The sequence below is a fragment of the Pyxicephalus adspersus genome, chromosome W (assembly GCF_032062135.1).
Source record: "Pyxicephalus adspersus chromosome W, UCB_Pads_2.0, whole genome shotgun sequence".
Taxonomy (NCBI): domain Eukaryota; kingdom Metazoa; phylum Chordata; class Amphibia; order Anura; family Pyxicephalidae; genus Pyxicephalus; species Pyxicephalus adspersus.
In genome coordinates this window covers 11282410-11354498 of record NC_092870.1, presented here as the reverse complement: position 1 = coordinate 11354498, position 72089 = coordinate 11282410, and the positions used below count along the sequence as shown (strand labels likewise).

Here is a 72089-nt window from a genome sequence, read left to right as displayed (position 1 = left end):
TTCTGAAAGTGTATTATCCCCAGCCTGGAGAGCTTTCATGAATCAGGGCCACTGTGTCTTCTGAGAAAAAGAAGACAATGCAGGATTTGCTAATGATGGAAGAATTGTTATGAATATTATTAAATATCATAAACATTATGGGCTGCCCCCCATATCTTTGTATTTTCATTGGACTGCATCAGGCACCCCGAGCTGAGGACCGAGTTTGAGCAGTGTGTGTCTGGAAGGCAGGGTAGCGTCTAGAATAGTTGTTTAGAGGAGGTTCTCCCCCTAGAGGGTGTAATCTAGCCAGCTATATAGAGAGAATGCTAGAATGGAGTTGTATAAAGCAGGTTCTCCCTCCAGTGTCTAATCTAGGCAGCTGTAAAGCGAATGTGCTAGAATGGAGTTTTTTAAGGGAGGTTCTCCGTCTAGAGGGTGTACACTTGCCAGCTCTATAGCAAATGTGCTAGAGTAAAGTTGATTAAAGAAGGTTCACCCTCCAGAGGACCTAATCTAGGCAGCTCTATAGCGAGTGTGCTAGAATGGAGTTGTTTAGGGGAAGTTCTCCCTTCAGATGGCGTAATCTAGCCAGCTCTATAGCGAGTGTGCTAAAATGAAGTTGTTTAGAGGAGGTTCTCTGGAGGGTGTAATCTAGGCAGCTCTATAGTGAATTTGCTGGGATTGGAGTTGTTTAGTGGAGTTCCTCTCTCTAGAGCAGGGGTGTCAAACTCAAATAGACAGAGGGCTGAAATTAAAAACTTAGACTAAGTTGTGGGCCAAACTTGAAATTTACTGAAAAAAGTGAGGAAGTATTTCCTTCTCATTAGATATAAAACATTTTCCTATGGAAACAAGGAGGTTTTGCTTAACATTCAATCTGGAACAAGCCAATAACAGAGAAAGAGGCCTAAGAATTTTTTCTTAAATTTTACTGCATAATAGAAAAATAAAAAGACCACAATAAGCTATGCAGAAGAGAAGTCATTTGGATTTTGTTTATCCTGGAGTGTGACAAAATTTTCACTTTGGTGTAATCTGCATGGTGTCAATAGTACAGTAGGGTAAGTAGTCTTGTTTCTGCTTATTGTTTTTTCTGTTTTACTTTGCCAGAGAATACAATGTGAAACCAAATGAATTGCTGCATTCATTTAGTTTCACATTGCATTCTCCGGCACAATTCTCTGGCTTACCTGTCAGTATAAACTCTGCAGGGTCCACGCATAGGCTGCTGTTTAATAGACACGAGTGAAGCCACTACTACAATTCCCGGCATTACTTGCGTCTAAAAAATGCGGGGCCACGCATAGGCAGAGAGGCCGCTGGTCCGTAGACGCGAGTGATGCCGGGAATTGTAGTAGTGGCATCACTTGTGTCTATAAAACAGCAGCTTAATATGAATTCCAGCTAGCCTGTCTTTACCACGGATTGCAGTAGCAGCGGTCCAGCTGCAATTTATATTAAGAATTCTTTTGTTGAGGGCCAGAGTTTGACACCCCTGCTCTAGAGGGTGGCATCTAGCCAGCTCAATAGGTAGTGTGCTAGAATGGAGTTCTAGCTCTATAGTAGTAGCTGGCTCTATAGTGGGTGTGCTAGAATGAAATTGTTTAGAGGAGGTTCTCCCTCCAGAATGTCTAATCTAGGCAGCTGTATAGCGAGTATGCTAGAATGGAGTTTTTTAAGGGAGGTTCTCCCTGTAGAGGGTGTAATCTAGCCACCTCTTTAGTGAGTGTGCTAGAGTGGAGTTGTTTAAGGGAGGTTGTCCCTCCAGATGAAGTAATCTAGCCAGCTCTATAGCCAAGTGTGCTAGAATGGATTTTTTATAGCGAGTGAGCTAGAATGGAGTTTTTTAAGGTAGGCTCTCCCTCTAGAGGGTGTAATCTAGCCAGCACTATAGCGAATGTGCTAGAATGAAGTTTTAAATTGTAGGGCATATACCTGAACAGGAGGGGTTTACATTGTGAGAGCCAGATTATTCTGACAATTGCCAAGCCTTGTAATGAAATAGTAAAGGGCAAGTGGAGAGAAAGAGAGGCTTTTATGGCATCTTAATGATTGCTGATAAAACATTGTTTATTATTACATTAGGGAAAACCATATATAAAGTAATTAAGAACACATTACATAATTAAAGCGTTTTTGTTTCTAAAAAAGTTAAGTTGCACAAAAAATAATCTTATTGTTACTTTAAGTCCCTTAAATGGGTCTCGACCTGACCCGTTTTGCCTATTTGGCTTCCTCAGGGGATTGGAGGATTGTGCAACAAGCTACAATAGTCAAAAGTCAGTATTCTTAACTTAGTGTGTGTAAATATAACAATATCATATAAAATGATACATATAATTTCCAAAAGTTGTAACAAAAGGTTATATTAATATCACACGACTGAGATAGTAACTGAGATAGTAATATGTATCTGAAATTCATAAGGTAGAATGCATCAAATCACCTCAATCACAAATAAAACCATAATAATGGTTGATTACAGTATATAAAGTGGAAATATGGCTTTAAATAGTGTCATCATTATTGCCATGTATAAACTGCCTGGATAATAGTGATAGGACTGACTTACAATGTCAGCAAGGATTGGTTCAGGTTGGGGGTACCAAGACAGTTTAAACAAAAGCTAATTAGGAGACCTATGTCCTGACTGCATTGAATAGGGTCTAGCAAAAGAGAATAGTTGTAAGGAAAAAGTTTTGTATTTTAATCGTATATTTGTGTAAATAGAACTGGTAGTGAGAAAGATAGTAATTCCTACATTCCAATGATATAGAAATGGATATAATGCAGCAATAAATGGTGTTATAATCTATAATGGGAGATACCAACTCCAGTCTAAAATTGAAGAAAACAAGTGTTTGGTAACTAGAATGTAGTTGTTTAGGGGACGTTCTCCCTCTAGAGGGCATAATCTAGCCAGCTCTATAGCAAGTTTGCTAGAATGAAGTTTTTTAGAGGATTCTCCGTGTAGAGGGCGTAATCATTTTAGCACATTCGCTATAGTGCTGGCTAGGATTGGTTTACAGGAGGTTCTGCCTCCAGTGTGTCTAATCTTGCCAGCTCGGTAGCGAATGTGCTAGAATGGAGATGTTTAGGTAAGGTTCTCCCTCCAGAGGGAGTAATCTAGGCAGCTCTAAAGCGAGTGTGCTAGAAAGGAGTTTAGAGCAGGTTCTCCCTCTAGAGTGCGAAATCTAGCCAGCTCTATAAGGAGTGTGCTATAATGGAGTTGTTTGGAGGAGGTTCTCCCTAGAGAGGGCGTAATCTAGCTGGTACTATAGTGAGTGTACTAGAATCGAGTTGTGTAGAGGAGGTTCTCCCTCTTAAAGGCAAAATCTAGCCAGCATTATAGCGAGTGTGCTAGAATGGAGTTGTTCAGGAGAGGTTCCCCCTCTAGAGGGCGTAATCTAGCCAACTCTATAGCGAATATGCTAGAATGGAGTTGTTTAGAGGGGTTTCTCCCTCTAGAGGGCATAATCCAGCCGATACTACAGTGAGTGTGCTTGAATAGAGTTGTTTAGAGGAGGTTCTCCCTGTAAAGGGCAATAATCTAGGCAGCTCTATAGAGAGCGTGAGCGAGAGGAGGAGATCATTGCAGAAAAATATAATCTAGCCAAAGGGTGCCCAATTTAAGGCCCAGATCCGGCCCTCTGCTCATTCCCTCTCTGCTCGTTGTACTTGCAGGAAAAGGGGCACACGCATCTCCTATGTATCTTTCTATGAGATTGTGCTGCCAGGAGAGGGCGCTGCTCTGTGAGATAATCCTAATTTGTGCAACAGTATGAGAGCTGTGTCTGTATGTATAAACTCCTACAGTATCTCCTACAGTGAGTGTCATAGAAATGTGATATTTTCAGGGTACACAGGGGCCTCTGAGATCTTTTACTAAACCAAAACCAAAAGCCCCCTAAACATAACAAGTTGCCAGATACGGACCACAAGCATAAAATCCTAATAACAAGCAGGGATATTTTAACAGTAAGGGGCCATTTCAAGACCTTGGTCCCCAAATTGAGTTTGCATGTTAGGGACCCCCTTCCATGGCAATGAGCATTGGGGTACTGTCAATTTGCTTTGTGCTGTGGTGCCCCAAATATATACCTGCCTGCCACAAAACTACAAGACTGTTTTCAGACTGATGGTGAAGTTGCTGTGTCCCTAAATTTCTCAGGAACAGGGGCATGTTGGCAACTGGAATTTGGGAGCCAGTAGGAAATGCCTTTCCCCCTCCCCCCCCAATAAAATGTTATACCCATCATATCATGCTACCTTGTCACACATAGCTATCCCCTTACTCTCTATGAACTCCAATTTCTCTGTAAGAAAAGGGATGTAGAAAATGTAACTGCAAGTTGGGGACTCTTGTGGTTAACTCCTCCTAAAATTTCATTACTACGGCGCCATCACAAGATACAAAAACTATACCTGTCATACCGTGCTACCCTGTCACACATAGCTGGCCACTTACCTTCTGTAAACTCCAATTTCTCTGGAGCGGTGAGATGTAGCGACCTGAAGATGTAGCAGTAAGAACATGTCCACCTTGGCTATCTGTCACATGAATTGCATTTCTCTGAAAGTATCCATTGCAGAGTTTTTGGGGTACAAAGAAGGTCAGGGGCCCCCTATAACTGACAGGGCGCATTGTATGGTGTAGTTTCTGGTCTTTGGTACAGGAATGGTTAGCAGGGAGCAATTTATGACCGGCCAGCACTGTATGATAGATTTAGTTTTGTATCTTTCATTATTAAAATGGTGAGTGCAGAAATTCTTCATTTGTCATGTCCTTTTATTGGTGCATGTACATTACGGTAACTAGAAATATTTCTATTTAATTTTAAATTAGAACTTTTTAATTTTTAAACGTACATCTTTAAAGTTTGTTTGTATTGTGGCTTTAGGGTAGGGTTTTATTTCAATGTCAAATGTGGCCCTCAGATGAAAAAAGGTTGCGCACCACTGATCTAGCCAAATCAGTGCAGACAAGGCTAGAATCAAGTTGACAGAGGGAGAATGGTATAATTTAAATTTTTTTTTTTATGGAATACTTTAATATTAATAAAATTAGTATGGAGTTAGAAAGTGTATTCATGTATAACATGTATTCAGGCAAAATTCCTCCTTTAAACCACTCCATTCTATCCCATTATATACAGAGCAGGGTAGAATGGAGTGGGCAAGAGGAGGACAGCAGTTTGCCTTCCTTTCCTTATTGCAGTTCACTCTGCCTCCATCCAACCACTCCAATCTATCCTATTCTGCACAGAGCAGGCTAGAATGGAATGGGCTCAAACAAACTTACATTCGATTTCTCCTGCATCATTGTATCTATCTGTCATTTGCAACCCCTATTTAATTTACAGCGCTGTGTAATGTTATGTATGTAATGTTAGCTCTATATAAATACTGTTACTACTATTGATATTACTTTATACAGTGCTGTCTAGAATGGAGTGGACAAGAGGAGTACAGCACCTTACCTTTCTTTCCTTACCATATTTTACTCTGCCTCCCTCCAACCACTTTATTTCTATACTAATCTGTACAAAGCAGACTAGATTGGAGTGGGAGAGCAGACTAGATTAGAGGACAGCACTATGCTTTCTATAACTCACCACATTTCATTCATTTTTCCTTACCACATTATACTCTGCCTCCATCCAACCAATCTATCCTATTCTATACAGAGCAAGCTAAAATGGAAAGGATGAAAGGACAGTACTTGGCCTCATTTACCTGACCACATTCCACTCTGCCTTCATCCAACCACTCCATTTTATACTATTCTATACAGAGCAGGCTACATTACAGTGGGTGAGAGAAGAACAGCACTCTGCCTAACTCCAACCATTCCAATCTATCCTGTACAAAGCAGGCAAGAATGGTCCACATCCAACTACTCCATTCTATCCCATTATGTACGGAGCAGGCTAGAATAGGGCGAGAGGCCAGCACTTCCTCCAACTACTCTACTCTAGGCTGCGCTGCGCAGACACAATTTTTAGACGCAGCTCTTCGCTGCCTAGATGACTTTACCGAAGGGACTTTAATTGTAGGCAAAAACTTTAATGTCTCCCTAGACCAGGACCAAACCCCCACAGATTCTAGGCCTCCCAAAGCTTTATTCTGTAAAGTAAAAAACCTGCTCAATACCTACCAACTTTGTGACATGTGGCGCATTCAACACCCAACCACAAGGGACTTCACATTCTATTCTTAAGTGCACAGGACCCACTACTTTTTTTGTTTATCATGCAAGCCTTCTGTCAGTCTCTGACTCCAGTATTGGAAATATTGTTCTCTCTGATCACACCATCCGATCAGCCTTTTCATGGCACCAACCCCAACCATACAAGTAGACAAATACTGGCAAACTCAATGAAGGATTACTTTGTGATCCTTTAGTTCTTGTGGACCTTAACTCTTGGTTTAGTTCCTTCTTTGAACTAAACTCTATGCTGGAGGTGCATATGAACCCTGCATGGCCGGCCCATAAGCCATGTGTATGCAGCATTCTCATCAAACATGGATCCTAAATTAAAAAGGAAAGTGAAACCTTACTAAAGGCTCTTTACCAAGAACTACACACACTAGCGATTAAACAAAAACAAGACTCGGCTACCTCGTCCAGATTAGAGGTGGTTCGAAGTGACATCAGCTAAAACAACCCTCATGAAATGCAGACTGCCCCGAGACAAACGCTTTTAAAAAATTACTATCACAATTTAGACAATATATCTAATTTGGTGGCTACCTCTTCCCCACAATCCAAGCTTGACTTAATCAGACAATATATTGCTTCCTCAGGCCTACCTATATTATCAGCAGGGGCACTAGCTAAGCTAGAAGCCACAATAACGGCGGAGGAGTTTCTGGCAGCGCTTGCTAACGCCAAAACAGGAAAGGCACGTGGCCCTGATGGGCTCACTTTACCTTATTATAAATCATTTGCCCTTGCTCTTACTTCTCACTTTTAACTCCATCTCGTGGATAAGCCCAGTCATAAAAGACCTTTTGGAAGCAAACATCTCAGTTATCCCCAAGGACAATTCCAACTGCAACTATAGACCAATATCCCTACACAATCTGGATCTCAAGCTCTTTGCAAAGATCCTCGCAACAAGATTGAACCCTTACCTACATTGGCTAATTGATGAAGATCAGGTCAGATTTGTTCCCCACAGAGAGGAGCCAGAGACAACACCACCAAGACCTGAACATTATCCACTCTATCTGTTCCACCAACTCCCATGGTATGCTTCTCTCCACCGACGCTGAAAAGGGCTTTGATAGAGTAGATTGGGAATGTATGCAGCTCACACTACAACATATTGGCTTGCAAGACTCTTTCATAACAAAGATATTGGCCATTTATTAGTTGGTATGTGTTAAAACACATCATGTTCTGTTTTCAACCAGCGCTCACAAACTTGGAAACAATGGATTTCAGTTTGTTCTTGGCTTGAGTCATTATTGAGAAATGCAGAACCACACATGGGTTAAATGGGTCTTTAGATGCCCAAGACACACTGACCCGGATTAAACACTAAGACTGGAGATAAATCATCATGGTAGAAATTTGGTGATCCAACAGACTTAGACTGGATTTATTAAGTGGTCTAATATATGTGGCAATAGTTTGAAATCCTGCACTAAGAATTATTGTAAGTCCTCTGAAACAGCAGCAATTATAGCGATATGCACACACTTTTTTTTTTAATACATCACAGTTCTCATCACAGTACACAACTGGAATTTTTTTGACTGATTTTTTAATTTAGGAAAATTTAAAGAAAATACTAAAGAGAACACAGTTGTCACACCTATCTGTTCCTCACTAAAGCACAGGCATCTCTCCCATGCGCATGCGGGCAGTTCTGACTCTAAGCGTGCCTCTGATCCCAAGTTTTATCAGTTTTGCTCAATCCGCTGGCCAATCAGAAAATAGCTTCTTTATCATCCCTGGCTATTTAGCTAGCTCACACACCGCACTCTTACTGTGTTCGTGCAACGTGTCTCTATTTTGCCAAGCCCCTAGTTCTGTGAGCTAGTTCCTGTTCACCTGGTGCTTAATTTAGTGTTACCTCTGTCCAGCATCTGCGTTAACCCATCATTGTCTAGTCTGTTGGTTCCCAGCCAACTTCCCTGTGCTGTTACAGTGTTCCTGTCTGTCTGTGGATATTCCTGAGTAACCTGTACCTCCCGTTGCTTCCAATGTCTCCTGTGTTCCCTGTACCCGCAGTGTCCCCTGGGTCACTGGTGTCTGTCTCCTGGATCCCTGGCAATTGACCCTTGGCGTGTGGCCTGACCTCTCTTGCTTGCTGCCTGTCTCGATAGCTTGGTATACCCAGGGACCGCAACCTGGCAGTAACCAGTGGCGCAACATCCTCACCATCAGAGGCCCTGGAGAAGACCTGGTTACTGCTTAGACTCTGCGCCTTGGCCCTTCTCAGTGCTCACACCACCTCTGTGCAAGATGTAGCGCCCCCTAGTGGTCCTGTCTCTCCGTGCGGGACAGCAGTTCCATAGGGGATTTTAAGGCAGCAAACAATTAATGTAAAACAAAAGCAAGTTTATTCGATCATAATTTAAAAGCACATGATAATAGCAAATATAAAATTGTTTACAAAAAGGGACCATCTATTGGTAATATGTTGGTTAAGAGTCATTTCCAACCAAAAAGGGCTAATATATGTGAAAATGCTGGCACCTTCAAGTACCAGAAATGTAAACAATGTAAACTGATATATGATGCCAAAAATGCTACATTTTCAGGTACAAAACCTCCCCAAGGTTTAGTCTACACGGACTGTTTCCTCAGTGTTTAACCTGAGGCTTTTAAAGCCCATGTTTGAAGTCCCCATGCATTCCAATGGGCTAATCTACACCAGGACGTTTCCTTCAGGCACGTTTTTGAGCGTTATCTAAAAATTAAAACGCTGGATAAACGCGGGAAAATGCTTGAAAACGCTTCCATTGAACTAAATGGAGGCTTTTTCAAGCACTTTTAAGCTTTTATGAAAGCTTCTATTGAAAACAATGGGGGCTTTTATAAACGTTTTTAGCAGGACTTTGGACTCTGGAAGCCCCCTTTAATAAGGAGACTCCCAGATCTCCACCACCCCACCCTGGGGAATGAGTACAGGGGTACATAAAACCCATTACTCATTCCCTATTCCCTTAAAATATGTGTTAAAAATAGGACAAGGCTTTCATGTTAAATTATTTTATTAAATGTGTGTGTTTGTGTAATTAACATTTTTTTTTTTTACAGGTTATCCCAATGACAGAAGGATTTCCCGGGTTGCAATGAGCACAGCCCTGGAAATCCTCCGGACAGTGAGGGATCGCAGGGCACTAGGTGTTAAATGAGGACAAGCCTCTCCATTCACCCCTAGTGCTCTGTGGTTGGCTTTTTGAGGTTTTATGTTTCTCAGCCATTCAGCAGTAGACATGAACGGGGAGACTTGTGCCAATTCATCTCAAGTGCTCTGTGATTGGCTGAGAAATAGGAAATCCTGATGACAGCTCAAGCATCATCAGGATTTCCCTTTCCTCAGCCAATCAGGGAGCAGAGCAGTCAGCAGAGCTTTACTATGCTGACAGCTCCGCTCCTCTGATCACTCCCGCAGCCCTAGAGGAGCTGTGACATGTATTCTGTATCTGTAATACATGTCACAGCTCCTCTAGGGCTGCGGGAGCTCTACTCCCTGATTGGCTATATATTTAGCCTTCTGCACATGTGGTAGATACTATGTGGGACAGACAAAACGTCATCTACATTAACTGTATATATGAACACATTATCTTGATCAATGGGAAAATCACCACCCCATTAAGTCGTCATTTTGGACTTAAACATAAATATGATACAAATGCATTGATGTTTATTGCCCTAGATACAATTCAAATAGATTCCAAGGCTGGTATTGATAAATTATTGTTACAATGTGAAACTAGATGGATCTACCAGACGAAAGCTAATCGCTTACCTGGTCTCAATGATATATTCAGCTTTCAATCTTTTCTTTAAACTTTCCTTTTTTTCCTTCAATATCATTGTTTCATGTACTATATGTATTATCAGGTGTGTGTGTGTATATATATATATATATATATATATATATACACATACATATATATATATATATATATATATATACATACACACACACACACATACGTGAATTATGCACTTAATGTATACCCACTACTTTCCGGGACAAGCCAGGAGATTTGAACACTAATATTGTGTCCTTTTTATCTCATCTCCTCTCCATATTATGGAAAGGAAGATTAATGTCCACACAGCGGTTTGGGACATACTTTCCCAGATACATCACCGCTGTGTTTTTACAGACTCTGTGTGTCTGTTTGGGACTCGTCATTCTTACAACCTCTTTTCCCACCTCTTCCTTCTTTCCCCTATTTGTCCCTTTTTTCCCACCTATTTGCTTATTCACTATTCTCCCTTCACACACATATTCCTTCTTACCTTCATATTTGCCAATTACAATGCTAATTCATTCATTACTTTACTTGTTAGTCATTTCCATCTCAGTCCCTCCCCTCCCTTTGTGTTTTTTCCCATTCATCTCCCACTATACAGTTATATTATTTTTTTAAGCTTCTGATTGGTCATTTATCATTTTTCTATTAGTTATTCTGTCAGGACTCCACAGGGCAAAATGGTGGACCCACTAAGTCACCAACCCAGTGGGTGGAGACATGCACAGGGCGCAGGGTCTAAGCAGTAGCTTGGTCTTCTCCAGAGCCTCTAGAGGTGAGGATGTTGTGCGGCAAGCTACTGCCAGGTTGTGGCCCCTATGCCCGCCAAGGCAGGTGACAGCTGACTGACAGAAACCAACACCGTAGTACCAGAGCAAAATGCAAAAGAGTAGTTCAACGAGCCGAAGATCAGGACAGGCAGCAAACAAGAGTAGTCAGGAAACAAGCTGGGGTAGGTTCATGGATAGCACAGAAACAATACGCAAAGACTGGAGCTGTAGAAACCTGGGAGTAGAACCACAAGTAACTCCTTTGTCCAGGCAACTTCCTGTTGCCAGGTCACTTACTTAAAAAGGGGATGTCTGGTCATAAGTGTAGGTCATGTGAGCCGCAGATACCAATCCCACCAGCAGAGGGAGTGCTGGTGATGAGATAGCCTCAGGTGTTATTCAGATGCCTGACAGAAGATGGAGTGTGTCTGCGGAACACTAATCCCCTGAGGCAAGAAAGCAGCTGACCTGGACCAGGAAGTGTGCAGAGAGTTGGATCCAGAAGCAGAGATGGTGATGGCAGCAGATGACTGCAAGGAGGGTGAGCCAGAAGGAGGCATAGATGGCCTAGACCGGCGGGGATCCGTGACATATTCATCACACACGCAATTCTCATTTTTATTCAGTATTTATCTGGCGGTTAGTTTGAATGCATTCTCCCCCTTACACATTGACCCGCTCTGGACTGTTTTGATGGGGCAGGTTGGAGCATGTTTGCATTTCACCTGTCAGGAAGTCTGCAGGTGGAACGCATTCTGCGTTCCACCTGCTACCATCTACACTCAGCCCCTCTCTGAAGCACTTCCGGTTACATCATTATTACATGCTGATGCACGTGGGACGCCGAGTCATGGGTCCTAGAAATTCTGGACGGAGGTATGTAATGAGGGGGCTGCTGCAATGCTGTGGCAGTGCTAGAGGGAAATCTACTCTCCCTACACATTTCCTTTATTTTGATTATTAAAACAGAATGAGTCTTTGCATGCTATGTTGCCTTCAAAGCTGGTGTTATCTCTTTATATCCATGTGTTATATATATATATATATATATATATATATATTAATCCATAGACACCATTATGCAAATAATGTGAGGCACTAACATATAATTTGTTCTATTTAGATACATACAGTGAGGAAAAGAAGTATTTGATCCCCTGCTGATTTTGTATGTTTGCCCTCTGACAACGAAATGGCCAGTCTATAATTGTAATGGTAGGTTTATTGTAGGTGTGAGAGACAGAATAACAACAAAAGAACCCTCAAAAACCCAGTGCTCAAAAGTCAGAGCTTGATGTGCATTGTAATGAGTGAAATAAGTATTTGATCCCCTATAAACCAGGCTGGAGACTGGCTAGGCCACTCCAGGACCTTCATGTGCTTCTTCTTAAAGACACTACTTTGTTGCCTTGGCTGTGTATTTTGGGTCATTGTCATGCTGGAATACCCATCCAGGACCCAGTTTCAAGGCCCTGGCTGAGGGAAGGAGATGCTCACCCAGGATTTGACGGTACATGGCCCTGTCCATTGTCCCTTCGAAGCGGTGGAGTCCTGTCCCCTTAGCAGAAAAACACCCCCAAAGCACAATGAGTCCACCTCCATGTTTGATGGTGGGGATGGTGTTCTTGGGGTCATAGGCAGCATTCCTCCTCTTTCAAACACAGGGAGTTGAGTTGATGCCAAAGAGCTCAATTTTGGTCTCAGCGGACCACAACACTTTCACCCAGTTCTCCTCTGGATCACTCAGATGTTCATTGGCAAACTGCAGATGGACCTGTACAGTACAGGTGCTGTCTTGAGCAGTGGGACCTTGCGGGCTCTGCAAGATTTCAGGCGTTCACGGTGCAGTGTGTTACTAATTGTTTTCTTGGTGACTATGGACCCAGCTGATCTGAGATCATTGACAAGTTCCCCCATGTAGTTCTGGGCTGCTTTGGCACTGTTCTCATGATCATTGCAACTCCACGAGGGGAGATCTTGCATGGAGCCCCAGACTGAGGGAGATTGACAGTTATTTTGTGTTTCTTCCATTTGGTAATTATCGCGCCAACTGTTGTCACCTTCTCACCAAGCTGCTTGGCGATAGTCTTGTAGCCCATTCCAGCCTTGTGTAGGTCTACAATCTTGTCCCTGACATTCTTAGACAGCTCTTTGGTCTTGGCCATGGTGGCTAGTTTGGAATCTGATTGATTGATTGCTTCTGTGGACAGGTGTCTTTTATACAGGTACTGTAACAAGCTTGGATTAGGAGCACTCCCTTACAGAGGGTGCTCCTAATCTCTGTTACCTGCATACAGTGAAGACACCTGGGTGCCTGAAATCTTGCTGGTTGATACGGGATCAAATACTTATTTCACTCATTACAATGCACATCAAGCTCTGACTTTTGAGCACTGGGTTTGAGGGTTCTTTTGTTGTTATTCTGTCTCTCACAGCTACAATAAACCAACCATTACAATTATAGAGTGGTCTTTTCTTTGTCAGAGGGCAAACGTACAAAATCAGCAGGGGATCAAATACTTCTTTCCCTCACTGTAGTTGTATGATTAGACAGTACAAATCCCATTCTTTTTGAGAAACTTCAATGCAGTTGGTGCATAGCAGGGCTGTGGAGTCGGATTCAATAAAAATGTGCCGACTCCAACTCCTGATAAATTTAAATTATAATAAAAAAAAAATACAGCAAGTTCAAGCGTCCTATTTCACAAACAATAGTCATAATAAAGTACTTATTCATAGTAAGAATAAAGCCCAGTGCATAGTTGTATTTCTATTAGCGTGAAGTTCATCTTAACTATTATACAACCTGGCATTCACATTATTGTAATCTGGATTATGTGCATTACAAAAAGTGTTTTCATTTTATTTCAGATGTGTTTAACAAGTTCATTTGAGTGTAAACAAGTGTAATGATAGAGGTGTAGGTGAGTGCTATGGCCTGATGTGTGTTTAGGTGTCCTGTCTGGCTCTCCATATATGCTCCCATCCAGGGCTGAACTTTAACATCATTTTGCACACCACCTAATACTATGAAGTTAGTTAAGTGGCCCCCCTGGCCCTGGAGCCTCCCACTGCCCTGTCTTTAGCAGAAGATCAACAAAAAAAGATAAAGGCAGCAGCGTCTGCTCAACTTCCTCTGCCTGCTAAAAGAGCTTAGAAGAACTTGGAGGAACATCTTTTTGGATTCAACTGTAAGTGTTCATGTTTATTTCTAAAACGGCATGGCTGCTTGTGTGTACTATGGTGGAAGGCTGTGTGCATATTTCTGGATAAAACTGCAGGGCTATGTGTAGGTTTGTGTGTATAGTGCAGGAATGTATGAATGTTTGTGTATAGTGCATATTGTGTGTATGTTTCTGAGTAAAATGTCTGTGTTGTGTGTATAACAATCAATGTTTGTGCATGTTTTTCTGTATAGAACAAATGATGTCTAAGTTTAGTGCAGGGCTATAGCTCATTTGGGTGTATAGTGCATATAGTCTTGTATGTATGCTTGCAATAGTGACTATGTGTATGTTTGTATTTAAATCAAAGAATATACTAGTTAGTATAACATATTTTATATTTCTATTTTAATGAAAGCGGAACCCCATTCACCATGGCAAAACGTCTGTCAACAAACATGATAAAGTCTGCTGTTTATGAGCACTTTACATTACCAAGTGATGGGAAACATTATGTGTGCCAATGTATTCTTGAAGATGATGGTGAAAAACAATGTGATGCAAAAATTAGCAGTTTCAGTGGGTCTAACAAAATTGCACCTGCAAGAGCATCAAATTTGAAAAGACACTTGCAGCGTTTTCATCCTAAAGTTTTAGAAGCGTGAATAAGAAATATATCAATGAAAATATTCCATCTTCTGGGATAAAAAAATGTTCAGAAATCTATCAGAGACCACACACAACTAAGAAGATTCTTTATATCTGAAAAAGTTACCATAACAATGACACCAGAAAAATTCAAAAAACACATTATTGAAATGGTAGTAAAGAATAGTGTGTCACTATCCTTCTTTTCATGGCCAGCCTTTTTAGACCTAAATAGAGAAATGGCTAAAAAAAACTTTTTTTCTGGAAAGACAAAGTAAAAGGAAACCTATAATTGAAGAGGGCAAATGTAAAAAGGAAGAACTACGAAAAGGTCTGAAGGGACATATAACACAAATAATGCAAACCTTGGGAGTAAAGGACACCCAGGCACATCACACCAGTGACTATTTTCAGAAGTTAGTGGAGGATGTTCTAGAAGATGTTGAAATGAAAAAGGAACAGTTTCTATCTATTGTGACCGATAATGCTTCTAATATGTTGAGCACAATTGAGAAAATGAATAAAGTAGATAAAGAAAGTGACAGACAGATATTAAAGGAAGACAGTTCTGCAAGTTTTGGAGAAAGTGAAACCGAAGAGAATAGTGACATTTGGATAAGATTGTTGAAGAAGCATCTAAGTGAAAGGATCTGCTTCTACTTCTAGTTCCTCGAATGCACCCTGACTTCTCCTTCACCCACAGAGACAGGCGTCTGGAGGGATACCCCAATAACACACACGCACAGTATGGTCTTGGGAATATTCTCTATCTTTATTCTGACAAAACTTTTTTTTATACATACAAGATACAGGAAAACAAAGGCGTAGTTTACATATGCAGTTATGCTGAGTAGGCAAAAACAACTCCTTATAAAGTAAAAGCTGATGCAGGCACATTTTCCTTTAGTGTAACAGATGTTCAGCATCCTGTTATTCATATAACTTGTTCTATTTAACCCTTCACTAAGCGTACTACTATTCAACATATGCGTTGTGCTGTTCTTACTCTACAACTTGCAAAAAGAGGTAGATTGAAAGATGGTCATGCAGCTACTCTAATTGGGAAGTTGGGGCATGTAACTGTGGCAGCCAGGGCCTCTAAAACAGATGCCATGTTGAAAAGACGTGCAGGAAAAGGAGCCATTTTGGATGAAACAACACGCTGGGGAAGCACTTATTTGATGGTAAAGTGTTTGCTTGAACTAAAAGACTTTCTTGAAGAACCGGACAATGAAAATGTTTTATTAACTGAAACCCCTTTACTGTCACTAAGAGTTTGAAATCTGAAGATTTAACACCTGGTAAATTCTTCTTAAAACAGAAGCGCTTGATATATTGCCTGAACAAAAGTGGAGGGTTAATAGCTGATGGCATTGTTACTTCAATGAACAAAAAAAGAGAATCTCCTACTGGATAATCAAATCTTGTTAGCTGCTATTTATGTTGATCCAATGAGCCGAATTTAGTTGAGCGATGACCAGAATGATACTGCAAAAAAGGCCCTTTATGATGTAGTGGTTCTCATGAAGGGATTACTAACACCACCACTGGATGAAGCTATAAGCACTGGTAACTCAGGATCATCCTCTTCAAATGAAGAATTAGACTTTGATTCCTACTTGGAAAAAATGGAACTTTCAACAGTAAAGCGACATTGCATATGCGTGAAAGATAAACGACCCGAAAATGTCCAAATAAAGAGATTCCAGCAGGAGTTTTTTTTAAAGAATTAAAATAAGTAAAAAAGTATGATTGCTCATCGAAATTGACTGTAGAAGAAGCCATCCTTGTTTACCCCGAGATTATTAGTGATGTGGCTATGTCACAAATTCCCGTAAGTCCAGGTTACCTGTGCCTCCTCCTTGCAGCCCACTGCTGCCAGCACCATCTCTGCCTCTGGATCCAACACTCTGTTTACTTCCTGCTTAACAGTAAATGCTAAAATACTCACAGGCAGTTTCATGAAGGCTGTCTACATACATATTTGGAGACATATGTTCAAATGATTGCAGCACACCCCTTCTTTGAACTACTTCTATCCAGACTATAAAAGCGGTGGACCTATATAGCGGTATGCTATTTGCCGTTTCATGTGGACATTTGTAACAATATTAATAAAACATTGTTTGTATTTTAGTTTAGCCCTCACCTCCTTTTTGCATGTAATTATTTCCTGATGAAGCGGATCTTACATCTGCAAAACATGTTGAAATATCCTTAATTGATACTCCTCATTTAATGTACACCCTTGCTTTTGCCACATTTTTTTTTATTATCCACCATGTTATCTGTGTTTACTTGGGTAATACAATGAATGGAGACATTCGGAGGTTTTGATTAGGGATGAGCGAGAAGGCCTCTGACAGTCTCGCAAAATTTTCCTCCAACTTCTGGTGGGTTTGCAAAATTTCGACGCATCAATTTCTCAAATTACATTAAAGTCAACGGGCCGATTTTAAACATTATTAGCAAAGCCCCTATACATGTTAGAACCACCAAATTTGCTAGGTAAGTGTAAGAGAACAGTGGCAACAAGGAAAAAAAATACAAAAGTTAAAAAAGACCTTGTGGTTTTCCAGAAAATGGCAGGCAAAGTGAAAGCAGGCAAATAGGATTTTTGCATGATGGACATCACCCGGAATGCAGCACAAACATTAGGACATTGAAAAAGACTTTTGCTAGAAAGTCAACCCACTAGCAACAGTCTCTGCCGTCAAAACAGCAGGAAAACGCGTTTTTTAATGTACGCACCCCTATTGAATTTACATAACTGCATCTTACGGCTATTTAAATCCTGTTTATTAATAAATATAATCGCTAGCTGGCATCATGACCTGGATGACGTGTTAGGAATGCAACCCATAAAGTTGTGGACAAGTAGTGCGGTGACATTAGGCAAAGGGATCGAGGACCAGAAACGAAGCGTGGGTCAGCGAGAGCAGTAGCACTGTGTGGCCTCTGGTCAGCTATCACCAGGGAGACCACATTGGTAAGAGTCATGGAGAGCTGGGTGTAGTGCATCGTCATTGCCACCCAGAAGTGTACAATTTTAGTGAACTAAGTATGACAGGCGGCAGCAGCAACAGCAGGAGGAGGAGGTGGTGAGCCCTGAGGAGAAGCATGAACAGCATTGGTAACTGGCATCTAGAGCTGGGTGTACTGCATCGTCAATGACACCCAGAAGTGTGTAATACAATTATAGTGAATGGAGCACTGACCGGCGGGCAGCAGCAACAACATCAGGAGGAGGCGGTGGGCACGGAGACGGAGCGTGGACGGCTTTGGTAACTGGTATCTAGAGCTGGGTGTAGTGCATCGTCAATGCCAACCTGAAGTGTGTAATGCAAATATTGGAAAAGTGTGATTAAACGTAGAAGGGCCAGACCAAGATGTTTTGTGCGCCAGCACTGTTGCTGTGGTCTGTGGAAGGTAGACGATATTGCTAGTTTGCATCATGAAGTGGATGACATGAATGCCAACCCTCAATCTTACAATACTTAATTAAAAAATTAGGCAAAGGCAATGGTACCTATGAGTGTGGCAGTACTGGGGGTTTTCATCTGCAGTTTGTTGGCCTCCCGGAAGCAGCAGAAATGTAAGTAAATTGCTAGCTGGCACAGCAGATGGCAGGCATGACACTGGCGAAAAATGCCACCCCTGGATGTTGCGATAACCAGCGAAAAAATTCAACCGAGGCAGGCTCAGCTGACAGGGTGTTTGGTGATAGACAGCCACAGACTCAGCACAGGAGCAGTGTGGGTTCACAGAGGCATCTTGGTTGGCCTAGTGAGTCCTTGTGTCAATCAGTGACATCGGCAGTGGGGGAAATGATAGTTGTTAGTAACCCACCTTTCGTATATTTTCAAAAAGGTGAGGCGATTGACATTTTCCGGCGACAGTCGTGATCGGTTGTCCATTACCACAGAACACTGAATGCCGGGCACGAAAGAAGCTTAATGGCATACTGTGCCAACTGCAGGCAGATTTCAAGCCTGTTGACTCAAAAATTATTGGCGTCACTACTGTCAGGACAGGCATCCTCCTCATAACTGCTGTCGTCAACACCACCACCACCAACAGCCAGAAAAGAGCCAACATAACCGTGCACCATGCACTTCATCCGTTCTTGATGGTTATGCCCCTGCACTTCACTTGGAGGTGGCCGCACCAGGTTTCACCAGGCATCCAGAAAATCCCCCCTGCCTTGGCCTACACATTTGGATGTGTGCAGCCTGCTGCCGCCGCCGCTACAGGGGGATATGGTGGAGGCGGTGTCCGCCTGAGCTCCCTGTGTGGAATGTGGTGTGCGGAACTCCTCACACAGCCGGTCGCATAGTATTTTGTTCAGGCAGGTCACCTTTTCTTTCTCTTGCGCCGGGTTGGGTAGAAACTGTGTTATTTTGTCTTTGTAGCGGTGATCCAGAAGGGTGGCCACCCAGTAATCATCCCAGTTTTTGATACTGCACATGCGGGGGTCCCTCCGTAGGCATCGCAACATGTGGACAAACATACGAAAGGGGTTCCCTGGGTTTATCCTCCTCCTGTCCCTCAGCACCAAAACATCTTTCTCCTCATCACCCACCTCCTCCTCTTCAAGCTGTACTGGTTCCTGTTGTTCCATCGCCCATACAATGCCTGGGGTGTGACAGCACAAATGCCGGTTGGATGGGTCCTGTCCAGCAGCCCCAGCATGGTCACCCTCATCATCATGTCGATAGTCGATACTTCCTCGCAGGTTGAAGTCTGGCTGTCACCAACCTCCTGAGACGTAGTAGCAATGACGGAGGTGTAGAACGAGTCAATGGAGGTGGAAGAAGAGACGATGACGTGGTTCCAGCTCCTTCAAGAGAACGCAAGAACTGCTCCCACTTTGGTTTGTGGTTCTTGCGCATGTGGGAAAGCAGGAATGTTGTACCCAAATGTTATCCGGCCCTTCCTCTGCGAATCCGCCTGTGGCACAGGATGCAGACTGCTACGCACCCGTCATCGTCTTTCAGCGTAAAAAAGGACCACACTGGAGAGGTGCGTGCAACCACTTTGCTGCTCTTTTTCTTTGCCTGCCTCTGCTGGGTGCCCTGCGTCTGCTCCAGTTCCATCTCCCCCACGGTCACATCGTCTCTGACTGTTCCCCTGCTTGTGCCCACTCGTCTGTCTCTTCTTTGGGACTCACATGAGGCAGATTTGCGGCCCCTTGCATCCCTAGTCTGTTGCTGCTGCCTTTCCTCTACGTCTGTTTTGGAACTGCTGCTAGCCCTTACATGCACCGGTGGTTCCCAGGTGACATCACGGTCATCATCATCCTCTTTTCATCTAAGCCAACCTCTGCAAATGCAGCCACTCATGCAGAACCCTCGCCCAGCAAGTGCTGACCACACTCTCCAAGGGTCTCAAAGTTTGCCTCCTGCTCTGAAATTTGCAATGACAGATCTTCAGGCTGTTCATAAAACAACAAGGGAGAGTCATCGGGAGGTACAGGCACATTAGCGACTCTAACTCCTGTCTTTGCTCCTGTCATGGCTGTGCTGGTTGCTGCTGCTGCTGCAGAAGAGCCTGCTGCACTTGAGGCCCGAGACCCAATCCACAATACTCTCAACATGACGTGGCTGTACGATTGTAGTACGGCCTTCTCAATAAATCTACCAGTGTACTGGTGCTCCGCACACATCTCAAACCTGTTTGACAACTTGTGCTGCTGCCTTCAAAGGTTTGCTGCTGCCCTACAGTGGCAGACTCCCCGAGAGTATGCCCCCTGCCAGATGTGGCAGGTTGCCCAACACCACACCTTCCCCCGTGTCTACACAGTTTATCTTTTACTTATTCGGGCAAAAATGCACCTGTACCACACGGTTTCTTTGGTAAATAGCAAGTGGTATCAGAATTAAATATCTGTATTTTTTGAGAGAAATACCGAATTTTTTCTGGCTTTTTTGATAGATAGCAAGTAGGATCAGAATAAAATACTTCTATTTTTTTTTTTTTAGAGAAATACAGACATTTTTCTGGCTTTTTTGATAGATAGCAAGTAGGATCAGAATAAAATACTTCTATTTTTTTTTTTTTAGAGAAATACAGACATTTTTCTGGCTTTTTTGATAGCAAGTGGGATCAGAATAAAATATGTATTGTTATTGATTTTTAATTAGCTATTTATTCAATTATCTGTTATATTTCAGTCCAGCACTGCAAATGTTTGACACTTAATAGGCCATTTTTTGAAATACAGTTCAGCTTTACTAGGTTCTCTCTTGATTAATATTCTCTAGTTTTAGACATGTTTGTAAATGAGGGTCAATGACTGGCATTTTTTTCTTCTACATAATGCCACGTTATCATTATATCAGGAACTAGGATTATAACCTTTACACAGCAGGATATTTGTATGTTCTAGTGCTGTCCCAGAACCAGCAGCCATAAGTGACTTCTGCTCATTGTCAACATGTTACTGTGCAACCATTGCTATAGAGATTGCAGGTAACAAGGTATAACAAGGTGTTCATTCACCTTTCTTTGTACAGAAACACTTGTATAGTTGACCCCTTATGCACGGAAATGTTTAATATATACAAAACTCAGTGTCATATACACCAAAAACCTTTTAGTAATTGTCAAGAAAAACAAACCATTGTGTTAATATTTAGGAGCTTATGCAAAAACATTTTTACTTAAATTTCTAATAAATTATAAAATAGCTATATATATCAAAACTATGTATATTAGAGATGGAGGGAAGTAGAAGGCTTTTTAGGGCAATTAATATATATTAATAAAAAAAATGTTTACTTATTATTTAACAAAGAAAACAATAATAGAGTTAACTTTCAGCAAGAAAAAACTCTTTGTATTAATCCAAAGGTTTACATATCACATATAGCTACTTGCAATTATACTATTTAGAATGTCTCATTTTCCGACGCGTTTCGCCTTATGGCTTCTTCAGGGGGTTCAGAGACTTAACTGGTTTCATCCACAACAAATATAAAAATAAAGAGAAACATTTCAAAGATATCAGTAAAAAATGTTTTTTTTTTACACACATATGATACAACAATCTTAGTGAAGATGATAACATGGTTCAAAATAACTTACTTGTTAGAAAGGAGGTTGAAGATCCTGAAAAAATTATATGTATACAGACCCTAGCCGTGCATGGAAAATCACCCGTCGAGGTGGTTGACAATATAACATATTTAGAAGTGAACATTATAGATAAATACGTTTTTTAGGCTATGATCAATTTGTAGATAGAGGTATTTATAGCAATTGGTCCAACTGGTACATTGATACATTGAATTCAATACAAAATAGCTGTATTGAATCCAATACAAAGTAATTCTTATATAATATATATATATATATATATATATATATATATGTTATACATGCTACTGTATAGTGATATTACATGTTTTAGTATTTTTATGCACCCTTGTTTTAGCAGATTTTTTTTTTATTTAAAGTTTATTTTTAAATTTTTTTAAACATTGGACATATTTCGGTGGGGTATGCCTAAGAATTACAAGTCTACAATGTAAAATAAATTTCCATGCAAAAAATGTAACGCTTTTTGCGTGAAAATACGGACAGAATTAGAATGCTAGGGGGGTTAATTGTATATAGAGGTTTGATCATATTAAGGGTAGTTTAGAACATAAATTAGAGTGATGTACCTTGATTGTTCAGAGAAACAAAGGACAGAGAGCCAGCAGCCAGCCTCCAACAGGGGCCAGCTTGTTGGCATTTTGCTGTTATAAGAGTTAAAACGGCATTATAATCTATATCATGCGCATGTGCGAGCACCTACGCATGTGTAGAAGGTTAATTGGAAGCTTCAATTTAAGGGCTTCTGCCCTAACATTGCAGGATTACATGTGGTTTAAGAACGTGCACACGCAAGTTCTTTAGGCGAATGTCCGCGCAAGCGTGATAGGCTATTTTGAGGCTAAAGCATGACAGCTTCCGCCCTTACATTTCGGAAATACCTGTTTAAAACGTGTGCGCACAAGTTTACTGCGCGTGCGCAGTTTGTAAAAAATGAGAAAGATTGCTTATACTCTAAAGTTTAGTAAGAAGAATAATTCGAACGGGGCTTCCCTGCTCGCTCCTGTACAGGATGGAGGCTTCATGGAGGGGGGGTTTGCATGACTTGCAGAAGAAATCTTTTGCTAAACACAGCTGAGGTTGTGGGTGATTTTAAGGACTGAGCTCTTCTGCATCCTCTTGCACATATACATCCAATAAATGAAGGTTCAGGCACAAATAATAGCTAGTCATTCAAACAGTTTATTAAGGAACAAGTTGAAACATAAAATGCACAGCAATATTGGATGATATAGAGATAGGAACTTCAATCAACAAAATATACAGTAAATGAAAATAATGTTGTTATAGTAGGTAAATCCCTGTAGTAATCTAATAATGGTCAGTACATAATACAGTAATTACAAAACAGCAAAACAATGCAATAATAATATAGTCACCCATAAGAATGCAATCAGGAATACCTTATAGCTGCCTGCTAAGGTGTTAATGGGTACCTCAGGAGCCTGCTTCGTTCAGAAGAGAGCCCCATAAGAGCTTACCTCAGAAGAGTCTAAGAAGACCTTCAGGAGAAGATTCTCTCAGTACCATTCTCTCAGTACCAATTTTTTTATAGTTAATTCCGATTAGGTATCATTGGGATTGGTTACTGGGTATGATTTGTTGAACACTTATTGGCTAAAGCATTCCTCTAGCTTGGGATAGGGTACTTCAAACTCCAGTAATTAATTGAAACATGAAATGTAGGAGTTCTGAAGTTGTTGGGGCAGTCAAGCAGGAGTCTTCTAATCTAGGTGTCAGCAAAGTTTAACATGGGGGTTATCGCCTTACCCCATCTGTTCTGTCATCTATCTTTTTTTACAGCCCTTTCCAGACCAAAACCTGTATTGGTATTTATTACCCTTTTGTCATTTCTGTGAAGTCTCTGGAAACCCTAGGTGGTCTAGGTGGCTTGACAAAGAGAAACAGATCACAAACATTCCCACACATATATCTATCCACATATATCTATAAATAATCTTGGGGTGCAACAGAGACAAACTCTGCAGTTGTTTCTTTTTGCACATCAAAGCACAGCTTGCTCCAGACGTTAATGAATGTCTAGGCTCCATAAAGTTTTTTTGTTAGCTTTGTTTGTGATTAACCCCCCTAGCGTTCTAATTCTGTCAGTTTTTTGATGCAAAAAGTGATCCTATTTTTTTTTGCATAGAAATTTTTGTTTATAGTGTGGGCCTGTAATTCTTAGGATTAACTCCCAGGTATGATAATTATATTTATTATATCATAAATTATAATATAATACATAATTATAAATAATAATTTAAAAAAAATGAAATAATAGACAATGTAATCTAAAAATAAAATATAAAATTAAAAATGTACTTTTATTTTTTTTTTATGTTGTGTGTTTTTGTACTGTAAAACCATTTAAAAGCAGATTACATTGTAATCTGCTTTTAAATTTCCCTCCCAGACACACCCCCATACATCACCACTCACATCACCCGGAAGATGACTCATCCTCCTGGGTGGTGAGTGGAGATTTCCCGTCTGTCTCACACAGACGCTGCTGCTGCTCTGCATCTCCAGAGAGATACAAAGCACAATGCAGAAGTCCTACATTGTGCTTCACATCTCACTGTAGATGCGAGCAGCAATAGTTGACCCCCGGAATTTGCTATTGCTGCTCACATCTGCAGTGAGATGTGAAGCACATAGCAGAAGTCCATCTCACTGCTGATGCGAGCAGCGGCGTGGCCGGGACCCGGGTGGTATTTAAAAGCAGATTACTGAGTAAAGGTAAGGGGGGCTTCTAAAGTTACCCCGAGTGTGACTCGGGATTATCGCTTTTTGCATGTAAAAGCCACCCGGAGTCACACTCGGGATTACCGCTAGGGGGGGGGGTTAACTCACAGTGAGGATTTTATACAGTAACTGACACCATGCTGCCTAATAATGTGTTGAGACAAACATCTGTCCTAATAGCATTCATTAAAATAATGTACCTGTTCCGACATACATACAAAGTCATCCTAAGAACAAACCTACAGTCCCTATCTCGTATGTGACTCGGGGACTACCTGTATTTGTACAAAAGTATCACACACTTGTCATTCTTACCAGCCCTTACATTCTGAGCACTCCATAATGTTGTCTTTTGAATTATTTTGTTACCTGTGTTCAGCTTAGGTGTGTTACTGTTCTATGATTCATTCTTCTTTGTAATCCCCTACCTGTGACCTGGATGTCAGAGACCCTCCATACAGGATCAACAGGTTGGAGTTCCTCTTTAATGCCTGTTACTAACAGCACATAAAATCATCCCCTATGAGGAATTTTCCTTCATCACATAACTCATTAGTACATCCATCCAGATCAACTACAACATATACCTTAAAAGTGGGGATTCTGTGACTTTGGGTTTCATAAAACTGACCTGATCGTTATGCCGTTTTATGTCATACTGCTGCTATTGTTAGTTTATAAGTTTTTTTTCTGTCCATGTTTATGCACCGTGTGTTTTTGTATTTTGCTAGAACACCATAACCCATCTAACTGAATTCCTGAATGCTGAAATTGTGGAACCTTCTCTCCTGAACATCACCTTAACCCCCCTAGCGGTAATCCCGAGTGTGACTCGGGGTGGAAAATACATGCAAAAAGCGATAGCCCCGGGTCATACTCAGGGTAACTTTAGAAGCCCCCCTTACCTGTGCCCAGCACGACAGTGGCAATCAAACCATCCTGCTGTGATGCGGGGGCGTCTGTTCGTCGGGGGCGTGGCCGGGCAATTTAAAAGCAGATGTGATGCACTATGCAGGGGGTGATGCCAGCGGCAATTTCCTGCTGGCATCACCCCCGGAATTTACTATAGCTGCTCGCATCACACGGAAGATGTGATGCTCGCTTCCTCCTGGTGATTTGAGCAGCATCGTTGGTAGATTCAGGGGAGTGTGACATCTTCCGGGTGATGCGGTGGAGTGATGGATTGTGAGGGCGGGAAATTTAACCCCAGAAACAGCCATTATGGATTGGCAACATCTTCAGGGCTATCCCTCATTGAGCCATTGCTAGGTCAGGGCTATTGTGTCACTACTGACAATTGCACCTCTCCTGAGCTTTATGAGTTCCTTCTGCAACACAGAACAGATGCGTATGGAACCGTTAGGGCTAACCGGCGCAACCTGCCAGCACTGTTTGCAAAAGGGAAGCTGAAGACAGGAGAAAGTGTTGCCTGGCAGAAAGGAAAGATGATGGCGCTAAGATGGCGTGACAAGAAAGATGTGTGCCTGATGAGTGCTGTCCATGATTCCTCCACCGTTCTGGTACACACAAAACGTGGGAAAGAAGTGATGAAGCCACAGGTGGTGATTGACTACAACAACTACACACGATAGATGGTAAACGATCGTCGTCCAATCCGATCCGCCGGTCCGGTCGTTCATTTCCAGCGACTATTCTCGTTCATCGGCGTCGTTGGTTACTTTTTTTACGAACGATTTTTGCCCAATCGATCGTTCGTCGTTCATTTCCAACGATAGATCGTTCGTCGTTCATTTCCAACGATAAAAATTGGAAGTGTGTACGCAGCTTTAGAGACAAGAGAATTAGCTACAGAGTGTCAAGCAAAATCGGAGGCTCGCTTGCGCATTCGTATTCACGATCCAAAATCGTAAGCATTCAATCAATTCATCAACTAAATTTCAGGCGCTGGCGTATTCGCGTGGAAGTTAGTAACAGAAAATCTGTTCAAATGTTTAAAACATCTATATGCGCTAAGAAAAAATCATATTTTAAAAAGGCGCCTATATAAAAGCTTACGATGCCCGATTGGAGGAGCCGCCCGCGGGTAAATCTTGTGACCGTCTGCGTGTGAAGCCTCTGTTTTGCCATCAGACTAGATTTTCCCACAAAAGTCACAAGCACACACACATTCTATATGGACATGGGTGTGTGTATATATAATAATTGTAATTACTATAGTTATTGTAATAATAAAAATGTATATATATATATATATATATATATATATATTGTAGTATATAATTAATATACACAATACACACATATAGAAAATACTTTTAACATCAAATCCTCCCCAACTTTATTTTTTTTTAATTCATAGAATATCTGTTTACTGGTGTACAAATCTAAAGGATCATATCAATCAATGATTATGAAGTGCTAATTGCAAGTGAATTTCTATCACCTGTGCGCTTTAATTTGCGCATATATAAGGGTGTGGTTTAACTTGCTTTTTCTTTTTGTCTTTTTTTTTTTTTTTTCCTCTTCTTGGAGGAGCTTTTTTGTGCGTTATCCTAATTAATCTATGTTGCTGCATTTGATACTTTGCTTACCCTTTAGCACAATAGATTTTTGTTTTTTTTTTTAATTTTTGAATGTTTTAATGTCCATTTTGCAATTTTGAAGTCAATGTTAATGCTATGTTCCGGTGTTTGTGGCCATATTGTTTGATTGCAAAATTCTGCCTTTATTACCACTTTTCAATGTTTGTCCTGCATAAAGATTTGCATATTGGTTTGGTAAGTATATTTTGAATGCAATATTTGTTGGGACATTTTTGAACTATTTTGGCTTTACATGGAAGTGTGGGTTTACATGTTTTGTTTGTTCTTTTTTTCGTCATTTAGTGTAAATTTAGTGATTTTTTTTTATATTTTATTGTGACCTTTTAGCAAATGTTTCTTTTGAATAAAGTTGTTTGTAAAATGTTGTTTATGTGATCTCCTTTCCAATCTCACAGTTTAAAAAGACAATTGTGATTGTTTTTAAGCTGTTCCTTCCTCTGAATTATTTGGAAGGCTAAATAAAAACAGCACAATTGTCTTGTTAAAACTCAGTAGTTTGATGCGCATAGTTCTGCGCAGAACTTCAGACGCGTGTAGCTCATAGTTAGGTGTGTTAGAATGAGTATGCAACTCAGCTGGACAACTAATTCACAACCAGTTCAGGCTCCTCCGATCAGGCATCGCAAGCTTTTATATAAGCGCCGATGTAGAGGAGCTGAACTCAGTTAACTCTTGCCCAACAGGAAAGAAATAAGTCATTTTAAAATATGATTTTTTCTTAGTGCATATAGATGTTTTAAACATTTGAACAGATTTTCTGTTACTACCGTTTCCCCGGTTATAAGGCACTCTCTTATATTTTTTGAAATGCCAAAATATGCCCTGGGTCTTATTTTCAGGGGATGTCTTATTTTTCCATGAAGACTACGGTACACATTTATTGTTGAAAGTCACTCATGATCACTCATGTTCCATTGACTGTCCCCTTCTGATCACTCATGTGCCGTTCATATTCCCCTTCTGATCACTCCATGCCATTGATTGTACCCTTCTGGTCACTCTATGCCATTGATTGTACCCTTCTGTTCACTTACCGGTAATTAAGTGTAGGGATCTCCGTTAGGGCAGGTAACTCCGTTAGGGCAGGGATCAGCAGCGTGCTTCCTGGTATAGAATCGCGAGGGCGCGTGTGCCGGCTTTTTACTTTCAGTTTGGCTCTGCACTGCAGCCAGGAGACACGCGCTGCAGCCAGCATCAAGGAGACGCACAGGATCGGATATCGGGGGATGTCTTATTCACGGGTGAGTGTCTTATTTTAATTATTTTTTCAAAAATCGGGGATGACTTAAAATCAGGGAAACACGGTAACTTCCACGCGAATACGCCTGCGCCAGCGACAGAGGCTTCACACGCGGGCGGCTCCTCCAATCGGGCATCGTAAGCTTTTATATAGGCGCCTTTTTAAAATATGATTTTTTCTTAGTGCATATAGATGTTTTAAACATTTGAACAGATTTTCTGTTACTAACTTCAACGCGAATACGCCAGCGCCTGAAATTTAGTTGATGAATTGATTGAATGCTTACGATTTTGGATCGCGAATACGAATGCGCAAGCGAGCCTCCGACTATGCTTGGTGAATCAGGGCCAGAATGCCCTCTTGTTCTTTGTAATGATCTTAAAGTGAATAGTTTGAAAAAGAGTGTGGCACACCACAAATCAGAAGTGTTACAAAATGACACTCTGTAGCTAATTCTCTTGTCTCTAAGAATAAACAAGGCAATTAAGCTACCTACTGCCACCCATTGACATGGAAGAGTATTACAATGGTAACTGGATAATTTCCCACGGTACACCTGAAGATCTCTCACGACACACTAGTTGAAAATCACTGCTTTATATGAACCATTTATATATTTATACAGAGTAATCATTTCCCCCCTTAAACGTCTCTTCTCAAGGGAGAATAGGTTAAGTTCATCTAATCTCTCCTCATAGCGGAGTTCCTCCATTCCTTTATCCTTTAATGCATCACCTTCTACTTCAATGTCACATGACTATTTCCTGAAATCTGAATTTCACTTTGAGTAGAAATCAACCCTTGCAGTTGCTTTTTTTTTTTTCTGGGGGGGTGGATATGGGAAAATTGTTTTTAGGTTTTTGTAGATACAAAATACAGATACATTTGGGTATAGGATGCAAGTAATGCTAATAAAGGTTTTTCTTTTTTTTTTACTTGCCAAGAAACTTGTGAATATTTGTAACAGATCTTCGTCCCGAGTTGCTCAGTGCAGTAAATCTCGGTGTACACTGTGTGTAGTATTTTCCAGTCCTGTGAGCAACAATATAAGCATGGGCAGGCTGAGAAGGGTTATCACATGACAATGTTAGATGATCTGTTAACCCTTGCCCCCACATGATTAGAAGGAAGCATGAAGTGTTCCTCTGGACAACCTCAGTTATTATTCTGCCCTCTAAGTACGAGCTGTCCCACCTGATACAATTTCAGTGATTAACCCCCCTAGCGTTCTAATTCTGTCAGCTTTTTGATGCAAAATGTGATCCTATTTTTTTTTTTTTGCATAGAAATTTTTGTTTATATTGTGGGCCTGTAATTCTTAGGATTAACTCCCTGGTATAATAAATATATTTATTTATTAAAATATAATACATAATTATAAATCATTTTTATAAAAACAAAAATAATGAAATAATAAATAATAGACCACAACAATGTAATTTATCAAAAAAAACGATTTTATCAAACATTTCTCAGATTTTAGAAAAAAAAATATTTATATTTTTAGTAAACATCCCGGGTGTGGTAGATTTTTAAGCAGGGTGCTGCACAAAGTCCAACATCACGGTCAGGACAGTAGAACCTAAATTCCTTGCGTTTCTTCCTTCCTCTGTCATCAGTCTTTGAGCAGCAAACCACGCACATCCTTGTAGGTGCCGTCTTCTTCTGGGTTGGTGGGATGTATTCAGTGAAGTGACGACCGGTCAGGCGTTCTGGGTTGACAATGGTGGAAGCCCCCCCCCCCCCCCATGTGCTCTCCTGCATGCCCAGATGCCACTCCTAATGCTCTTTCCTGCAATGCCCCACATCTTACCCCCATCTTATCCCCAAATGCTTTCTCCAGCACCACCCCAGATGCCACCCCTCATGTGCTCCCCTGCAACCTGCCTAGATCCTCCATTGTGCTCCCCTGAACCCTCATGGACTCTCTTGCACAGCCAGATGCTTTCCTGCAACTCAAGATCACATCCCACACCCACCAGGTGCCCTTCTGTACCCCCAGATTGCATCCTACACAAAAGTTGCTCTTCTGTACCCCTAAATAACATCCCACCCCACCATGTGCCCCCCTGTACCCATAGATCGCACGCCCACCACGAGCTCTGTTTTGTACTCCTAGATACTACCCGTGGCGGTCTGCACAATATTGTAGGAGTGAAAATAGATCTTTAACCTAAAGAATAGGTGCAAAAGAAGTAGTAATAAAAGTAAGAATAACCTGCAATACTCCGTTCACTAACAGGCAGTCCGGGTTGGAGAGATCAGTCGTGAAATACTTTATAGCAATCAGAAACACGCAGCTGCAGACAGGAAAAATCCCCAGAATCCTCTGTACGTATTGCGTCACATAGTAAGCTCCGCCCCTTCCATAACATTTCCTCACCTTCCTCCGCTCGCTTCTTTAAACAACACCATTCTAGTGTTTACCGTTCTAGCATCTATCGTACGAGCAGACATGGCGCAGTATAAGGGGGCGGCCAGCGAGGCTGGGAGAGCTATGCAGCTGATGAAGAAGCGAGAGAAACAACGGGAGCAGCTCGAGCAGATGAAGCAGAAAATTGCCGAGGTGACCAGTGATACCATGCAGTGCCACATTATATGCTTCTACATATTGCTGCATTTCGCCAGCTGGGCACTGCACAACCTGAGCAGCCAATCCCTGTACCCAATGACACAATCCAGCATTGCATTCCACATAGCATTTACACTTCTGTAAATAAAAGGTATTCCTAGGTTCGGGTTATGTACATAAGTGGACTTTGTGTATGTCATTCCTGATATACTCACTTTTTGATTGGCCATGTAGTCCCTGGTTGGTGGTGTTATGTAGCCCTGAACCTGCTGTGGTCAGTCACTCCACTGAGGGGTCCCTGGAAAGAGCCATAAGTAAACAAATCCAAAATTACCCTGTACTGGCAGCACTGTTGTGTCTCATTTATTTGCTTCCATTATGAAGCTAAATAGGGGCCACAAGGAGCAAACCTGGAGACAAATGTTAGCAGGGAGACCCAGGGATGAGTTATTCAGATCCCATCCAGTGTGCACAGTTACAGTGCAGGACAAGGGGACATGCTATAGACTTGGGGACAAATATGTAGGCCGTCTGGTATAAATTCTGTAGTTTGTTACATTTGGCTCTTTGACCGGAATTGCCTGATAATGTGGTTACACAGGAAGGAGCAGAGCAAGCTCAGGGGTGCATGATGCTGCCAACTGAGCTTCAAGTGTGTACATTTTAGGAAGGGGTATTGCATACAAATAGCTGATATATATAATTGGGCTTCAGAGAACAATATAGGAATACCTTTAATTTTAAAAGTAATCCAGTGGTCAGGTGCACTTGTGGTAATATGTGGACCCATATAAAGCTTCCTTATAGGGTTCCACAGTGTGCTTGACCCACCTGTGTGTTGCGCTGTACACTGCTGACGTACACAGGTGGAGCATATGAAGCAAAAGAATGCCTGGGTGACCAGAAGCATACAGCACTACAGTGTACTGCATGGACTGTGTGCTGCAGTGTATTGCACAGATGAAGCCATGCATATCAACTAACTGTGCACATTAACAATATATGATGCTTTGCTGCACCCCTTGTGCACTTTATTGTTGGAGTGTGCAAACATCCAACAGGTACTGCTGTAACCCATATCTGCACATCACACAGCTGAAGGGAAAGATTGCAATTTCTGTATGTTTCTATTTTCTGCTAACTCACACTAAACAAAGCTGGTGGGTTGTACACTGACTAATAACACATTTTGAAGGACTTCCTAGGTGCCTTATATTTATACAACTTTATTATGCAGACCTACTTTTCTGTTTATTGATGTGTGTCTTGGTGCAACGTCACAGCACTCTGTAAGAAATGTGGCACTGTAGCCTTGCTGAAAATATCTTGTGGGGTCAGCGTAACAGAGGTCTGTAAAAATAGGGTGCCATGGTACAGGGTAACAGTGATCCATCTATAAGAGGTGTCATGGTGCAAGGTAATGGTGATCCATATATAACTGGGTACCATGGTACAGGGTAACAAATATCTGTAGGAATGAGTGATGGTGATCTGTATATAATGGAGTGTTGTGGTACAGTGTAACAAAGATTTATAAATTTGACGTTGTGTACCTCTATGTAGGTTGCTGGGATGGGTACATCTGTTGAATTTCTTTTGGTTTAATACATATTTTCTGTTACAGGAGAATGTGGTTAAAGCAAACATTAACAAGAAATTCTCGGCACATTATGATGCTGTGGAGGCTGAGCTGAAATCCAGCACTGTGGGTGAGTCTGTTGTTCTTGTACTTTCTGTCAGACCTTGTGCCTGTCCTTAAGTGTTGTATCACTGAGATACACCAAGGGGAGCCATTTGTCAGCTGAGCTAGCATTTTAGAGACCACAGCATATTGGCCTCTGTACTGCCACATGATGCTGCTAGCTTCCACTGAATTGATAGGTTGGATTTTGCTACAAGCCATAATGTGGTCACTTCCCCTGGTCATTGGTAACGGTTGTCCTGGTAAATGGAGGGTGATGTTTAAATATGGGGTGGATGAATACAAGCAATTATTATTATTTTTACCACCTTTTCCTAATCCTGTAATGGTGTTTTTATTTTTTGCTGATTCAGATATCCTCTGTTACAACATGCTAAGAAATGACCAGTGCTGTTTAGAAAATTGTAACAGGATTCCATTACATAATTGTTTTGTATACAAATCCTAGTAAGTGGTGTACTTTGTAACTCTCCCCTAGGTCTGGTGACCCTCAATGACATGAAGGCCAAGCAGGAAGCTCTGGTGAAAGAGAGGGAGAAGCAGTTGGCTAAGAAGGAGCAGTTTAAAGACCTGCAGCTGTGAGTAGAGTATGGACTTAGCAGTGATTGTGTTCTACTGACTCCTAGCTCCAGAGTTTAATCCTGACTCTCTGTCCTATCCACACAGAAAGTTGGAAAAGCAGAGGGAGAAAGAGCGGAAGAAAGAGGAGAAGAGGAAGATCGCCAGCTTGTCCTTTACTATGGATGACGAGGAAGAGGAGCAAGAAATCGATAAGGAAGGTGAGATCTGGTTGTACCCATCATACATTTCTGCTCTGGTAATATATTCGGTAAAAAAAACATTGTTTGGTCGGGATGTTCATTAGTTTGGATGAATTTGGCCGGTTGTCTCTTGTTGTATTTCTGGTTGTCTTAACCTGCTTTCATCCTTTGTGGTAGAGCTACAAAAGAAGAAGAAGAAGAAGAAATTAGGGAAGAATCCAGATGTAGACACTAGTTTCCTGCCAGACAGAGACCGTGAGGTATGGTGGCTTCTAGTTTTAACGTCCGAGAAAATGGCCAATTTTCACATTCTCATCTTCAAAGAAATATTTCCTGCATATAAATATTTGTACTCCGTATTATTCAGGTTGCATTCATGATTTTTCAGACTCTTACCACTAAAATTAACGTTTAAGTTGAGTCTGGTGGGTTCAGCCAGCTTTCAGTATTTTAAATTTGGTTACCATTGTAAGCTCTCGCCATCATCATTTCTTGTGTTTACCTAGCCCCAGAGAAACTATAATCCGGCTGGATGGGTGTAGTTAGGAACTCCAAATCTCGTCACCTTGTGAGTGATTCAACTCATCCATCAATTAAGCAGTGTTCTCCCCAGAAATTTTTTTAGCTAGGTGGGGGGGAAGCTATAACCAGGTGGTCAAAAAGTGGGTGTGGCAAGACAAAACAATTTTTGTTCCTCTAGTTGTTTATGCTATAGGTACCCAGTGTCAAAAAGTTCAGCGTCTTCCCATCTTAAAGGAACACAAACTTCTTATAGCTGGAGCTTTTATTGACATGTTTGAGAACAATCAAATGTGGCTATTGCTCAAAAATTTTTACCTTGTGCATGGGTTTATAACTGCAAAATGATTAGCATAATTAAAAAGAAGCAACCCAGGATGGGAGTTTCTACCTTCAAACCAACCAACCATTAAAATGAATAAATTTAGCACAGTATAGAAACAGTTAACTTTTTTTAGCACCTTATTTCCACGAATAATGCTTATGTAGGGATTTTGTCTAGTGTCAAAAAAACAATTGCCATTATCATTAACTATAAGAAGATTTACAAAGTTTGTAAGTCTGGTAGAACAATGGGCTGTTGGTCACAAACTTGATGTATGTTGAGAGGTCACAGAGATCCAGAGTCCAGAAGTCACATACTTTGAGACAATGTGGAAAAACATAGGATGTAGGTGATAGTCATTTGTTGGTATGAGGCAAAAGCCTTGTATATAGTATATTTTATGATTCCTTCTTATATAAATCATAAAGTCCATATCACCAGTAACCCCAATTATTGTGTCAGTGTTATATCTTCCCCCCATACTTTGTTTAAACTTTCTAATACGTGTGGCCTTAGTATGTCGCATTTTTCCATATTTTTTGTATTATGCCGTGTATTGTAACCCAACTTGCTAGTGTTTTATGTTTTGTTAAGAGGTGTAATCCCATGTAATAGTCTAAAGCTACGTACACACGTCAGATTTTTATCGCCCGATAATCGGCATCGGCCAATTATCGGGCGAAAATCTGCCGTGTGTACAGTTGGTGTCGTCCATCGTCCTGACGACCGACCAGCCGGATCCACGGACGATGGACGACAGCCGATCCTAATGAAAGTGAAGGGGAGAGCGCACAGCAGGGTGCCGCTCCGTCGCTCTCCCCCTCCCCTCTCCATAGAGCATGAAGAAGCACCGTTCATGCATCGTGCACTCCCTTGTCGTTGGAAAGGATCGTGAAAGATCCTTTCCAACGACAAAAATTGGCAGTGTGTACGCAGCTTAATGCACTCTAACAACTTAGGCTTAGTTCACATTAGCGGTAAAAAAAAAAAAACTGTGCCATTTACTTTTACTTTTTAAAAAAAAAAAAAAAAAAAGCTGCTTGTGAAATTTAATTAGCGAAAGTTTCAGGGTACCCTCTTAGCTACTAGTAACCAAAATTTCAACCCCATCCTGGCCATAAAGGATTTCAAAATTAAAAAAGATTGAACATTGGGGTTGCTGTTTCAAAAGCAGGTGTGCCTAGGTGCTCAAAAATTGAAAATACAAATTGGGGACCCCTGAAACCACTTACATAGCAAGGAATCCGGGGGTGGGTCCCCTCACACTCAACACCCAACATTCTCCTTTTATCTCCGGTTTTAGTGACATGCAATCCAATTCAATAGATATTTCCCAAGGTCCTATACATTTACATCTCATGATCCTGTGCAATAACTCCCTTCTAAGCAACTACTACAAAGGGGAATGGTATGAAACTAATGTTTTCGTATTCTTAAAATCAGATGCTGTTCAGCACATAAAAATACTGCCACTCATAGAGATTTACCTGGCAAGTCAGCTGCACTTAACAAATACCAGTGAAAATTAGAAAACACAAGCTGCCTCTGAATGGCTGATGGCCTAAATAATTTTTAAAGTTTATATTCATGTAATAAAGAGTTGTTTGTCTTTGTATAGCTTGTGTATGTGCAATCCATGTTTACAAGGAAACTGTCATAAAATAAAAACTTGCTTTCTTTCTATTCTACTGTGTGCGATTAGTGTCATTTTTCCTTCTCAGGAGGAAGAAAACCGCCTTCGGGAAGAGCTGAGACAAGAGTGGGAGCAGAAGCAGGAGATGATCAAAAGTAAGAGGAAAAAGGTTGGCTTGGTAGATTAAAGTGACTATCTATTCTGAGAGGCATTGTAGTTTACAGAGTTTTTTTATTTTCTTTTTAGGTGAAGAAATAGAAATTACCTTCAGTTACTGGGATGGGTCAGGACACCGCAGAACAGTAAAGGTAAAGTAACTATCACCATTGATCTCATTTAATGGAAGTGTTTGTTTAGTAACATCAAGGTTGGATAGTGGCTACTTTCAGCATAAAAAAAGCTGTTCTATATTAAAGGAAATGCAATGTAACAAGTTAGGCTTAGTTTACTTTAGCAGTAAAAAAAAAAAAAAAAAAAATGCCATTTACTGCTTCTGAGTGACTACTGGCAAGTGCTGGGCACCTGGGATTGGTGATGGGCGTCAAGGGCTGGACTTTTTCAGGTCTAGCAGTTTTTCAAGCAGCAGTGGTTCCTGGCATGAGGAAAGCAGTAAATGCAACCCTACTGCCAGTGTGAATTCAGTCTTAGGCTTAGTCTACATGGACTGTTTCCCCAGCGTTTAACCTGAGGTTTTTTAAAGCCCATGTTTGAAGTCCCCATACATTCCAATGGGCTAATCTACACCAGGACGTTTCCTTCAGGCACGTTTATGAGCTTTATCTTAAACTTTGCTTGCAACGTTTAAAAAATGTAAACGCTGGATAAACGCAGGAAACCGCTTCCATTGAACTCAATAGAGGCTTTTTCAAGTGTTTTTAAGCTTTTATGAAAGCTTCCATTGAAAACAATGGGGGATTTTATAAACGTTTTTAATCAGGACTTTGGACTCTGGAAGCCCCCTTTAATAAGAAGACTCTCAGATCTCCACCACCCCACCCCGGGCAATGAGTACAGGGGTACATAAATCTCCTTACTCATTCCCTGAAAGGGTTAAAATATAAGTAAAAATAGGACAAGGATTTAATGTTAAATTATTTTATTAAATGTGTGTGTTTGTGTAACTAAACTTTTTTAGACATATCCATTTCTCCATAAAAAAAAAAAAAAAAAAAAAAAGGGAAAGGCACGCTTTTATATAATAAAATCTGGTGAAGAGCATCATTTATGTAAACGTCGTAGCATATAAGGGCAGGACAGCCAACCTCCCCTCTCATTACTGCCCAGCACATTAGCGAATGGGGAGCAGATAGCCAGTGTCCCATCCTTATCACTGCCCATATTCTATATTTAAAAAGAAAAAAAAACTGTCTGTAAAGTTTATCCACCTGTGTGTACATGGTGTTATAGCTGTGTGTGTGTGTAAAGGCTGCTTGTCATATTCTGCAGCCTAGCAAGTCACTTGTTCAGACCTTCATATCTCCTAAACCATTGGTCATAATGACTTGAACGACCCTCACAGCTGCTAATAACCAATTTATTTAACCACCTGGGTGTTTCACTGATGTCTAGATTTCTGTACCAAAAGCGGTACACTGTTTTTCATGAATTTTTTTTTGTGGTAAATTTTAAAACAGAGTCCAACGTCACATACCTATAGACAAAACCACATAAATATATTTTGTATTATTTTGTATTGGATACAGGACTTTGTATTGAATCCAATACAAAATATTTGAATTTTTTTCAACGACCACTATGACCCCCGTCGATGGACGTATGCACTGACATCATCAGCAATCGCAGAGGGACGCATACATGAACGCCGGGTGTTCTAATTCTTTCCATACTTCCATGCAAAAAGGAAAAAAAAAATTTTTTTTTGCATGGAAATGTATTTTACATTGTAGGCTATAATTCTTAGGCATAATTTGCCGAAATATGTTACACATAATTGTCCATTCTTCTAGTTTGAACCACAATTTCTCTACAACGGAGAGGTGCAGGTAAACAAAAATATAGGTGCAAGTGGGGGAAACTTGTGCCTAAACCCCCCTGCGCCCCCAATTTTTCATCACCATGGCATCATTACAACATAAAAATCTCTGCCCATTAAAATGCACCTCCCTTTTACACATAACTGTACCCTTCAGTACCTGAACCCCATAATTGTTTTAGTGGGCACAGTTCTAAAAATACCGTAGTGATGAAATTTTAGTGGCTGTTAGCCACAGATATTCACCACTAGCACCTACATTTTCAGTTTCTTATAACTCTCGATTCCAGTGAAATTGGGGTTCAAGTGTTAGAACAGGGCAGTGTGTGTGTGTTTTTTTGTTTTACCATATTTATTGATTTTTACACAATTTTAAACAGACATAGATAACAGGGGATAGGACAATCCCTTCCCCAAACATAGACACATAAGCAAACCAGTAACATCTCATAAACAGAGTATAGACATTTCTTTTAAACTCAAAAGACCATATCATTCAATATACAGTTCTCCATTCAATCCTTCAAATACATATCAAAAATTCAGATTCTTCCCAGACAGATTCCTTCCCCCCTGGAATATTTTACCAGGTAATAAATTCCAGCCTCAGTTGAGCTCGATGTCCTGGGCCACTGAGTCAGTTGACACATTTAGATCCTTCAGCATATCCAAACACCTGTGCGATTCTTGGAACATAATCCAAGGTGCCCATATCTCCAAAAATTGCTTGTTCCTTTTGTAAAGATCCGAGGTTAAATCCTCCATCAGTTTTATCTCATTTACCCTGAGTAGCCACATTCCCAACAAAGGTGCTACCTGTTGCTTCCATAGATTAGGGATGCATGCCTTTGCAGCGTTAACCAAAAATTTTACCATTGATTTATCATAGGCCTTCTGTGGCCAATCATTAACATGAAGGAGGAAAAACCCAGAATCATCGGGAATGGGTCTTGCCACCAACGTGTAAGAATTGTATGCCCCTTTTCCGGAGAGCCGTTCTAGAAACTTTGTGACGAGACGCAGTATTTGTTCTTTCTGGTCCTGTGAGAATTAAGTCCCCAGCTCCCACTAGGGTAGGATAGGGTGTGTTAGGAACTCAGTTCGCCAACACACATTCATTCGAACATGGTTAGCGGTCTACCATAGCCCCCCTCAGCCTGCAGTGTTTTAAGAAAGTGTGACAGCTGGGCGGCCTTCCAGAAATCTAGCTCGAATGGAAGAGAGGGGTTCTGTAAATCAACCCCCCCTCCCCCCTGCATCCCTGGTTCAAAACCTGGGTTATCCAACACCAGTGTTATGGGGCTGAGGTGGGGGGACACATTTCAAAAAATTTCCTACATATGTGGATGGTAGCAAACGGAGTTGGGTGACAATTATCAAAATATTTACTAGGAGATCTAATCCAAGGCAATGTGTGGGCAGGGATCTTGCTGAAATTTTGCTCCCTCCACATGCAGCCAGAGCTTGGAGTTCTGACTGGACCCCTAATTCACTGCTCTTACCAAATGAGCTGCGGCATAGTACAGAGAGATTTGGAACCCTTCATTTTTATGCATAAATAATAAACGTCTATTAAGTCAGGGACTTCTATTGCCCTAGATAAATTTGAAAATTTTACTATGTAATCGTTTAAAGCTCTGGGGTAGGGCTATAGGTAGTGCCTGGAACAAGTATAACAATCGCAGGAGAAGATTCATCTTTACCACTTGCACCCTGCCAAACCAGGAGAACGACTGGGTAACCCACTGTTCCAATTCTCCAGCCATAGTCTGGAGAAATGGTAGAAAACTAAGTTGGAAAATCAATTGTAGGTTGGTCGGAATTTGAACCCCTAGATTTTGAATTGCCCGGTCTTCCCATTTAAAGGGGAAAGATTCTGCTAATTGGTGTTTGATGAGTGGACTAAGAGACATCCAGGGCAGCACACTTCAATTGATTAATTTTAAAATTGGACAGCCCACCATATACCTGTAGTTCCTGCATCAGGTTTGGCAGGGAGATTACTGGGCTAGATATCATAAAAATGGGGTTTTAACTCATCATTATCATTAATCAATAATTATTTATTATTGTAAACACATTTCTATACATATTTATTTAATCAGGTATATGCGAGTATATATCCAATTTAGTTGATATAGCACTAGACTGGGATAAAACTAGACAACAAATTCTGTCTATATTGTAATAATTAACCTTAAAAGTGCACAAATAATCCCGACGCGTTTCGCCTCAAGGGGCTTCTTCAGGGAGGTGTGCTTTTTTTAGGGAGAATTCAGTCTGTATTCAAGTACAAGGTACAGAAATATCAAATATGTTTTAACAAAAAGGTAATAGAAAACAGTATCAATAGCATACAGAACACAAGAATGATCAGCAATGGTGATAGTTTGGTTGTGGTGTATGTAGATGGTGTAATACATGACTAAAGCGTCATTGGGGTCTCTATAAGGGGCGTTCGAGGGTCAGGTATCACTAAGAGGGTTAGATGAATTACAGGCCAAATAGTCCAAGATTGATGTGTTGGTGATATAGTATCATCTCAATATGTGTACATGGAAAATATAAGTAATGTATACAGTATGAAGAAACCTAGATTGCATTAGAAGATCTAAAACACCTGGGTAAGGCTACTTGCAACGTTTGAGACAGAAAAATGAAGAGGACAGGTCATCTTAATTTTCAGGGACGAAGTTATGAATCAAAGGTTTTAACTACATTCAAATTGGGAAAAAAGGGGGATATGTCATCTTTGGGTTAGGTATTTATGGAGATAGAAAGACTTGGTTTAGTATATGGAGATATATATAAACTTGTATACATACCCAGAGGATGCTGCAAAAAGGTATAAAATATTGCCAAGAAACCCGTGGATGTGGGTTGTACACTCGTGGACTATAGTGAAAGTTGCTTAATGCAAGTTGTATACAGCTCCTGTTAAGAAAGAGTGGGGTTGGTATATGAATGGTTAATGATTTGCAGCTTAAGGAGGAGAGAAAGCTTACATACAAATAAATCAGTGTTTATAAGGCAAAATGAATAGAAATATGCTGATGCTGTAGTTGGTAAGGAAAGCATGCCAGCAGGTGTAGAAAGGTTGGGAAGAGTTGCATCTAAACAGTGGTGTAGTGAGAGACACAGCCGTGTGTACTGAGAGTAGTCAAGGCACGCCAAGGACTGTGTGCTGAACAGCACCTGCTTGCTAAAGCAGAGCTTCTAGCGCGCAGACGTTGCCTGGGATGTGTCGGCGCCCCTAGGGGCGTGTGCACATTGCAAGCACGTCAGGAGGGGATTCCTCATGGTGTGTGGAGGCTCCACATCCATCATGAGAGATGCTGCATGCATTCCTCATGATTGGATGGGTGAACTGCCCATAGAGTAGGCGGGTCATACAAGGGAGCTTGGCTCAATTCACAGGAGCAAAATGCTGCTATGTTTGAGACCAAAAATCGTCACTAACCTGGTGGCATCCTCGCCCCCACCAACAGCAGGAGGGATCCAAAACCTGAAGAGGGAGGGTTTTTCTTATCTAAGCCCGGGGATTCAAATTAAGAAAGAGGGTGAGTGTTAGTATTATGCATAATTTGTTGCTAGTGCTAGTCGGATAAAATAAAATTATATTGAACAGTATGGTATTGAGTATGGCTAGTTTGTTAATGGTTACATGTGGAGATGGTTGCTAATAAGTCTGGATATGGATATGCAGGTAGTATGAATAAGAGTGGAATGTAGCAAGGGTTGCAATACAATATACCATGAGGATAATAATGGATAACAGTAGAATATGAGGATATTAATAGATAATACATCTTGGAACGTAAGGGTACATAAAGTTCATAGATTATGGATCTTGATGTCTATCAAATAAATGGGATTAACATATCCGACATATAGTCAAAAGAACAAAGTACATACTGAAGTGTGTAACATTGAAACAAAAGGTGTATGATAGTTATAGTTATCCAATAAGGTGAGTAGCATGTAAAGTAATGAGAAGATTTAACAAGAGTACTGAGTCAACAATGGAAATATGTATGTAACAAAAAAACAGGATGTATATCATACAGATATAATTATCCAATAAGGAAAATGGCATACATAGTAATAAACAGATTGAGAGTACAGAGTATACAGTAAAAACATATCTATAACATACAGTTACTATGATTTATAAATTCTCATGCAGAGTGTCTTACCACAAAATCATGGATATAGATAGTAAATAATCAAAGGTGCATAAATTACAGAGTATAATGTGTGATATAATAATGAAGTGTACTATGATTAATAACCTGAATTTACAAGAAAGGTTTGTAACTGATGGGGTCATTCAAACCAGGATATTTTGTGGCACAAAGTGTTTTAATCCACTGTTTCCAGTTGGAGGAGTTTGTTATCCAAATCGCCTCCTTTAGCATTTGGTGGTAAAAGTTCTAGTCCTGCAAAGTTTAATACATTAGTGTTGTATTTATGTTTGGTTCCTACATTATAACAGACAGGCGTAGTGATTCTTCCTATCATGATGGAATGGATATGTTCGTATATCAGGTTTCTGAAAGGGCGTTTAGTCTTACCAACATAGAAGGCTCCACAAACACAGGTAATTAAATAAATGACACTGGTTGTGGAGCAATCTATGTGGTGTAGTGGTCTGTGTATGGCCATCAGGTAAAACCATGGATAAATTTTCATGGATCCACTGGCATTGGTTGCAGCGGCCGCACTTGAAGGTGCCTTTTATGTTTCCTTGAGGGTTTTTGGTGGGTATGTGTTGGAAATGATTCAAAACTAGTCTGGTCTTTGAGGGATCGAGATGTGATTGATGGTTTTTCATGGATAACTTACTGATTTTTGGGTCTTTTTTAAAATGTGCCAGTGTTGGGCAAGAGTTTTATAAATGAAGTCATGATTTATATTGTATCTTGTAACGATGCGTGTGGTGGGGGTCTCCTTAGGTTTAAAAATAAGGTAATTTCTCTGATATCGAGAGGGCTCTCTAATAAGATTTTTAAAGGAAGTGTTTAGAGTATCCTCTTTGTGTTAATCTTTCCTGTAGTTGTTTTGCCTTGTGTTTAAAATTATTATCTGTCGTGCAGTTACGTTTTAGTCTAAGATACTGACTAAATAGGATGCTGGGGATTATGGAATTAGAGTGCGCACTTTTAGCGTGGAGCACCGTGTTCCCTGCCGTTTCTTTACGGAATAGAGTTGTAGTAATTTGGTAGTTGTCATTTAGCTTAAATTGAAGATCTAGGAAGGAAATTTGACTGCTACTAAATGCCATGGTGAATTGTAAAATGTATTGGTTGTTTTGGATAAATGTAAAAAAATTGTTGCAATAAATCTGTAGATCCTGTCCATAATAATAGGACATCATCGATATACTGTTTCCAAATTAGTATGTGTTTGATGTATATGTGATTGTTTGTTTGGTTTTGGGAGCAGATTATTCTCCCATTCTCCTAGAAAAAGATTTGCGTATGAAGGTGCACATTTCGTTCCTATTGCCACCCTCTGGGTTTGAAGGTATGTTATTGTCAAAAGTAAAAATATTTCTGTTAAGAATGTAGGTTTATAGTCTGATAATTAGGTTATTTTGATTAGGGGCTGTAGGATAAGATTGTTGGAGACAGTTACTGATGGTTTTGATGCCTAGGGTATGTGGGATGCTACTAAAAAAAACTGCCGTAATACCATCTGTGGTTGCTGCAAGGTGGAATGGGAAACCCCATCTATAAATGAATACTTGTCACCCTTAGGACCTCCGTCAATGGGCGCAGAGCCCTCCATAGTGCAAGGGTATGGTGGGATAAATCCTGCATGATCATATTTGGCACATCTTGGAACATAATTGCTTCCTGGGACCGAGTAGCTTTTAGAATGGCTTCCTTAGCAGGATAGGACTGTAATTTACATATGACATCTCACACTCTGTTAGGGTCTTGGAACTTCCGACCAGGTGCCCTGTGTACCCGCTCTTTTTCAATATTGTTATTTCGTGGGGCATCTAACAGCGTGTTAAAAAATTTGTGCAACCGTCTTATTGAAATCCGCAGCTTTCACCTACTCTGGCAGCCCGCAAATTCTCAGGTTATTACGTCTGTTGCGATTTTCTAGAAACTCGCGTCCATCTCAGAAGCGCTGCATGCACAGTCTTCTCAGGGCAGTGTGTTTTAATGGGTAGAGTTGTAGTGATGCCATGGTAATTAAATCTTAGGAGGAGTTAGCCAAAAGCTTCCCCCACTTTCACCTACATTTTCGGTTTAATACACCCCACCATTCTAGGGAAATTGGGATGTGCAGAAGAGATGCAGACAAGGTAGCATAGTATGATAGATTTGTGAAAGGTAGGTATAAATTTAGGGGCCCCACCCCAATGCTCCTTGTTATGTAAGCAACAATGTGCATTTTCAATTAGGGGTTCTTTAAATGCACTTGCTTTTGAAACGGCAATGTTTAATTTTTATAATTTTTTTAAACTTGTGATTCCCAAATCCTAAAATTTTTGAAAATTGGGTTGAGGAGAAATGAAGGTTTGTATACAGTGAGGTTGCAGAATATGACAAGACACACACACGCCTGCCAATGACATCATTCCACACACCTATTGGCGGATATATTTACAGACATTTTGCTTTGCTCCTCCCCCGTTCCAATAGGCTTTACCATTCACATAAATGTTATTTTTTTTTTTCTTCAGATGAAGAAGGGGAATACCATCCAACAGTTCCTGCAGAAAGCCCTGGAGATCCTGCGGAAAGACTTCAGTGAACTCAGGTGAGAAGAAATGTGCAGATTTATTTCTAGACTTGAGAATGAATTGACAACAAGATGCATGTTTTTACTTCTCCCTGGACAAAACTGCATTTATAAACATGCAATGACTAATTTTACCCTTGGTCATTATTCTCAGTGGAGAGATGTTGTGGGAGTAATTAAAGAGAAACTAAAAACTTCAAAGAACAAAATAAATGCTGGAACTCAAGGGTCTAGCATTATGTACAGGTGTGCACCAGTTATGTTCCTTCATTGTCACCACATGTCCACCTTACCTTGTGGAAAAAAAAAGGATAAAATATTTATTTTTTATTCCTGAAGTATGATAAAATACTTAAGAGATTTTTTTTTAAAGCAAACCCATCACCTAATAGAATGCTAATAATTTTGTAATGTGTAATATGCTGTGAAATTCCAACAGGTCAGCTGGAGTGGAGCAACTCATGTACATCAAGGAAGATCTCATCATCCCACATGTAAGTTTTCACTGAAAACAACATAGCAGGTATAATGTTTGTAATGTGAAGAAATTCATACCAAGATCAGATCAATGAACAGAAAATAAGTTGTGTGTACTGTAAAGGGAATGGTTGATCCAGAGCAATTTTTAAATGTAGATTTTTATTAAAGATTTTAACATATATAAGAATACAGCAATGCAATATCACAAAGAAACAAATAAAACCTATATTAACCACCTGGGCGGTTAGTCCGCGCCTGGTTTGGGGTAAGAAAACTTGCTACTATCGGCTAGGCGCGGGGTAGCTAAAAATGTAAACACGCGTTATATTGCAGTCCGATTGTCATACAACATTGTATGACAATCGGATTACAACTAAAAAAAAATACTTACCTTGTCCCCGCAGCTCCTCCAGAGACATCTGTCCTCTTCTGTCTTCATCCGGCGTGTGCAGTGACGATCTCCGGGGTTTCCCGGTGACGTCGGGGCGGGAAATTTAAATAACTGTGTATTGAACTCAATACAAAAAAGCTGTATTGCGTCCAATACAAAGAAATCTTTTTATATATATGCTACTATACAGTTACTTTTTTTTAAAGATTTTTTTTAGATTTAGATTTCTTTTAAAGTTTATTATCAAATTTATTAAATTTGACATATTTTGGTGAATTATAGCCTACAATCTAAAATAAATTTCCATGCAAAAATTTTTTTTTTTTTCTTTTTGCATGGAAGTATGGAAAGAATTAGAACACCCGGCGTTCGTGTATGCGTCCCTCTGTGATTGCTGATGATGTCAGTGCATACGTCCATAGACGGGGGTCGTAGCGGGAAATTCAAAAATTTTGTATTGGATTCAATACAAAGTCCTGTATCCAATACAAAATAATACAAAATATATTTATGTGGTTTTGTCTATAGGTATGTGACGTTGGACTGGTTTTAAAATTTACCACACTAGGGAGGTGTTTTAGAAAAATATATTACTTTACAGTATACTGAATTATTGCATTTTCAGTATTTATTTATCCATTCTTGTTTAAGCTGATTTGTGTTATTTTTTTTTTTTTTATTATTTTTTTTTTTACATGATTGTGTGTTTTAAACTTTATTAAATTCAGGATATCTACTAGACCCTTGTTCGGGCATATTTCTGTAAGTTACAGATCTACAACTTAAAAAAAAATTTAATGAAAAACAGTGTACCTACCGCTTTTGGTACAGAAATCCAGACATCAGTGAAACGCCCAGGTGGTTAAACAATAGGAGTGCAGGCATAAAATATAGAATGATGAAAAAAAAAAAAATCATGAAGTACATACAAATCCACAGGAACAAAGACAAGATTACAAATACACGTGTTTTCCTAAACCTTCGTATGCATTATATCAATACACAATCATTACTTGTCTAGCATCAATTTGAACAAATGAGCATTCTTAAATAAACATCTTTGCAAAATCAAAAAATGGGAAAAGAAAGAAAGGAAAAAGAAGAAAAGATGAGAATAGGTAGAATTAAAAGATCTCACTAGGGTAATAACTGTTCCAGCCCAACCGTATTTGACGTTCAAATGAGCAACACAGAAAAAATTACAGTTAATCCGTATTATAGAACACCGGTAGCAGTTGCTTGATTCCATGGGGCCCAAATTTCCTCAAATTTCTCCAGTTTGTTATTGAGCCTAGCAGATAGATGTTCCATTAGCCGAATATCCCCTACACGTGTCCTTAATTCCGCAACAGGGCGGAGTGGGTAATTTCCAATGCACCGAGATGAGGCATCTAGCCGCTGTGAGAATATGCACCAAAAGAGCCTTCCTCGGTTTAGAAAGTTCATTTATGGGGACATTCAGCAAATGGGTCACTGGATCTTAATGGTCACTATCTTAGAACAGTTCCAAAAAATATGAAACGGGGTGCCCACTTGAGAATCGCACCTCCAGCAACTACTACTGCAAGACGGATATATACAGTGAAGCCAGAATGGTCTCCCATTTAGTCATATAAGCATGCTTGACTAAAGGCATAAGCAGGTTCAGTAGTCAATATCTAGTAAATCTACGAGATGGACCTCCTGCACATACACATTCAAACAACGTGAGGGGGTGAAAAGACAAAATCTCTAGTGAGAGTTTGGGCGAAATTGCGGATTTCTAGGTAGCTGTATGTGACAAATGAAGGTAGTTTAAATTTGGATTGTGGATCCGCAAAGGGGCAATACCTTCCTGGTAACTGGATTAGAAATACTGTATGTCCAAAACAGAAATAAAAAGGAAGTTCGGTAAGGATTTGGGAGAGGCAAGACAGAACTTTACTACAAAGCCAAATTTGTAAGTAAACTGTATAGGTCCCAATAGAGATGTCAAGTATATAGTGCGGGGATCCCCACAACATTGAGTTAGGATGTGCAAGGGCAAGCCAAAATTTCTTTATCTCCGTCTATCTGTTGCAAGCCCATAAAGTGGTCAATGAGGCAATCTAACAACGATGTGAAGCTGAAAAATATTTATAAAAATCTGGTACTCCTAAACCTCCCTATTTTTTTATGAACATAATACAGATTTGGGAAGACGGTGATAATCCCAAATGATGTCCTGCTGGTCCCTGCCGGTCCTCGGGACATGTCTTCTTTCTCCGATCTCCAGCCGGCGACTGCAGAGACAATCTCCAGGGTTTCCCTGTGCGGGAAATTCAAAATATTTTGTATTGGATTCAATACAAAATAGCTGTATTGAGTCCAATACAAAGAAATCTTTATAGAATTCTATAAATATTATGCTACTGTATAGGTAATGTATATTGCGTTTTTTTTTTTAAGGTTTATTATTGAATGTAATAAATTTATTAAATATTGGACATATTTCGGTGAGTTATGCCTAAGAATTATAGGCCTACAATGTAAAATACATTTTCATGCAAAAAAGTAATGCTTTTTGCGTGGAAATACGGACAGAATTATAGAACGGTAGGGGGGTTAAGTACTTCAGCTTGAATGTGCCACAAGGCTGTGCGTGGTACATTACCCGGTAAGGTTTCAAAAAGATAGAGCAGTTTTGGTAGAACGGACATTTTTATAAGGGCAATACGCCCAAAGAAAGATCTACGGAGACTGCGCCATTTGGTCTGAAGTGATTTATTATCCTGGAATAGTTGTGGATAGTTCGCTTTATAAAGCGATTGGTATGAGGGGGGGTCAACTGGACCCCCAAATATTTAATGTGTGTCAATGTGACAAAGCAGTTGTTCGATATATGTCTTGTAATATAAATACGGCCCTCTGTCAGGACGAGGTGCTTTATTGGAAGGTAAGGATTTAATTGTTGGCTCTATTTCTTGGTGGTGTAATTGGGCTTTTTTGACCATTTCTTTCTCTAGCGGGAAATAGAGCACTTTGCAAGATGGGTATGGGATTGTAACGACCGACCCCCAGCCCTTTGGGATTCATGAACTTTAAAGTATAGGTCAGTATAATTATCTCCAAATATCTGTGCTATAATTCAGGATCATATTGGAGAGTACCTAACTGAGCCCTTTACTGTAGGGGGGACCGCAGAAGCTACTCCTTCTCTAAGCTGACAAGCCATCAGAGTATCCGCTTTATTCCCTTTTCATAAAAACTGTGACGCAGGTATATTATAACCTTTTCAATGTGAACAAGATCTATATCTTAATTTTGTTGCGTACATCAACGATTTTATAAAGAAGTATGACAGTGGGGAAAACCTGCATAGATCGTTCTAAATCCCTGAGGTCAATTGAAAAATAAAATTGTGCTTCCTTGCTCCGTTTAAGTCTAAAGGACTCTTTAATAAAGTGTCCCCTTATCACAGCCTTATGGGTCTGTGCCACTGAGCCTAGAATATCCATAAAGTACCTCTGAATTTCTCTCTGAATAGCCTGTTTAGTAGGACCATACTTCAAAAGATAATTGTTTATTCTCCAATGACATTTGCGCGGGGGGGTATATTGCCCATTTTCACTGTACAAATAATAGGGGCATGGTGCAACCATGAAATCACACCTATATCTGAGGAAACAGTTGCCTTAAGAGCCGTCAGTCTGGCAAAAAAATAGTCTAAACTAATGTGTTTTATAAGGTATAGAGTAGAAAGTATAGTCGCTCTGCCGGATGCTTAATCCTCCAGACATCATACAGGGCATTATTATGCATCAGTTTACCAAAGCGCCCTGAAAGGCGAGCAGTAGGGGCTGGTGTATAGATGGATCAGAAGAAAGGCGGTCTTGCATGGGTGTATGCGTGAGAATAAAATCCCCTGCCATAAAACATATTGCTGTGGGAAGGAGGCCAATTGCATAAGTACCAAGTCCAAAAAAGAAAGTTGGGCAGTGTTAGGGACGTAGACATTACATAATGTCACTGTCACATTACACTGGGGAATAAATTTGTTGTTGACTTCAATGTTTTTTTTTTTTTTTCTCTACCGCTTACATTAATGCTAATACTGTAGCGTAGATTTATATAGGCTATTCATTTACACGCAGGACAGTGTGGTCAGAGGTTGCGCGCTGCTCTACATAGTAAATAAGCAAAATTTATTTTTCTACCTACATACGTATTTCCTTTCTTTCAGATCATGTCTGGCTCTGCTGTCTCTCGTCGTAAGTGCCTAAACACCCCTGATTCATTATGTTATATCTGTGGCAGTTTCACCATTCCCAGTCAAAGGGCAAACATAAGCACATTTGTAGAGCAAGCATATTTGGCATATTTCAAAGTTAAACTTGGTGATCAAGGTAAGTCTTGGGCCCCTTATAAGGTGTGCAAACAGTGTGTTGAGGGTTCAAGGATGTGGACCTAGGGAACACATAAGATGCCATTTGGTATACCTATGGTTTGGCGAAAGCCAGAACATCATTTCAGTTACTTTTGTATAGTGAAAACTTCAGGATATAGCAAGAAAAATAAATGTAACAGAGTATACTAGTCTACTATACTATCGACTTTACGCCCAGTGGCTCATTCAGATGAAATCCCAGTGCCAGTTTCGTTACACTACCCTCTCTTGAAGAACATGATTATGGTGATGAACTAGGTGACAACAACGATGAAGAGTTTGAAATTGAAGAGGACTGTTCGTAAGGGATTTTATCAGCATGAGTTGAGTGATTTGGGACTATGGAAGAAGGCTTCAGAACTCCTAGCATAAAGACTGCGTGAGAAAAACTTATATGAAAAAGGAACAAAGGTATCGCACTTTCGAACCAGAGAAATTGCATTTCTGCAGTACTTGGAGAACTGACGGGCTTTGTGTATTGCCTTAACATACTGTTGGGTCCATAAATATTTGGACAGAGAATTTTTTTTTTTTTAATTTTGGTACTGTAAATGACCACAAATAATTTTAAATGAAAACTCAGATGCAGTTGAACTGCAGACTTTCAGCTTTAATTCAGTGGGTTGAACAAAAAGATTGCATAAAAATGTGAGGAACTAAAGCCTTTTTTTTTACACAATCACTTCATTTCAGGGGCTCAAAAGTAATTGGACAATTGACTCAAAGGCTATTTCATGGGTTGGTTTGAGCAATTCCTTTGTTATGTCATTAACAATTAAGCAGGTACAAGGCCTGGAGTTGATTTAAGGGGGGGAAGGGGGTGCTTGTGTGTGGAAGATTTTGCTGTGAACAAACATGTGGTCAAAGGAGCTCTCCATGCAGGTGAAACAAGCCATCCTTAGGATGCAAAAACCGAAAAAACCTATCCGAGAAATTGCTACAATATTAGGACTGCATGAAAGTAAATAAAGAGGGTGTACTGCAAGGTGCAAGCCATTCATAGGCCTCAAGAATAGAAAGGCTAGATTGGACTCAAATGATGCTCAAAAACATCTATAAAAGCCAGCACAGTAATGGAAAAACATTCTTTGGACAGATGAAACCAAGATCAACCTTTACCAGAATGATGGCAAGAAAAAAGAATGGAGAAGGCGTGGAAGAGCTCATGATGCAAAGCATACCACATCATCTGTAAAACATGGTGAAGGCAGTGTGATGACTTGGGCGTGCATTTCTGCCATGGCACTGGGACACTAGTGTTTATCGATGATGTGACACAGGACAGAAGCAGCCAAATGAATTCCGAGGTGTTCTGAGACATATGGTCTGCTCAAATCCAGCTAAATGCAGTCATATTGATTTGAAGGGCGTTTCATAATACAGATGGACAATGACCCAAAACACACAGCCAAAGAAGTGGAATGTTCTTGAATGGCCAAGTCAGTCACCTGATCTGAACCCAATTGAGCATGCATTTCACTTGAAGACTAAACTTCAGACAGAAAGGCTCACAAACAAACCGCAACTGAAAGTCGCTGCAGTAAAGGCCTGGCAAAGGGGTTTCAACCAAGTATTAGAAATGAACATTTTATTTCATCTTTTTAATTTGTCCAATTACTTTTGAGCCCCTGAAATGAAATGAAGTGATTGTGTTAAAGGCTTTAGTTCCTCACATTTTATGAACTCTTTTTGTTCAGCCCACTGAGTTAAAGCTGAAAGTCTGCAGTTAAACTGCATCGAAGTGGTTTCATTTAAAATTGTGGTAATGTACAGAACCAAATTTAGAAAAAAAGTTCTCTGTCCAAATCTTTATGGACCTAACTTTACCTGGTTTAATGGAGTAATTCCAATCTATAACTCAACTGAATGGTGACTATATATCGATAGCTCAAAGCGGAGCTTAAAGTGTGTCCTCCTTCACAATGGCAATATATTTGGGTCAGTCCCAATTGGCCATTAAGTTTCTCTTTGTAATGAATATGCAGACATCAAGAGATTCATTGAGTTGTTGCAATATCACCAACATAATTGGGCCATCTGTGTTGACCTTTAAAATGGTATGCTTATGGTCTGCAACGTGGATACACCAAGTATACCTGTTATCTGTGCATGTGGGACAGCAGAGCTCGTGAGAGGCATTGGGTGGAATGGAACTGGCCTCCAGGATCTGCCCTAAAACCAGGGGATCCAAAAATTCAGCATGAGCCACTTGTTGATAGAATATTATATTCCCACCTCTGCGCATGAAACTGGGTCTGATTAAGCAGTTCGTTAAAGCTTTGCCAATTGAAGGAGGAGACTGTTTCAAGTACCTCATTTTGGCATTTCCTAGCCTGTCATTTGAAAAAATAAAGGCTGGTGTGTTTGATGGTCCACAGATACGGCAGCTCATCAAAGATGAACATTTCATCAGGACAATGTCAGATGTCGAAAAGAATGCTTGGTTATCATTCAAAGCCATTGTCAATGACTTTCTTGGAAAATAATTACACAGAAATTGTCCAGAAACTCTTGGAGAGCTACAAAATGCTTGGTTGCAATATGAGCATCAAGGTGCATAGCCATCTTCCAAGTCAGAGTAACAATAAATCCTTTGTATGAACAAAAGAATGTTAAACCGTACATTCAAGTTATTTCATTATTTTCATTGTATGTAAAATTTGTATGTTTTTTGACAAAAATGAAGGGTACCCTGTATCGTAAAAACTGGATGTGATAGCAGAAAACTGGGGTCATTTCTGGATTTACCACCCAAAAATTAGTAAAAAAAACAAATGCAAGATTTAATTTAACAAAAAATGCTTTCCCCAGTGTTATCCAATGTACCTTGTAATATAATGTACCTGCTAATGCCAGGCGGCGTTTGGCATTAGAGTTGAGCCCCTTAACATTTAATGAAACTAATCTAGTCCATAATAAATTAGGTAAAGGACAAGTAAATGGTAAACACTTAACTCAATTGCCACCCCAAGAACTGCTGTAGCAAAGTACATGAGCCCATCAGACTTGAGCCCCAGTGAGATAGACTTAAGAGAAGGTAGGAAGAGATAAACGCAGAAAACAAAAGACCGCAAACAAAACAAAAATATAAAACCTAGAACAATCTGACCTGAGTCAGAGGAGCTCTCCTCCACGTCTACTAGCCCAGCCAGGATGTGTACACCCTGTGGCCAGAAAAAACCTGATGAGAAAGAGGACCCCTGAGGCAACATGTTCCACATCCCACCAAAGTAATACTAGAACAAGTAAAACCCTATCCCACCCCCGATCCACACAACCATTAATTGGTGACTGCCTAAAGCCGCGCTTACTCTTATACCATGAGGGCATCCTGATGCCCGCACAGATCTGTAATAGGGAAACCAACTTCATAAATTTTAACATTCATCCAGAGGAAAGAAAATCCTGTGCAAGTAGAAGAAACCAATTAGCTATGTATCATAAAAAATTCAAACTAAATCAGACGCATATCTACTCTCCTGCCCATATTGTATGTAAGGAGCTAGGATAAACATATCCAATAGGGCTTATGAAAAATAGGAGAAGGCCTAAACCAACCATTTTTCTGAAAAGCAGAAAAAAAAATCAGTTTCCCGACAATCCAAAAGGATTAGCACTAACATCATATCAGCAGGACCGGCTCAGATCTCTCCTCCACTCTAGCAGGCAAACATGGTAATAAAACCATACATGCATTTTTTACTTTACCAACCAGCATATCCAAAGAAAAAAAAAAGAAAGATTAATACCCTTTCAGAAAAATGAACAGAATGGAAAACCCCAGCGATACATACGGTTGGGTCCATAAATATTTGGACGTACAAAATGCAAGAGGGAGGGAGGGCGCTGGGTAGATGTCGCAGACATGGGAGCTGAGACGCCGGATGTCTTCACCTGAGTATTGACATTGATGGCGATCATCTAACAAATGTTGAGCTTAACATGTTCAGTGAGCTGTCCCTGACCTTGGATGCAGAATCCTTATTAGAAGACTGGCGTGGTGGCAGCGGTGTCATTAAACTAGATCCTGTCTGTGTAGGGGGAACATGAGTCCCCTGCCGAGCTGACATCCACAGGCGAATCAGCAGTGACATGATCATCCAATGAGGCCTCACTCCCTTTAGAGGAGTCCCTGCGGAGGTGCCTGGGAGTACGTAGATAATCCCCTTCAGAGAAGGACAGCTCTGGCTGAAGGGAGAGGTGGGGAATCCAAGGGCTCCGAGAGAGGAGAGTGTGCTGGTGTAGTAGCAGTGATCTGTCTCTCACCACGTGCATCAGGGGAGTTGGACGCCATCCTGAGCCTTGAGCCTCCCACCAGTGTTCGCAGCAAAAAGGCTCGGGATTTAGTGTTTAGAAGCCGGTGAGGGTGCCATCTGGGACCCCACACCCTTAGGGTCTCTGTCTGCGTTAGTTCCCCATTATGTGCAAGTTAAGTGATTAACACACATCCATTCAGTGAGATGCTGAAGCCACGCCCCCAAGCCATTTTTATAAAATGCCAGAGAGTAAATTCTTCTGCTGGATTCTGATCTGGTCATCTGAAGAGATTTCTGTTCTAAGTCTGAATATGGCCTTTATAAGGACTTTCACTCTGCATGTTCAATTGATTTTGAAAAATATTTTATAATATAAATAATGTAACTAGAAGAGTTAGAACAATACAAGGTGGGCAGGAACATGACTAGAAGCTGTAACAGGTAGATCTCACAGCTGCAGTGCCCCAAGAGACCCATGCATTCTGTGGGTGATGCAATTTACAAAGCTCGGTCTGTAATTACAATGAAATATTTGCGATGATGGAGTGTCTGAGACACAAACCTGCTTGTATTTAATCAGCCTAATTCACATTCTGTCTACCCTCCAGCATCACAGCTTTTATGATTTCATCGTGACAAAAGCCAGAGGCAAAAGTGGTGAGTAAATGACACTTTATTAAGATTTGGATGTACTGTAAAAATCCAAACAAGCTGGTTTGTTATTGTGTTCTTTGCTATGCTCATTTCAATGGTCAACAAACGGAATAAAAAGATCTTTACAATACAAAGACGGCTTAATCACAACGCGTTTCGCCGTTTGGCTTCATCAGGGGTTGCTTGTGTGCCGTTCTGCAGAACTGTTTTTCAAAAATACAAACATATTCGCATTTATAATTATCTGCTAAATATGAGTGATGAACAAATAATGACAATATATAATGTATCATATATGCAATTGTATATACTAAAGGTTTGGTTTTTCTAGCTTAAACATATAAGTTATGTTCAGAACACAAACCGTCATTATGGACAGTATGTGATAACGGTTGTATTAAGCGTAGTTGTAAGATTTGATGTTTAAGATTTGAAAAAATCCATTATATGATATCAAAATAGATTGGAAGAAGTAAAATAAAACTCAAACTTTCAATATTAAATATTGGTATTTAATATGTGTCAAAAGTGAACTTACTGGTACCCTCTGATGATAGTTAGACAGGGAAGCTTTGCTGATTTCATTAATTCCGACTATAGTTCTGAAATAGATATTGCGTCATTAATATTTGTAAGTTATTCTTGAAGTTACATAGTAGGTTAGGTTGAAGAAAAAAAAATAAAAAGTCCATCAAGTTCAAACACTAGGGAAATAAACATATCCCAAATATAAAACCCTGGAGGACATAGTTGGTCCAGAGGAGAAAAACCCCTGGTACAATTTGCTTCAACAGGTGGAAAAAAAGGTCTTCCTGATTCCATGAGGCAATCGGATGTTCCCTGGATCAACGGTCACTGTTATTTTTCTTTAAAGCCTTAATGCCCAGTTATTTTCTGTGCTTCTAAAAAAGCATCCAGCGCCGATTCCACATTTTCACAGACCTTACAGTGAAGAATCCCTTCCTTATCCGGAGCTTAAACTTCTTTTCCTCCAGACGCAAAGAGCGCCCTCTTGTTCTTTGTAATGATCTCAAAGTTGATCAAGTTGAAACAAATTAAAAGTGTAGGTGAATTTAAATGTTCAGATTTAAAGCTTACCTTCTTCAAGTGGCAGAAATATTGTGCAGAGCTTGTAACAGAATAGGGTTGTGATGTATTGCAGAGCGTGCCGCTAAGCTGAAGCCGGTGTTCAAGCCGCCTTATAAGGGCATAGAGATGGCGTCTTCCGGTATTCAAGGCGCATGTGCAGGACAGATGAGTTCCGCACATGCGCCCTGGCGAGTGTGAAGCCAGCAATCCCCTCCCCGGCCCATCCTACATGGGTAAATGAACCGCCCAAATTGCAACGAGGGGCGGCTCACCAGCCTGTTGATTAAATCCTTGGCTGATGGGGGACAGATATCCCAGCCACGTGCGACAATGTATTGCCCCGTGCAGCAAGACACTAAGGCGCCCTTATTTGGGCGCTGGGTCCCCCGCTACCCACGGAGGGTGGGCAGAGGGAGGAGAGGACACCACTGTGGGAGGGATTAGCGGTGGTTGTGATTGAGAGGGGGGGGAGGGGTTGTGATGGGAAGGATTGAATGAAATGTGAGTAGGATCTATGGTGTCTGTAGTGGGAGGAGGTATGAAAATGTTTTTACGTAATAGAGTGTGTGTGTGAAAAAAAAGGGGAGGGCAGGGGAGTTATTTTAGGAACAGAAGGCCCTAGTGTAAAAGATGAGCATGAATGTAAGGGTCCGTATTGTATTGCATATAGGTAGCTTCTACCAAAGAATAGGTAATTACATAAATACATTATATTACATATAAGGTGCATTAACAGTTGCAAAAAGGTTTATGAATGTCAATACCAGAAATGCAACAGTGAAGTTTGTAAGTGTTGTTAACTGTATCAGTATCATGTAGGAATAAGTACCGTTACAGCCTTAATGGTGATCAATGCTGATTCCAAGCAATTGATTACATCCATAACCGTTATACATTTTTTGTTATCTAGGGATAGGTACATAATTTCAATGAATTATGACAAAGTTTTTAAAATTATGATGATTATACTTATGCAAAGCACCACATTTACAGGTGATTAGGTAGATAACTCCTTGTGTGTTGCAGTCAGTATAATTCTTTGGTCGATGTATCTGACCATTTGGTAACAGTATGTATCTGACCATTTGGTTAGAGTATGCCAAGTGCTTCGTATATCCATGGACATTGTGAACATATCCATGGGCAATGTCCATGGATATACGAAGCACTTGGCATACTCTTACCAAATGGTAAGATACATCGACCACCAAAGAATTATATTGACTGCAGGACACAAGGCGTTATCTACTTAATCACCTGTAAATGTGGCACATGTATGAACATGTTTATACAATCACCAACGGCAAGATCACGACACCTATAAGTTACCACATAGCCACAAAACATAACTTTGACTCCCCAGCCATAAGCTTCTATGGCTTAGAAACAGCACCCCAAAATCCTAGAGGAGGAGGCCTGGATACCAAACTCCTCCAAATAGAGTGCAAATGGATTGTGAACCTAAAAGCAACCGAACCTCCTGGACTTAACGACATGTTAAGTTACAAACCTTTTCTTTTCTCTTAAGCAACTTTCTAGGCACATAAGACACTATAATTCTGTGCTTCCGTGCATAAATACCCTTGGTAATTATCACAACTTATTGACAGAATGTATCTTTATATGGTACTTATAATTTATTGATATTATTAATGTTCTCATATGTAAATGGTAAGACCATATATAAATATAATCAATTTTCAAAACTTTGCCATAATTACTTGAAACTACAGTTAGGTCCATAAATATTTGGACAGATAACATATTTTCTAATTTTGGTTCTGTACATTACCACAATTAATTTTAAGTGAAAAAACTCTGATGCAGTTGAACTGCAGACTTTCAGCTTTAATTCAGTGGGATGAACAAAAAGATTGCATACAATGTGAGCAACTAAAGCCTTTTTTTTTTTTTTTTTTTTTTTTTTTTTTTTTTTGTTCAACCCACTGAAATAAAGCTGAAAGTCTGCAGTTCAACTGCATCTGAGTTGTTTCATTTAAAAGTAATTGTGGTAATGTACAGAACCAAAACTAGAAAAAAACTTGTCTGTCCAAATATTTATGGACCTAACTGTATGTACTTATGAACTGAAATTGTGTCATATAGGAATAACTGTTATGAATGTAATCAATTGCTTGGAATCAGCATTGATCACCATTAAGGCTGTAACTGTACTTATTCCTACATGATACAGTTAACAATGCTTGCAAGCTTTCACCGTTGTTATTAATGCTCACAAATGGTATATACCCTCTAGTATATGAAACGGTTGTATCATTGTAAATGGATAAGAAATATACCTTTTATTACACGTAGATGTATATCAATATATCTTTAACCATTACCGATTATGGCTGTCCTGTTCTCGCAAATATGTACACCACTCTACTAGTCAATAAATTGAGACTTGTGTGAAAGTCTGTAGCTTTATTAACCGGACGTAGAAATGGGTAAACTAAAGAAATGAACAAACGCTGTAAGAAGATTACCTAGGATGATCATGAAACGTACATTGCTTAAGGAATACAATCTGGTAGCATATAACAATAACTGTAGCCCCTAGCACATATAACTAACGCATACTTTCCAACATCTGCTGCAACACAGTAAACAGTTTTAAATAAACCTTGGTTAATCTTTTACCGGCAATGCCTTCATAAGAGCACACGCTAGGCAGCTGCTTCTTTCATGAGGCTAGGGAAAATGTCAGCTCCTATCTTCTTCTTCCCATGAGTCTCTGCTGAAAGCTGGAAATTACATCACAGAACTACTATAGCTTAATAATGGTAAATAGCCACTAGATGGCACAGTGGACCTAAATATGAGCATTCCTACCTAATTATTAATGACTTACAGCTCTGACCAATGCAACTTATGTGTCCAGATGACAGTACAATGGCTATATTTCTCCAATATGGTTTGTTACCCCCTATCTATTATACTAATTGCATTTCTGATATTGACATTCAGAAACTTTTTTGCAAGAAGCTACCTATATGCAGTAGGATAATGGATCCTTATATTCATGCCCATTTATTACACTGGGGCCTTCTGTCCCTAAAATAATCCCCCTCCCCTTTTTTTATATACACACACACACACACACACACACACACACACACACACACACACACTATTACAAAAAAAATATTTACATAACTCCTCCCACCACAAACACCATAGATCTGTAACATACATGCTACTCAATATTTTATTTAATCCTTTCAATCACAACCCTTCCCCACCTCTCCCTTCCTCTCATTCACAACCACCACTGATACCTCCCACATTGGTGTCCTCTCCTACCTCTGCCCACCCTCCGTGGGTAGTGGGGGACCCAGCTCCCAAATAAGGACGCCTTAGTACCCTGCGCCGCGCGGGACGATACATCGCCACACGTGGTTGGGATATCTGTCCCGTCAGCCAAGGATTCAATCCACGGGCTGGTGAGCGGCCCCTCGTTGCAATTGGGGGCGGTTCATTTACCCACGTAGGATGGGCAGGGCAGGTGAGGGCATTCCTGGCTTCACACCCATCTCCTTACCCTTATAAGGCGGGAGATGGTTTAACACCGGCTTCTGCTTAGCTGCACGCTCTGCAATACACCGCAACCCTATTTTGCTACATGCTCTGCAGAATATTCCTGCCACTTTATTAAGGTAAGCTTTAAATCTACACCACATATACTTTGTTTCAACTTGATCAATTTCAAGAATAATTTACAAATATAAATGATACAATGGCCCTAATTCATCAAGCAGAATCGGATGATCGCTCGCGCATTCGTATTCGCGATCCGAAATCGTACGCCGTCGCGCTATTCAGCAACTGAAAAAGCTCGCGGCCGGAGCCGCGCATCTCCGGCAGCTTTACACTGGCGTATATAGCAACATAATTGCTATTATCTCACCAGTGACAGCTTAACAGATCCTCCTTAATCGCACAGCTGAAATCTAATCGCCTTAATTGGCAGATTCGCAACCCCTATTGCTCATTATTATCAAGCCAGGAATCCGGCTGGCAGTTAGGAGGCGAGTGTACGAGCGCACTTGACTCCAGAGCGCAGATTTTATTGATGAATCAGGGCCAATATCTATATTTTATCTATTTTAGAAGTATAGTCGAAATTAATGAAATCAGCAAAGCTTCCCTGTCGATCAGAGGGTACCAGCAAGTTCACTTTTGACACACATTAATACCAATTTAATATTGAAAGTTTGAGTTTTCTTTTACTTAATTTTATTTCATCCAATCTATTTTGTTATTTCATATAATTGATTTTTTTTGTATCAACATCAAATCTTACAACTATACATATAACTACGCTAAATACAATCATCACATACTGTCCATAATGACTGTGTTCTGAACATAACATATATATGTTTACGCTATGACATTGTAATAGGATATCTATAAAACCATACCTTTTAGTATATATAATTACATATGATATTTTATATATTGTCATTATTTGTTTATTATTTCGCTCATATTTAGCATATATTAATAATTATAAATGCAAATATGTTTGTATTTTTAAAAAACAGTTCTGCAGAACGACACACACGTATACCCTGATGAAGCCAAACTGCGAAACGCGTTGTGATTAAGCCGTGCTCTCTCTGAACCAGTTTTAGTAATATGTCTACTGTAAGGTTCACAAATACCCCATGATGTCAATGGGATAAACCCAAAAATGTGAAAGCCCTTGGCTGTATAATTTTGTTCATTGTGTTTAGTTTGAAAAAGAGATAAACATTTTTTTTTTCTCCATATGTGATGATAAATACACATTTGTTTTGCCGCAAAGAAACCCGTCTGTCTTCTATTTTTTTGCATTCATTGTTGTATAATTGCTAAAGGGGTGGCTATAATTAATCATTTAAACAGTAGAAAAGCCTTTACCCTTTACTCCTAATGATATATTGCCTTAATGAAGTTTATATGTTCTCTCTGTGTTTATGTGAGTTTCCTCCCACATCCAGAAAACATACTGGTAGATTAATTGGCTTCCCACCAAAGTTGTTTTAAAACTGTGTTGTGGGTATTGGACTATGAGTATTGTGGGGACATTAATATTGTTCAGTATTTGTAGAGCGCTTATTTATTACACTGGGGAACAATTTTAAACCAATTTTTTGTTGACTTCAATTTTTAAGCTTATTTACACTAAAATAGGTATGCTAATTCTGAAGTGCAGTTAGTTTTCTTCTATCACGTCAGTTTTTTTTCTCCACTTATATTAACCTCCCTAGCCGTAATCCCGAGTGTGACTCGGGGTGGAAAAAAACTTGCAGAAAGCGGTAACCCCGAGTCACACTCTGAGTAACTCGAAGCCCCTCTTACCTGTGCCTAGCGCTCCAGAGGCGATCGGACAATCCCGCTGTCATGTTGGGGGGGGGTGGCCTGGTGGGAAATTTAAAAGCAGATTACTTGGTAATCTGCTTTTAAATGCCGCCCAGGTCCCGGCCACGCAGCTGTTCGCATCCGCAGTTAGATGTGATGCACCATGCAGGATTTCTGCATGGTGCATCACATCTAACTGCAGATGCAATCACCAATAGTAAATTCCGGGGGGTGATCCCAGCGGAGATTTCCCGCTGGCATCACCCCCGTAATTTACTATAGCTGCTCGGATCACCCGGAGGCTGTGAGCGTCCAGCTTAGTTGGTGGTTTCAGTGGAGTGAGCAGGGCGGGGACATCCCCATCGCATCACCCGGCAAAATGTGACATCTGGGTGATGCGGTGGAGTAATAGTAATCTGCTTTTAAATTTCCCGCCCCCAGAAACCATGGAACCTGCTTTTAATTTTTTTTTTTTTTTTACAGTAAAATACACATCAAAATAAAAATTTAAAAACACATTTTAGTGCACCAAGCATCATTTCCCAGTGCCCTGATTTACATTCTGCCCACTATAAGCCCCGATTATGATCTGACCTTTTGATGGCTTATAAATCACTTCCTGAATGTATCATTTCATCACTTTGTCTTTCACCTTGATTGTTCCTGACTGATTGCTGGAGACCACATGGCATCCAAAAGGCATCTCGCCGGCGCAAGCGCTGTTATGGAGGGATTTGAAAGCAGCAATAGCGATTTTTAGTCCCTTGTGGAATCAAGCGATAGTGATTCACCAGGAATTTGTCATTAGACAGCGAAAGTGAACTGAGCGACGATTCTGAACCTGAGGTCAGTACTGTGCGCACATGGTGTCCTATTGACCAGGCAGCACCACCAAGATTTCCATTCACCGGCGCACCTAGGATGAAAATTGAGGCTGAAAAATGCGACGACCCCCTGGCATACCTGAAGTTGTTTTTGACCGATGAAGTTATCGAAAAAAAATGTTGCTGAGACAAAGGGGTAAGCCGCTCTTGTGTTTGCTTTTTTTAACTTTTTTTTAATTTTTTGCTAATTTTTTTTTTTTTTTTTTTTTATGCAAACATATATGCTGCTCTGTGTTTGCTAAGATATTACCTGCAACCTTCATACTATAACTTAACATATTCTAAAATGCCTTTTTTATTTTGTTTTATGCAGGTACGCTGGACAACAACAAGGTGCTCCACACCTGAGGTTTGCAAGAAGCAGAAAATGGGAACCTGTGACCAAGGATGACATTTGGCTGTTTTTGGGCCGTTCTGGTACACACAAAACGTGGGAAAGAAGTGATGAAGCCACAGGTGGTGATTGACTACAATAACACCATGGGAGGTGTGGACAGAGCTGACCAAGCCATGACATTCTACCCAGCGATGAGGAAACGGCAAAGGAAGTACTACAAGAAGATTTTTAGGCATCTAGTTGAGCAGTGCCTATGGAATGCCTACATTCTGTACAAAAAAAATTAGTCAGAGGCCTGTGAATCATTCAGACTTCATTTTGCAAGTTTCCGAATCCATAGTCAAGAACCACCAAACACCATCAGTGGCTTCGAATAGACCTGGACGTCGTGCTTCCACCGCTGTCAACCCAGTCGTCACCAGTCGTCACTTCATTGAATACATCCCACCATCCCAGAAAAAGGCGGCACCTACAAGGATGTGCGTGGCTTGCTGCTCAAAGACGGATGACAGAGGAAGGAAGAAACGCAAAGATGTCTATTATTACGGGATGTCTACTAAAACTGTAAGTATTTTTTCTAAAATCTGCATTCAATTTATATTATTATTTATCAATAATATTGCACCTTTGTTTAGAAAATTTCAGTGAGAAATTTTTGATAAAATATTTTTTTTTTTTTTTTTTGATAAATTACATTGTTGTGGTCTATTATTTTATTTTTTTAATTATGTATTATATTAATTTATTATAATTATTATACCCCAGAGTTAATCCTAAGAATTACAGGCCCACAATATAAACAGGATCACTTTTTTCATCAAAAAGCTGACAGAATTAGAACACTAGGGGGGGGGTAAATGCGATTACTGTAGCTTGGATTTGTATAGCCTATTCATTTACACGCAAGACAGGGTGGTACACGCGTCAGATCATGTCGTAAGTGCCTAAACAACCCTGATTCATTTTGTTATATCTGTGGCAGTTTCACCATTCCCAGTCAAAGGGCGAACATCAGCACATTTGTAGAGCAAGCCTATTTTGCATATTTCAAAGTTAAACTTGGTGATCAAGGTAAGTCGTGGGCCCCTCATAAGGTGTGCAAACAGTGTGTTGAGGGTTTACGGATGTTGACAAAGGGAACACGTGATAGGATGCCATATGGTATACCTATTGTTTGGCAAGAGCCAGGAGATCATTTCAGTGACTGTTACTTTTGTATAGTGAAAACATCAAGATATAACAAGAAAAAAAAAACATCGGCTATACGCCCAGTGGCTCATTCAGATGAAATCCTAGTGCCGGTTTTTGTTACACTACCCTCTCTTGAAGAACATGAAGAACATGATTATGGTGATGAACTAGGTGACAACAATGATAAAGAGTTTAAAATTGAAGAGGACTCTGTTCCTAAGGGATTTGATCAGCATGAGTTGAGTGATTTGGCACGTGGTTTGAGACTGTCGAAGAAGGCTTCAGAACTCCTAGCATCAAGATGCGTGAGAAACACTTACTTGAAAAAGGAACTAAGGTATTGTACTTTCGAACCAGAGAAATTGCATTTCTGCAGTACTTTAGAACTGACTGTGGCTTTGTGTATTGCCATAACATACCTTGTTTAATGGAGGAATTGGGAATTCCAATCTATAACTCAACTGAATGGTGACTATTCATCAATAGCTCAAAGTGGAGCTTAAAGTGTGTCCTCCTTCCCAATGGGGCAATATATTTGGGTCAGTCCCAATTGGCCATTCAGTTTCTCTTTGTGAAGAATATGCAGACATCAAGAGTCATTGAGTTGTTGCAATATCACCAACACCATTGGGTCATCAGTGTTGTCCATAAAATGTTATGCTTCCTTCTTGGTCAGCAACCCGGATACACCAAGTATCCCTATTATCTGTGCATGTGGAACAGCAGAGTTTGTGAAAGGCATTGGGTGGAAATGACTTGGCCTCCAAGATCTCCCCTAAAACCAGGTGAAACAAAAATTGTACATGAGCCACTTATTGATAGAAAGATTATATTCCTGCCTCTGCACATTAAACTGGGTCTGATGAAGCAGTTCGTTAAAGCTTTGCCAACTGAAGGAGACTGTTTCGATTACCTCATTTTGGCATTTCCTAGCCGGTCATTTGAAAAAATTAAAGGCCAGTGTGTTTGATGGTCCACATATTCTTCAGCTCATCAAAGATGAACATTTCATCAGGACAATGTCAGAACTCGAAAAGAATGCTTAGTTATCATTCAAAGCCATTGTCAGGGTCTTTCTTGGAAACACACGAGCAAATATTTACACAGAAATTGTCCAGAAACTCTTGGAGAGATACAAAATGCTTGGTTGCAATATGAGCATAAAGGTGCATTTTCTGCATAGCCATCTTTCTAACTTCCCGGAAAACCTTGGTGCAGTCAGTGATGAGCAAGGTGAACGGTTCCACTAAGATTTCAAGGTCATGGAAGGATTCGATTGACTATTGTTGGAGCATCCGGCGGGATTCTCCTAACACTGAACACTCCAGGAAAAGCTATAAGCGTAAATTTTTACCTTAAGCGCTTACTGATTTATTTTTCAAATGTTTTACTGTAAAAAAAAAAAAAAAAAAAAGTCAGCAATAATAAATCCTCTGTATGAACAAAAAAAATTAAATAAACAGTACTTTTAAGTTATTTCATTGTATGTAAAATTTGTATTTTTTTGACAAAAATGGAGGGTACCCTGTATCGTAAAAACTGGATGTGATAGCAAAAATAAAAACTGGGGTCATTTCCGAATTCACCACTCAAAAATTAGTAAAAACCAAGTGTAAGATCTAACTCCACAAAGAATGTGTTCCCCAGTGTTATGCATTGCTTTACAAAGTCCATAGTCATATCTCTAGCTTTTTTTTTTTTTTTTTTTAATATAAGGCCAATTTAAAGGGGAGCCCAAATAATCAAACTGCATTTTTTTGTGGGAGGAAACCCACAAAAACACAGGGATAACATACAAACGCCCATGCAGATAGTGCTCTGGCCGAGATTTATAGTAAGTGAGGTTGAAGAAAAAAAGAAAAAAAAAATAAGACATAAGTCCATCCATCAAGTTCAACCACTAGGGAAATAAACATATCCCACACCTGGGACCTAGCACTGCCAGGCAAGATTGCTAACCACTGAACCACCATGGTGCCCTACATTATTTTGGTATTTCCTTGGCACTATATAATTACATGGTAGTAATAATGAAGTGTGTTTTATTTAGAATGTTATAACAATGTAGGTATCCATCCCTTTGGAAACAAAAACATTTGTTGGTGGCTTTATGACCAAGAAAAAGCATACAGCAGATGTAGTTCTCTGGCGGATACACATATGCTGCGCATAGCTACCAGATCACCCAACTGATTATTTCCTTGTTGGCATTACATGCTTGTGCCATAAGTTTGCTCCAGCTTTATCGAATTTCTGTGGAATAAGAGTGGTGTTTCCTTCTGTGGGGAAAGTAAAATCTCTCCTTTTACAGGTCCTCTGTTTAACTTTGATGTACATGAAGATGTGCGCCTGCTAAGTGACGCCACTGTAGAAAAAGATGAGGTAAGGATGCGGTATGTTCTTTCTGGAACTCTGATACTATCTCTTACAAGTGGGACAACCTTTTTTTTCAATTAGTTCTGGATATAGTGATTGGGTTATTTGTGCAGCTTCTATAGCTGTTAGAGCCCCTGTTAGGAATATTTACACTCCCTTTTTGTCCCAGGCTGCCACAAGGATGGAAATAAAGGAGGGGGGGTGATCCCTATTATGCACCTTAACAATATAACCTGACCCCCAATTATTATTGAGCCCTGCAACATTTTTGGTTCAATTGTATTTTGTAGTCTCACGCTGGAAAGGTGGTTCTGCGGAGCTGGTATGAAAAAAACAAACACATATTCCCCGCTAGCAGGTGGGAGCCATACGACCCAGAGAAGAAGTGGGACAAATACACAGTAAGTGTGCTGAACATTTCGGGATCAATGTATTTGTATTCTGACATGAACAGTTTTACCCACAGACATCAGATCCATTTAGTCATTCATACTTTAGTGATTGGTTAATAGCTGAAAACTGGAATCTGGTAATTGTGGTAAAATAATTTTTAAAACAATTCTGACCTAAAAAGTTTCAAAAGTAAGCAAAAGTTTTGATACTGAGACACCTGCTACAGGAATGCACATTTCGAGCAGATATTTGGCATGTGTTTAGTGATAAAGATCTCGCTACTTTGGGTCAGTTGAATGGGGTATGCTTTTGAGCCAAATGTACACAAAACACATAAAGAAAAACCTATCTCATACTCTTGTAAGCTTCAGATAAAAAAAACAAAAAAAAAAAAAAACGGTAACTCCCCTACTTACTAGAGCTGACACCTGGGCCATGATACATAAAAAACAGAGAATACACAGTAAAAAAACCATAATTTTCAACTAAAGGAAAAACAACTAATTGCAAATCAATAAAAACATAATACTGTGTTAAACCCTTCAACATATACCTCCCCTCTACTGATGCAACATCCACAAGTTCCCTCCTTTATGCGGACATTGATTTTCAAACTTTTTCTTAATACAGTAACCCTCTTGATCTGCTAGGGTGATGTAACTCCTGAGCATAGAATTAATTCATCCTGGCACCAAGATGTGCTAAGAATGTACACTGTATCAGTGGAATGATTTAAAAGCACCCTGGGCTGTGTGGATGGTGACAGTGGGACAAGGGAGGAACAAGAGATCTTCTTCTTTCCTACTGCCCAGGGCTCTGTGTATTTTGTGAACCACACAAGTGGTGATTGGGAAGTAGGGATCACCGCAGAAATAAGGAATCATTTCTGTAGGACTAAGCTTGATAGGTACATATATATAATAAATACATTGCTCTATATACCAGGTTCTCATTGAAATGTATGTTCTCTCTATAGATTCGGTGATCAGAATTTGGTCAGTTTTTCCTTTGACACAACTTAGGCGGAGCCTGCGAGGAGAAGAGCATTTATGTAATATTCGATCTTGTATATAATATTCTTTCTTTTTTGTATGTATTATCCACAGAATAAATGTGTTCCATTTACTAGAAGTTTGTATCTTTTATCATTTTAGTATTTTTGTATGATTTTGCCAGTAACGTTTTATTAGACCAGCTATTTACCCAAGGAGGACAGCCATGGCTTGCTTCTGTGATTACATCATTTGGCTGAAGCCTCTTTCATTGCTGCCTGCACAGTAAGCCTTCAGTATTTTGCTGGAAATGTGACCTAAATTTAAGGTCACTTAGCCTTATAGAAGACTATAAAGGCTCACTAAGCAGGCAAGTGAATAAAACCTGAATCCTTTGACCGTGTTTTAACTAACCCCTTCACTTTGCCAATGAATTATATTTTCTACAAATTGGACAGTAATAGTGATTTAGTAGGACTGCCATTGTTTCTATAGGCATGGCTGCATCACCTTGTGAGGTGTAAGAACTACTTGACAAACACAAACATTTGCAACTTGTTCACACAGATAGTTGCATTGTGATGTGCTTGCTGCATATGCATATTAATCAACCTCTAGGCATTTTCTGGGCTTTTAGCAGACATCTGAAAAATGTTTTTTTTTTTTTGTTTTTTTTTTTTAAGCTTGAATTTGTTTGGAAGTTGATTGAGGTTCTTTATCCACCATTTGAACAATTACACTGGTAAACATTTTCTTCCCAAACAGATTTAGGGCATTTTAGGTTATGTTAGATGCACAGATTCCAAATATGGTATTGCTTTTGCTAGATTGGCTCTAGTTTTTGAAACCATGACCTCGGTAATCACCTCATAGAAAACGATGAGGCTCATGAAACATGAAAATTAAGCAAAATTAAACCAGATATGCCTATGTATACAAAATTAAATTTTTGAAATACTTAAATGCTAATATATTCTATATTTACAGAACTAATCACAAAGAAGTCATTAACAAACTCACTTTGTATGATTTCCTTTTATGCTGATGATCAGGACAATCACATTGAAGGCTCCAGCAGTAGTCTGCCATCATGTGTCTATCCCATCTGATACCTTTCTTCCATCACCTTTATATCTTGATGGAACCTCTCCCCTTGTTCCTCACTGAAATCGCCAAGGTTTTCTGGAAATTTTTACAAATGGCTATGGAGATGGAGTGTGCCTTTATGCTCATAGTAGCACTCAAATTTTTAAAGTTTGAGCAAGTTTTGTATCAGTTCTTCATAATTTTGTGCTTTATAGTTTCCCAGGAAGTAATTGACCACCATGACATAGCTGTGCCAGGCAGAAGCTTCAGTATCAGTCATGTAACTTGTGAAATTTGAATCATTGTTCAGTTTCCGAATCTGAGGTCCATCAAAGATTCCTGCTTTTAATTTTTCAGTACTCAATCCAGGGAAGACTCTACAAATGTATTTGAAGCAATCATCGTCCTTGTTCAGAGCTCTAACATAAAGATGGGATTCATTAATCCCATTTTTATGTGTAGTGGAGGGAGAATTATTTTTTTCTTTGTCAATCGTTGGCTCGTTAATGGTGATTGCTGCACCTTTTTTCATATTTTCCGTTGGAGGCTTTTTTTTTACAGTGATCCTACTTTGCTCTACTATCCCACAAGCAGATGAAACATGGGTACTTTGTGTATCCACTTTGCTGTCCAAGTAGGAAGTTCACCATTTTTAAAACAACACATATGGACCATTGGTGTTCATGATAGCAAAGCTTTTGTAGGACCATTTGAATTTTTTCGTAATCAAGTTTTGTTGAGTGACCAATTAGAATTGATGCATAGCAGTTGCCATTATGCAGTAAAAAAGATTTACATGAAAAGCCGCCAGTCTTCTGCTCGGCATTCTGGTACTCCCATGTGGTATAGTAGTCCAGGGATGTTACAACAGTACACAAAGTCTCCATCTTCACTGAAATATGGTAGGAGTGTCACCTCTCGTTATATAAACCGGTATTTTAACTTGCAGTCTCAGTTTTTTTTCTTTAAGCCTGGATGCGAAAAGTTCAGATGCTTGTTTTGACACTTGGGTCCATACATATTTGGACAGAGACAACTTTTTTTTTTCTAATTTTGGTTCTGTACATTACCACAAATAATTTTAAATGAAACAACTCACATGCAGTTGAACTGCAGATTTTCAGCTTTAATTCAGTGGATTAAGCAAAAAGATTCCATAAAAATTTGAGGAACTAAAGCTTTGCGTTTAAAAAAAATCACTTCATTTTAGGAACTCAAAATTAATTGGACAAATTAAAAAGCCGAAAATAAAATGTTCATTTCTAAAATTTGGTTGAAAACCCTTTGCTGGCAATGACAGCCTGTAGTCTTGAACTCATGGACATCACCAGATGCTGGGTTTCCTCCTTTGTAATGCTCTGCCAGGCCTTTACTGCAGCGGCTTTCATTTGCTGTTTGTTTGTAGGCCTTTCTGTCTGAAGTTTAGTCTTCAACAAGTGAAATGCTCAATTGGGTTCATATCAGGTGACTGACTTGGCCATTCAAGAATATTCCACTTCTTTGCTTTAATAAACTCCTGGGTTACTTTGGGTCATTGTCCATCTGTATTATGAAACGCCTCCCAATCAATTTGACTGCATTTAGCTGGACTTGAGCAGACCGTATGTCTCGGAACACCTCGGAATTCATTCGGCTGCTTCTGTCCTGTGTCACATCATGGATAAACACTAGTGTCCCAGTGCCATGGCAGCCATGCACGCCCAAGCCATCACACTGCCTCTGCCATGTTTTACAGATGAAGTGGTATGCTTTGGATCATGAGCTGTTCCACACCTTCTCCATACTTTTTTCTTGCCATCATTCTGGTCAAGGTTGATCTTGGGTTCATCTGTCCAAAGAATGTTTTTCCAGAACTGTGCTGGTTTTTTTAGATGTTTTTGAGCAAAGTCCAATCTAGGCTTTCTATTCTTGAGGCTTATGAGTGGCTTGCACCTTGCAGTGCACCCGCTGTATTTACTTTCATGTAGTCTTCTCTTTATGGTAGACTTGGATATCAATACGCCTACCTCCTGGAGAGTGTTGTTCACATGGTTGGCTGTTGTGAAGGGGTTTCTCTTCACCATGAAAATGATTCTGCGATCATCCACCACTATTGTCTTCCGTGGACGTCCAGGTCTTTTGGTGTTGCGGAGTTCACCAGTGCTTTGTTTCCTTCTCATGATGTACCAAACTGTAGTATTTGCCACTCCTAATATTGTAGCAATTTCTCGGATGGGTTTTATCTGTTTTTGCAGCTTAGGGATGGCTTGTTTCACAGCATGGAGAGCGCCTTTAATCCCATGTTGTCAAAATCTAACGTATACAAGCACCCCACCCCCCCCAAATCAACTCCAGGCCTTTTATCTGCTTAATTGATAATGAAATAACTAAGTAATTGCCCACACCAGCCCATGAAATAGCCTTTGAGTCAATTCTCCAATTACTTTTGAGACCCTGAAATGAAGTGATTGTGTAAAAAAAAAAAAAGGCTTTAGTTCCTCACATTTTTATGCAATCTTTTTGTTCAACCCACTGAATTAAAGCTGAAAGTCTGCAGTTCAACTGCATCTGAGTTTTCATTTACAATTAATTGTGGTAATGTACAGAGCAAAAATTAGAAAAAAAGTTGTCTGTCTAAATACTTATGGACCTAACTGTAGGTCATATATTAAATCATTGAGCTCTTCTTGGGAGAGCTGCTGGTTTGATGAAGCACTTCCTTCATATTCACTTCCACTACTAACTCCTGGATTACACTCCAAACCCTGTATATCCTCCACGTCGGATACAGGAATATCAGGGAGTGTACTGAACACTGGTATGGGAACACCAGCACCATATGGCACAGGTCATCTTGCTGATTCTAAATCAGGGTACTCCCACTTTTTATTTTTCTTTCTTGTAACAATTGAAACCTTTTACATTCACAGCACAAAAATAACAATCATTATGATTGTTCTCGCCATACCATAGGTACACCAAATTTCAAACTTTTCAGTTTTCCATTTTTCCACTGACGGAGAACCTCTACACAAGTTTTGCATACCATATGGGGAGCCCAATACTTATCTTGGTGCCCAGTTTATTACCAAAATATGCAAGATATGCTTGTTTCACAAATTCTGTAATGTTTCTATGTTTTTGCTGAGAATATTCACCATGAATGTAGCAAAATACATTAGGCTTATTTAAACAACTCATATTTCTGTAAATAAAAAGAAGGCAAATGAAAGTTACCGTATTTTTCGGACCATTAGACGCTCCGGACTATAAGACGCACCAGGTTTTCCGCACGGGAAAACAAGAAAAAAAAATTCATTTGATATATCTACTAGAACCCTTGTTCGGACATATTTATGTAAGTTACAGGTCTACAATTTAAAAAAAAAATTCATGAAAAACAGTGGATCACTTTTGGTACAGAAATCTAGACCTGTCAGAAACCTGACCTGTTACAGATCAGTGTAACGCTCAGGTGGTTAAATATATTAAAAAATCCTTGGCAAGTGGGAAAAAAATTTTTTGGCTGAGCTGTGTTACTCAATGTAACATTATCAATCTTTCCCTTAGAGATTAGCTACAGTGCCATGGATGGGCTGTAAACTTCTTTAAAACTTTGTGCAGTGAACACAGGAATATTAAGATTTTTAGATTCGGACTTGTAGTCTTGAAATCGGCAATGGTTTTTATCATTTTAGTTCTCAAATCTTCAGACAATTCTTTGCTCTGTCTTTTTTCTCCATG

General features: G+C 39.9%; 1 protein-coding gene across 5 annotated transcripts; it reads left to right on the top strand.

Annotated features, from left to right (window-relative positions):
- Nucleotides 1-30586: 30586 nt before the first annotated feature.
- LOC140342797 (protein FAM50A-B-like) lies at nucleotides 30587-67413 on the top strand. Of its 5 annotated transcripts, none has more exons than XR_011923155.1 (13): nucleotides 30587-30785; nucleotides 32416-32500; nucleotides 32972-33071; nucleotides 33160-33272; nucleotides 33432-33514; nucleotides 35820-35886; nucleotides 35978-36039; nucleotides 44425-44501; nucleotides 44923-44977; nucleotides 49556-49583; nucleotides 54624-54672; nucleotides 65831-65901; nucleotides 66186-66252. XR_011923155.1 is itself a non-coding variant. In XM_072429144.1 (13 exons), exons 1-13 carry the CDS (start codon nucleotides 30675-30677, stop codon nucleotides 67271-67273), a joined length of 993 nt encoding a protein of 330 aa, XP_072285245.1. In that variant the 5' UTR covers nucleotides 30590-30674; the 3' UTR covers nucleotides 67274-67413. The 5 variants fall into 5 exon arrangements, 3 of the variants coding, with proteins under 3 accessions (XP_072285246.1, XP_072285247.1, XP_072285245.1); XM_072429144.1 differs by lacking the exon at nucleotides 49556-49583 and adding an exon at nucleotides 67265-67413 and having other exon boundaries at nucleotides 30590-30785; nucleotides 66186-66296; XR_011923154.1 differs by lacking the exon at nucleotides 66186-66252 and having other exon boundaries at nucleotides 48339-49583.
- The last annotated feature ends 4676 nt before the right edge of the window (nucleotides 67414-72089 follow it).

Bases quoted from the DNA above. Each gene is read 5' to 3' on its own strand.
- LOC140342797 (XM_072429144.1), top strand. From the start codon at position 30,675: ATGGCGCAGTATAAGGGGGCGGCCAGCGAGGCTGGGAGAGCTATGCAG. The intron at 30,786-32,415 runs GTGACCAGTGAT...TTTCTGTTACAG, and splicing joins TGAAGCAGAAAATTGCCGAG to GAGAATGTGGTTAAAGCAAA. The intron at 33,072-33,159 runs GTGAGTAGAGTA...CTATCCACACAG, and splicing joins CAGTTTAAAGACCTGCAGCT to AAAGTTGGAAAAGCAGAGGG.